Consider the following 72089-nt stretch of genomic DNA (forward strand, 5'->3'; position numbering starts at 1 on the left):
AGTTCATCTTATTCTGCATTCTGACCTCGATCGCGGTCTTTTTCCCCCATAGTGGCCTCTGCGAGTAATCAATCTGTCCAGAAGGGAAGCTGCCTGAGATCCAAGAGTGATAGCTTTCAACTAGATCTGATGGAGGCCATGTCCTTTTCATGAGGCAAGTGGGAACACAGACCCATATCCCTACTATTTTTAGTTTTCACAACCTCCTTCCCGGTCCTTACTTGTTTCTTTTAGTCCCAAATCGAGAAAGTTAAACCATCCCCGGAATTTAATAGATTGAATGGGGACCCCGATGACTGAAGAAAAGGACCGGCCTGGAGTGCCCTTTGGGGACAAAAAGGTTAAGGGAGTGGCATGGGGCAACTCTCCCAGCTCAAGTGCCCCTCCTAGCAGCGGCCCCAAAAGCCAGCGAGTCCCTCAGACAGGAAGACAAAGGAAGGCTCAGGGCCGAGTGGTGACGGGGTGGGTGGGGGCAGCGACTCGCGTGAGCTCGGGGACGTGAGAACGTAGCCCCCGCCCCCTTCTCCGCCCCCATCCTCGAGAAAGGCGGAGCCGCCAGGCAGCCCTCAGAGAGGTCTCCCCGCGGTGCAAAGCAGCCGGCCCCAAGCGGCTGCACACATCCAGGCACGGACGGCGACGGGACGGTACAGTGGGGGAGGGGCGAGGCAGGGGGGCGGAGCCGGCGGCCGAAGAAAGGCCGGGCGGCCGGGAGGGGCGTGGCCTGTGCAGAGAGGGCGGGGCCGCGGGGCGGGGCGGAGCCAGCCGGTCCCGGGCTGCCTGAGACAGTCACTATCCTGACGGCGGCGGCGGCAGCGGCGGCGGTTGGCCAGTGGGGGTTGGGAGGAGCACGGCGGAGCTGCTGGGGCAGCTGGAACTGGCAGTTGCCGGGGGCCAAGAGGAGGATCTGGAGCCGGGAGCGTTCTCCGGGCCGGGCGGAGGAGGCGGCTGCAGTGAGAGTTCAGGGAGCGCTGGCGGCGGTGGCTTCTCAGCAAAGCAAGTGTCTGAGACTGAGACTCCGCAGCGGCGGCGGCGGCGGCAGCAGCCCGGACCGAGGTAACCGAGGGGCGGCGGCTGCAGCGGCGGTGGAAACGAGGCCCCACCCTCAGGTCGGAATCTCGGGGGCTGTGGCTGGGCTCGGACCTCACCCACCCACCCACCCTTTTCAGCCCTGGGCTCCAGACCCGACTTCTAGCGTCGTTCCGCCGCGGGCCGGGCGGGGGCGGGAGCAGCGCTCGGGGTTGGGGGCGCGGAGCTGGACACCGACCCGAAGCGACCCCACATCTAGGATTGGCGAGGACGTCGGGCACCCCTTCCCCCTTCAGAGGACACACCCCGATCTCGGGGCGGGGCGGGTGTCTAGGCGTTCCCAGCCTTCTGGAAGGAAGACCTCAGTGTGGAGGCTGCACCTCTGTCCGTGGCCTCTCCGAGGTGGCCCTCCTGTGGCTCCTTGGGGCCACTGAACCCGAAGGAGGTTCCTGTCGCTGGGAATCCCGGAGTTCCTTTTGTCTATCAGCTGAAACTAGAGGCCGGAACTGTAGGCAAACACCCACCAGCCCAAGCCATCTATTCCTTATCCCTTTCCTGCCTGGAAGGAATTCTCCCCGGCAGCCTTTTCTCCGGCCACAGTAGTAGATTTCATGCCTCACCCCCTCTCCGAAACCATCCTCTTTGGCGCAGAGGAAAGAAGGATTCGCGTAGTACTTGTGTTTGGATTTTATCATTCATGTAAGCTCACCCCCTTCCCCTTTTTCTTTTTAACCCGTTCCCATCCAGCCGCAACCCTGATAATCACCCGCTAGATTTTGCAAACTATCAACAAAGGACTGTGGCCAGTCAAGTCAACAGAGCCCTTTGACTGGCTGGTCTGTGCAAGTTCATAGAGCTTCCCTACCTGGCGCTATTTTGCCAAGCTTGTCGGAAAGACCTTTTTGGCTAGAGTTAACGATGGTACTGCATGTGCCTAAAGTCTTTATTTCTCCTTTCTATAGTGAGGTTTTAAAAACCCAGGGTAACTTGATTCAAATGTAGCTGTTTGGGAAGCCTAACTATAGAGAAAGGAAAATGTAATTATGATTTTGGTGTAGTTATCCAACTTTTTGAAAGTGCCAGAGATGAAGTGTATGAGTTTTTGAGATTACTGTAACTGGATAATTGTATTTTTTGACAAATAAGCTTTTTATCATGTGATATTTTGCACGAAGGTATTTTTGTTTTATTTTAGTTGCTAGTGGGAATTATTGATTACCTAGACATCTTAAACGCAGAAACTTGTGAACAGGTTCATTAAGGATCTATCTTGAAAAATGCATTTTATGAATGCTTTGAATTAAGAAGATGTTAACAGTGGTTTGCCATTTTTGCCACATAAGAGACAGTAATCTGAAACAGTTCTCTCTCTGGCAGTTGTCCAGATACCTAAAACCTGTAGGGTCTAGTACTTTGACTATCCTTCAACAAGAAGTATAGCACTAATAATCTGCTGTATAAATGTAATCCCTTTGATAGCATTTAACTGTAATGGACACGTTTTTCTGCATCTAATTTTCAGATACAGAGTTAACGCTGGAAATCTGGAGAAGCATTTTATACAAATTGAAAGATTGGGCTTTCTCTTCAGTTTTCCAGATGTATTGTCTCATCTGCATACTTGAAATATCCACAATCACATAAACTCTAGATGTAATCATGGAGTTACGCGACCCGTCAAGATATAGGAAAAGTGTGGTCAAGGTTCGGAACCAGGCAGTTTTCCACCAGTTCAACAATTAATATAAACATATATTCTCTGCTGATTATCAGGAATAAAGAGCCAAATAAAGTCACGCACATTCTGTTGGCAGATGGACTCTGTGGCTGTTGAATTTTACTGTAACTGGTTACTCTGCCATTCAAACTCAACTTAATATGCAAGTTCCGTCCAAAAGGATGTAAAGACCTGTGTTGATGTACCCAGATGCTAGCAAATGTTGATGGTAAGAAACCTATTATGACTAATCCTTGGGAAGAGAAAGTCTGCAAAATGGCTCAAACGAGTTTACTGCAGGGGAAGCAGTTTTACTGTAGGGAGTGGGTTTTCCACAAGCTTCAGCATTGCCTCCAGGAGAAGACTAACTGCTGCAACAGTGCTGTCAACACACCACCCCTTGTAATGAATTCTGGGAATAATGCTAGTGTTGTCTCTGGGAAAGGAGCTGCCTGGGGTGTATTATTGGTAGGAGGGCCTGGCAGTGGCAAGACAGCCTTATGCACTGAACTCTTGTGGCCAAGTTCACCTACAAGCTTGCAGAGAGGTTTACATCGCCAGGCGTTGGCCTTTCATTTCTGCAAAGCGCAGGACTCTGATACTTTGTGTGTTGGAGGGTTTATTAGAGGTCTGGTTGCTCAGATCTGCCGTAGCGGACTACTCCAAGGATATGAGGACAAACTAAGGGATCCAGCAGTTCAAAGTCTCCTACAGCCCGGGGAATGTGAGAGAAACCCAGCGGAAGCATTTAAAAGGTAACAAATAAGTCATGGTCATGGTGTTCTGTTTCTTTGAAAAAATTAAAGGTTTTTTGTTTTTTTTTTCTTTGGTGTTTTGTATTGTTTCTTAACTTTGCCAGTACTTTGACTCTAATTGTGTATTTGGGGATAATCTGTGGTTGTGAAACACTTGTATACTTTGAGTGTTGAAGGAAACAAAATTTAAGCTTTGGATTGTAGGGATATTAATTAAAAGTATATCTTTTACTTGTTTAATAACAGAGTGTGAAGCACTGAAGAAACAGAGAGGTGTGATATTCTTGCAGACTTTTTAACATGTGAGTGCCATCCAGTAAAACTCAGGGCAAATCTGTTTTCTTCTGCTGTCAGCCATCAAAATCAGGGTCAGAACTGTTAGATCATTTTGAAATTAATGAGCCGATCTGTTAGGCAATACCTGTATCACAAATTTGAGATGCCAAGCTTGATGGACAGTGTTCAGTATGGAATAATCAATAATGCAAACCTGAATATTAAACTCTACTTTTTAAGAGTTTTAAGTGTGCATAAACAAATCTTTTCCTCTTACTACTTTTTCTGGAGATACTGTCACTCATTGAAGAGCTGAATTTTCATTTCCAATAAGTAATTTCATAAACTGTGGATTTATTGAAATCTTAGAAACTGTTTCAAAAAGCTTAATCTAAGTTGAACTTAGTCTAACTAAAGTATGTAATTATGTAGTTTGATTGAAATTAGTTAAATAAGTTATGTAAATTTTTAATACTTTAAAATATTTAAAATCAAGTCTGATAACTTTATATTTTTGATATATTCTGATCATGAGCAAATCTTTCTCTATAGTAGCAGAGATTTTCTTTAAAAAGATCCTTCTACTCAGATTGTTTTTCTATATTTTTACCCCACTGGGTGAATTTTAGTTACTAATTGAAGGTGAGTAAGGAGCAGATACAGCTGTGTATAAAACCACATCAGTATTGATTTTCTGATTGACAGAAGGATCTAATCATTTTGTATTCCCAGTCTATACTTGGTGAGGGAAAGTCTAGTATTTCTACTTGTACCATTCTGGTACTCTGACAGTTTTCTACTGGGTCTTTCAAAAACTTGGGTCACTTTCTTTTTCACTTAAGTAATGAATCAGTGGGCTTCCAAGTGGCTCAGTGGTAAAGAATCTGCCTGCCAATGTAGAAAACACAGGAGACACAGGTTCAATCCCTGGGCCAGGAAAATACCCTGGAAGAGGAAATGGCAACCTACTCCAGTATTGTTGCCTGGAGAGTCCCATGGACAGAGGAGCCTGGCAGGCTGCAGTCCATGCAGTTGCAAAGAGTCAGACATGACTGAGACTGAGCTTGCACAATGATGATTGAGTCATTAAATAAACTAGGTAACCCCTTGATATTGGAAAAGCTGTTTTTGATAATTGGTAGAGCTGCATGTTTCTTTGAGACTGTGAAGCAGTAATATAACCATCGTCAAATGCAGACATGAGAACACACTTAAAAGTTAAAAAGATAGTTTTACATAGTCTATGACATTAGATGATCTAGACCTCTGCTTTTGGACAAATAGTTAAGATTTTATTGTGGGTTTTACTGGTGTTTGGTTGACTTGTTAAATAAATCCTTTGGAGAATTTTAATAGGCATATATTTTATTTAGGCACGGATAGATGTAATTCAACAAGTAGACAATGGAGCAAAAGGTCATTATTTTCAAAGAGTTAAACAATATTTTGGGGGAGACAGAGATGGATGTAGTTAATCATAACATTATGGGAGATAAAATATAAACAAAGAAAAGTAATTATTTTTTTCATTTTTGACAAAAACAATCTCCCAAACCAGGTTGTGTATTGTTACTTTCTAACATCTAACACTTGATAATTAATATTGATGACTTCATATATTTATGTGTGAAATAATTTAAATAGAAATAGAAATTTGATATAGTTCTTCACAGATCCATAAAACTGGGGAAATTTCAGAGTGATTCAGTAATGGATGCTTTTTATCCTCTTTTCTTCAGTTTTACTTCCTAATTTTTTATCCCTATTTTTTTACCCTTAATGATACTGGATATAATATGCAGTGCTGCAAACTAACTTCTTACATGGAGTCACATAGCCAAGAAGTAACTTGTTAATAATCAGTTTTTTGAAATCACATTTTCTTCATGATTAAAAAACGGAAAGTAACTTCATGTTTAGTTAAATACTGCTACTTTCTTTTTTTTCTGACATAGTAGAGTATACTCTGTTGATTCTGAGATTTAGTTGTCAAGAAATTTCTTCTGACATCCATTCATTCGTTCTTATAGCAAATGTTTATTGAGAGCTTTTTGTGTTTTAAGCACAGTTCAGCTACAGATATTTATTGAGAACTGTCTCTGTGTTAGGTAGAATTCAGCTATAGATAAATTAATGAATAGAACAGACAAAATACATTGTCTTCGTGGAGTTTTAAGTTGTTAATGCTAACATTTATCTTATTTCTATAAAAAATAACACTTTGGGTAAATACTTGCTGTTGTATAGATGCAGCACACATTTTAACACTGATGGAACTGGATCATCCATTAAAGGGAATGATGAATGAAGGCACATTAATTTCTTATTTTTGTTCTTTTCCATTTTTCTTTCTTCACAGGTTAAAGTGCAAAGCTGTTGTTACTACTCTTAGAATATATATATTTCTTCTATTTCTATTGATGGAACTAAGATGACAACCGTTAGGTTTTTACTTGTTTAGAGAACCAAACGCTGATTTATTTCATTCTGCCTCCCGTTTCAGGCTTATGTGGGAAAACTTGGCATTTTCTGTTGAACTGACTTGTCTAGAGTTCGCGGTAGAGTTTCCTAGTAGTCCTATAACCGTAAAACATGTTCCAGTTGTTTTTGACCAAAGGATCAAGTTAAGGAATGAGGGAGGGGTTAGTGGCTTTAGATCCTGTGATTGGTTCAGAAGCACAATGAAAGATGGTTATTGTTTCAACCAGAAAACTTCTTTCTGAACCTTACTGTCATGGTCCTTGACACCCCTCCCTCCCACCCCGCTCCCTCCCCGCCCCTCGCCCAAGGCTAGGGTCTTTTTGGAGAGATAGATGGATGTGGAGTGGAAGTACAAAACTGTGTTCCTAGTGGATATTATTTTCTTTTATTTCTGATTAACAATAGGCAAGGCCAGATGTGAACTTTCTGTGTGATGTCAGTTTTCCAAGTTGGGTAAAAAGATTTTGTTCTTTGTAGTGTTGATAGTAGTAGTAGTGTTCGTCGCTCAGTGGTGTCCGACTCTTTGCAACCCCATGGACTGTAGCCCACCAGGCTCCTCTGTCCATGGGATTCTCCAGGCAAGAATACTGGAGTGGGTTGCCATTCCCTTCTCTGGGGGATCTTCCCAACCCAGGGGTCAAATCTGGGTCTCAAATCTGGGTCTCCTGCATCACAGGCAGATTCTTTACCATCTGAGCTACAGGTAATGTTGATAGGAATTATTAAACATCTTCAGTGGTAACCTCAGATTAAGTATAAATGGAATAAAGTTGTGATGAAGAATTAAGGATGAACAACTCTAAACTTTGAGAGTTTAGCAGAAAAATTTTATGAAAAGTGGTGAAAGGTAACAATGGCTTGTTAGAAAAAGATTGGGAGCTAGAAGACTGGACTCTGACATTTGTTCCTTATGTTGAATAGGAATCCTTGAATAGTGGAATTTTCTTTCTAATTTTTTTTTATCTCCTCCTTAAACATTTTATAGTTCTTCCCTTATTGGTCTTCAGATTCTTAACTTCTTTTGTAATTACTTATGCATACATGGTTTGTTATCTCCTCTATTAGGCATGTTTTTTCATAACATTATTCATGGCTGATTAATATCTTATGTTTATGACAGCACTTTAAACAGCATTTTGCATATCGTAAGTGCTATATGAGTGTTGTTTGAGTGAGTGAATATTGCTACTTACCTATCTAGAATATGTTTGAACCTGATTGAAGGACAGCTGAAGCTCTTGCATAAGAAAGGAAATTGAAATGTTACATCATTTAGGTGAGTGTTAAATGCAGACCAGGCTGGTATCAGATCAGATCAGTCACTCAGTCATGTCTCACTCTTTGCGACCCCATGAATTGTACCATGCCAGGCCTCCCTGTCCATCACCAACTCCCAGAGTTCACTCAGACTCACACCCATCGAGTCAGTGATGCCATCCAGCCATCTCACCCTCTGTCGTCCCCTTCTCCTCCTGCCCCCAATCCCTCCCAGCATCAGAGTCTTTTCCAGTGAGTCAACTCTTCGCATGAGGTGGCCAAAGTACTGGAGTTTCAGCTTTAGCATCATTCCTTCCAAAGAAATCCCAGGGCTGATCTCCTTCAGAATGGACTGGTTGGATCTCCTTGCAGTCCAAGGGACTCTCAAGAGTCTTCTCCAACACCACAGTTCAAAAGCATCAATTCTTCAGCGCTCAGCCTTCTTCACAGTCCAGCTCTCACATCCATACATGACCACAGGAAAAACCATAGCCTTGACTAGATGAACCTTTGTTGGCAAAGTAATGTCTCTGCTTTTGAATATGCTATCTAGGTTGGTCATAACTTTCCTTCCAAGGAGTAAGCGTCTTTTAATTTCATGGCTGCAGTCACCATCTGCAGTGATTTTGGAGCCCAAAAAAATAAAGTCTGACACTGTTTCCACTGTTTCCCCATCTATTTCCCATGAAGTGATGGGACCGGATGCCATAATCTTCGTTTTCTGAATGTTGAGCTTTAAGCCAACTTTTTCACTCTCCACTTTCACTTTCATCAAGAGGCTTTTTAGTTCCTCTTCACTTTCTGCCATAAGGGTGGTGTCACCTGCACATCTGAGGTTATTGATATTTCTCCCGGCAATCTTGATTCCAGCTTGTGTTTCTTCCAGTCCAGCATTTCTCATGATGAACTCTGCATATAAGTTAAATAAACAGGGTGACAATATACAGCCTGACGTACTCCTTTTCCTATTTGGAATCAGTCTGTTGTCAGCTCAGGCAGCTCAGGTGGTCTGGTATTCCATCTCTTGAAGAATTTTCCACAGTTTATTGTGATCCACACAGTCAAAGGCTTTGGCATAGTCAATAAAGCAGAAATAGATGTTTTTCTGGAACTCTCTTGCTTTTTCCATGATCCAGCGGATGTTGGCAATTTGATCTCTGGTTCCTCTTCCTTTTCTAAAACCAGCTTGAATATCAGGAAGTTCACGGTTCACATATTGCTGAAGGCTGGCTTGGAGAATTTTGAACATTACTAGCGTGTGAGATGAGTGCAATTGTGCGGTAGTTTGAGCATTCTTTGGCATTGCCTTTCTTTGGGATTGGAATGAAAACTGCCCTTTTCCAGTCCTGTGGCCACTGCTGAGTTTTCCAAATTTGCTGGCATATTGAGTGCAGCACTTTCTCAGCATCACCTTTCAGGATTTGGAATAGCTCAACTGGAATTCTGTCACCTCCACAAGCTTTGTTCGTAGTGATGCTGTCAAAGGCCCACTTGACTTCACATTCCAGGATGTCTGGCTCTAGGTCAGTGATCACACCATCGTGGTTATCTGGGTTGTGAAGGCTGGTATAGTGATCATTAATTTATTAACCTGATGTCTGCTCTTTAGCATGTGTGACTATGGCATTGGTCCAGATAGTTTTACATGGCCAGATGTCTATCTTCTGTCTCAAGTGACTCCAAGTATTTTTGGCAAACTCAACAAAGGGGCAAAGGACAGAATGGGACTGGAGTGTGTTCTTCCTTCTTACCCTCAGTTGTAGGGTATTTTCAGGGCAAAATAGTTCCTTTCCATTATCTGTTTTTTATATCTAAGACTACTTATACTCTTAACTAACACTGTTAACTATTAAATCTGATCTCTACATATTTACAGAAAGATGTTTAAGCCTAAGAGTTTCTGAATCCACTTTTAATCTATCTTTAGCCTTAGATGATATATGTTAGTAATTTTTTTTCATTATTAGTGCTTTCTTCTATTCAGAATCCTCTGTCTGACTGTGTTCTTTGATGGGGCTTTCTCTAGGTTCTCTCTGGCTGTCCAACAAAGCCTCTTTATGTCATCTCCATTTGTTTATACACTCCTTCAATAATTTACTTACATGGCTACCAATGCTTATGTCTAACATAATAGCAATCCAGTCTACATCAACAACCTTTCTGTTCATTCTGATCAACATATCTTTTCACTGGAGTGTCCCTCACCTACCTTCCTCTGTTCAACCCGTCATCTCTTTTAGCATTTCTATTCATTGACACTAATTTATTTCTTAAACAAAAAGTCAGCACCTGCTGTGTGCCAGATGTGTGCTAATGTGCAGATAACAGGACTGAAGTGGTGAATTAAACAGGACACTGAAAAGTGGGGAGACATACATTGAACAAATAATCACAAAAAATGCAGCTTTGCTAAGTGCTGAGAAGGAGGGACACAGGCCAGTAAGAAAACATAAAATATAAGGCTTGATTGTTATCTAAGTTGCTCCATAGTTACGCTTATTTTCTAAACCCTTTCTATTTAAAAGTATGATCATGAGATCAACAATATTGGCATAACCTGGGAGGTTATTATAAAAGCAGAATCTTAAATTACTGAAGTGATCTGCCTTTTAAAAAGATTTCTAGGTGAATTCTGTGCACATTGAAGTTTGAGAAGCACTGTTCAGGGTAGATACTAGAGTTTTCTTTTGACTTTTCTGTTATCTTTTTTTATTCCATGGTATGTCATCTTTTTCTTGGAATGGTTCTTGAATTCTTTTACCCTAATCTAGAATTTTTGTTCATCACCTCCTAGGTGCTCCACTTAATCTTAGCATCTCTGTATTGTGATTCCTTTTGGTAATGGCCAATTAACCAAAGTAAAACAGTGCTTTCTTTAGGTCATTCCTCTGAGCCTGTGATAATGTAAACAACAAATTTAAATTTGTCTACTTGACTTTAAAAGTTCTTTACGATTTGGTTCTGTTCCATCTAAAGTATGTATTATGTTTCCAGACTTCACCAGAACACATTAAGCTATTTATTCTTTCAGGAAATATTTTTAAGCTTATGAGACAATGTTAAAGTTGATAAGAGATATGAATAAGAATATTCTCATTTTTCTTATTGTTTAATGAGATCTTAATGTACTTAGTAAGAATATGGACCTTTTGTTTGTTATATGTTGCAGATTTTTTTAGTTTTAACTTTGATTTTAGCAATTTTGCTTAAATGAATTCTATACAATGAAATGGTTTGATTTTATAAAGTAAAATAAGTAAACACTCTTCTTGCCTTAAAAAAATCTTTGAAGTGTATTCTGATTGGTTGCCTGTCTTTATTCTCGTTATTTTACTACTTTCTTTGTGTTAGTGTGTTAGTCTCTCAGTTGTGTCTGACTCTTTGCAACCCCATGGACTGTGGCCCACGAGGCTCCTCTGTCAATGGCATTTCCCAGGCAAGGATGCTGGAATAGGTTGCCATTTCCTTCTCCAGGGGATCTTCCCCACTCAGGGATCAAACTGTGGTCTCCTGCGTTGCAGGCAGATTCTTTAGCTTCTGAGCCACCAGGAAAGTCCTGTCTTTGACTATACTATATATAATTGTTTTAAATTTCAAACCAACTTCTCTTTCATGTTATCTTAATTTCAGAAATATCTCTATCATTTTCTTTTCTACAACATATGTAATGTAACTAAATGCTGTCCTCAGATGCTTGGTCGTATCCAACTCTTTGCGACCTGATGGACTGTAGCCTACCATGCTCCTCTGTCACTGGATTCTCCAGGCAAGAATACAGGAGTGGGTTGCCATTTCCAGGGATCTTCCTGACCCAAGGGTTGAACCCACTTCTCTTACGTCTCCTGCATTGGCAGGCGGATTCTTTACCACAGGTGGCACCCAGGAAGCCCGGTGTAGCTAAATAATCTTTGATAATAATGTAAAATTTGAAAATGTTCATATAATTACTTAATGAAAATAAGAATTAATTAAGAGAATTATATCTTATTTGTGGTTATCTTGAAAAACAATTTGGAATGTTTCAAGAACTTGTAACCTTTTAACAGTTGTGACTCCAGAAGTGAATACGTAGATATTGCCGTGGATTGAATTATTTGCTTTTGTTCTTCTCTCTAGGTATCCTTGGTCTTTCCCACATGATATTGCAGTGCTTCTGGGTCCTTCTCTGCCTTTTAATTTTGGGTCAGCCATGTGATATGGGGGATGTTAGTAGACGTGATCCAAACAGAGACTTAGCACGTGCACACCTGATTGGGCTGCTCCTCTTTGAGGCTCAGCACCTTGAGAAGGATATGTTCTGGCCAGCTAGTTGGTCCCAAGAGGATGAGAGGGATGTGGTGCAAACCTGACCCAACTCAAAGCTTGACTCTTAAGTCTGGAATACAACAAATATACAGACACAGGACAAAGTATAAATGATTGTTATTTTAAGCTCCTGAGTTTTGAGGTGGTTGTGGTATACCTCTCTTGTGGAAAAAACTAACAATCCAAAAATTAAGGAAATGATATTTCAAATAGGAAATCATTAATTTTCATAAAAAATCTGAGCATCCTCATTGATCCCCCAATTTCACTCCTCCCCTTCCCCGATTCTGTCAGCTACTTTTGTTCTGTTTCCAAGATAAATAACTCAATTTTTCTTCATCGCCATTGCTGCTACTCCCATATCCCTTGCAGTGATGTCCTAACTGGTCTGCTCCTTGCTGCTGTTATCCCTCTTATCTTCACAGATTAATTAAGGGTATCAGATCTTGTTATTTCTCTGCTTAAAACTTGCAGATAGCTATTGCTTTTCATAAATAAATAAAATTATTTATTTATAATAAATTCTAAGCTTTACATGGTCTGGTCCTTGCCTAGCCATTGACTTTGACCTGTACTGTTCTCAGCCTTGTTCTTTGTTCGTCATCCGCATTGACCTTATTATTATTCTATAATAGGTCACATTCTGGCCAACAGATGTCTGTATGGCCACTTGCTCTGATATCACTTAGGTGTACCAGTTTTAATGTTTCCTCCTTGCAGAGTTACCTTTGTCCAGTGAGTCGCCCCAGCCAATCATTTTCTTAAATTACATCATCCCACTTTGCTTTCTTTTTGTCTTAATTTTCAGTGTCTATCATGGTTGGGAATTATTTTGTGCATACTTTGACTTTCTAGCTAGCTTCTGGAATGAGCAGAGTACTTGTTTGTCTTGTGCCTTTATATGTCTAGGGCTTAGAATATAGTAAAGACTCATTACTTCCTGAATTAATAATCTTGTCACATTGATAATTTGCTCTGAACATATTCAGCTTTGAAATATTCTGTTTTCCTGTGGAATCATCTGTACATATAGATAAAATAGTTATAGATGAAAAGTATTTAAAACCAGCATTTTGATGACTCTATATTAGTGTCTTTTACAATTCATGTTGAAATTAATTTTTATCAAATGGAAACTTTTTAATAACATCAGATTTATGTTACGTCATGTGAGTGATGTGATGTCACCTCTTGCCTCTCTTCTATAAATCCATAGTTTCAACTTGAAACTCTTATCATTCTTTCAGACATTGTCATTTAAAATTCATATTCACTTAGAAAGGAGAAAAAAACTTTTGCAATTTAAATCTCAGTTAATATGTTTGTTAAGTTGCTACTTTAGGGAGAGAAGCAACTTGCAAAATGGTGGACTTCACAGGAATTGAAAGGTAAACAGTAATGGTACTAAAAGGGAAGAAATTGTTGTAGAAAGTAAATTATAGAGGAAATGATACATTGCTCCTATCCCCAAAGCTTCAGTTATACAGGAAAATTAATAAAATAGAGAGACAAACATGCATGTACCTATTCATTTTGCCACATTTACTCTAAATCTGAGTTTTCTGTTTCTCTTAAAAAAAGATAATCCACATTTAAAGCCACTGAAGTATCCCATTCTAATTCTAATTTAGGTGACCCCCAGGTGTCCCATCTGTGAATTTACTTGTTATGCATATGTAGTTTGACTAGTTTATATACATGGGGAGATATATATGTATTTATACATACTTGTTACCTGCTTTAGTTCTGTACATTTGTAGTTCCACATCGGCAATTCTCAAACATTTTTATTCTAGGTCCTCTCTATACTCTTAAAAATTATTGAGTACCACAAAGAATTTGTTTATGTGGATTATGTCTGTGTATCAATATTTGTTTATTTGAAATTTAAACTAATATTTAATATATATTAACATATTTAATAGTAATGAATCTTATACATTAACATAATATTTTAATGAAAGAATAACTGAATTGCCCATGACAAAAGGAAACAATACACATAGCAGCATTGTTTTACATAGTTTTGCAAATCTTTTTAATATTAGGCTTAATAAAAGACAGCTGGACTATCATGGTTATGTTTCTGCATGCAGCTTCTGGAAAAGTCCATTTATCCTTGAGAAAAAACAAGAGTGAAAAAGGCAAATAACATTTTAGTTTTATGATGACCCTGATTAGGGACTTCTGCTGCTGCTGCTAAGTCGTTTCAGTCGTATCCGACTCTATGCGACCCCATAGACGGCAGCCCACCAGGCTCCCCTGTCCCTGGGATTCTCCAGGCAAGAATACTTGAGTGGGTTGCCATTTTCTTCTCCAATGCATGAAGGTGAAAAGTGAAAGTGAAGTTGCTCAGTCCTGTCCCACTCTGAGCGACCCCATGGACTGTAGCCTACCGAGCTCCTCTGTCCATGGGATTTTCCAGGCAAGAGTACTGGAGTGGGGTGCCATTGCCTTCTCCGTAGGGACTTCTAGGGATCCCATACTATACTTTGAAAAACTTTGTTCTGTATAAATAGTATTGTGTTGCTAGTACTAACCTGCAATATTTTCTTTGTAATATTGTTTTTTGTTTGTTTAGCCATGTTGTTACATGTGGATCTACATGGTTCACTTTACAGTACATGACCATGCATGCCAAGTCACTTCAGTTTTGTCCAACTCTTTGTGACCCTTTGGACTGTAGCCCAACAGGCTCCTCTGTCTATGAGATTCTCCAGGCAAGAACATTGGAGTGGGTTGCTGTGCCCTCCTCCAGCGGATCTTTCCCACCCAGGAATGGAACCCATGTCTTTTAGGTCTCCTGAGTTGGCAGGCAGGTTCTTTACCACTAGCACTACCTGGCAAATCCACTCTCCAGTATATAATTTCATTTTTTATACTATAATTCATTTATTGTCATGTTGATACTCGTTTAAGATGTATTCAACTTTTTAACTTTGCAAAACAGTTAAGAACATTCTTGGGTATTCTAGCGTGCATAGATTAAGAATAAAGAAATGAAGGGTAATTCCAAGTTGAATTAAATACTCAAGTATTAAGTGAAATTTTGGATCTTAAGGTGTGTATATCCATCTTCAATTTGGAGATAGTACCAACTACTCTTTAAAATTACATCAGTTTATACTCTTCTAAGAGTGTATAATTTGAGTTTCCATTACTCTACCAGATCTCCAACACTTGCCATATTTTCAGAGTTCTTTATGTGTTGGAAGGTGAATGTGAAACAATATCTTATTATTTTAAATATCCTTGATCCCGTGCCTTGTCATTCTGCTTGTGTAATTTTTGTTTTGAAATGTACAAAATGAATATAATATCAGTCTTTTCATGATTTCCTTTATAGTTTGGCCTTTTGGGGTCTTAAAATTTAAAAACTTGTTTTCTACTTGATTGTTCTAGTAGTATTTGTTGAATGGCTCATCTTTCACTATTGATTTTAATACTACTGCAGTCAGATACACACACATTCCTGTATTTCTGAGTTCCCTATTCAACTTTGGTTTATTCATTCCTTTGTTGTTTTATCAAATATGTATTAGATAGCAGGAATGTACCAGGTGCGTTCTTAATACTGGGTTATATTAGTTAAAATGTGACAAGTATCATTTGTATTTATTGAGCTTTTATTTTGAGGGTTGGCGTGAGTAGTTGGCAGAAAAGTGGAAAGTTAAGAAGACAGTATATAATATACAGCATATCACTAGATAATAGGTGGTATGTGGAAAATCAAAACAAAGTAAGGATGATAGGAGTGATATGCTGAGTAGGTTGGGGCCAAAGAGTTGCTATTTATATAGTGAAAGTTAGGGCATTCTGTAGGAAGTATCCAGACTGAGGAAGATTCCAAGTGCAAAGTCCTTCGGTGGGAACTGGCTTGGTATTATCCAAGAAAAACAAAGGGAAACCAAGAGACAAGTAGAGGCGTAGTTAGAAGCCACATAATACATGGACTTGGAGGCCATTATAAGGATAGTCACTTTTACTTTGAGGAGATGAGAAGACATTAAGTCTTTTAAACAGAGTAGTAAAACATCATATGATTTATGGTTTTAAAGGGTCACACTAGCTACCGTGTTAAGAACTGGGGTGGTAAACACGCAGGCAAGGAAACCAGTAAGTGACTAGTGCAGCAGTTAAGGCTGAGAGATAATACTTGGACTTTGGTGAAGTGGTGGAGGTAGTGAGCAGTGTTTAAATAATTTTTATCTAAGAAGCAAGGTCAGTAGTTGGGAGTGAACTTTGAGAAGAGGAAAGTGTAAAATAGTCCTCTAGGCAAGTGGGGTATGGATGGCTTAGTGCTTCTCCAGGTGTGGTGTAGGCCCCTGCAAGGTCAACTTCTTTAAAAAAACAATACTAACACACAATGCTATATTTGTTTTTTCACTCTCATTCTCTGAGGGTATGGTGAGGGCCACATGAGAGACTGAGTGCATAAATATTCTGACTGAGATTTTTATTAGGATCACATTGAATTTTAGATTAATTTGTGGAAATTGACCTGTTTGCAATGTTGAATCCCCTAATCTATGAATATGGTACATCTCAACTTACTTAGATTTTTTTTTTTTTCCAATTTTCCTCAGCAGTGTATTATAGTTTCCAGTATATAGGTCTAGTACATCTTGGATTGGATTTATTTTCAACTGTTTGATTTTTTTTTGTACTATTGTAAATAATATTATTTGTAAATACTATTTTATGTGTTTTTTAAAACGTTAGTGTGTAGGGATTCAAATGATTTTTATATATTGACATTGTCACAAAGTAGTCTTGTGCAGTCCACTCATTAATTGTTATTCTCTAATGACTTTCACTTTAGAAGTATATTTCCAATTGGTACAGAGTTAGAGGTTTAGAAGGTGTGTGGGGGTGTGTGTGTGTGTGTGTGTGTGTGTGCGTGCGTGCACATGCACGTATTTCCTTCAGCATTTTAAAGATACCTTTCAGTTCAGTCAGTTCAGTCGCTCAGTTGTGTCCGACTCTTTGCGACCCCATGAATCGAAGCATGCCAGGCCTCCCTGTTCATCACCAACTCCCGGAGTTCACTCAGACTCACGTCCATTGGGTCAGTGATGCCATCCAGCCATCTCACCCTCTGTCGTCCCCTTCTCCTCCTGTCCCCAATCCCTCCCAGCATCAGAGTCTTTTCCAGTGAGTCAACTCTTCGCATGAGGTGGCCAAAGTACCGGAGTTTCACCTTTAGCATCATTCCTTCCAAAAAAATCCCAGGACTGATCTCCTTCAGAATGGACTGGTTGGATCTCCTTGCAGTCCAAGGGACTTTCAAGAGTCTTCTCCAACACCACAGTTCAAAAGCATCAATTCTTTGGCGCTCAGCCTTCTTCACAGTCCAACTCTCACATCCATACATGACCACAGGAAAAACCATAGCCTTAACTAGACAGACCTTTGTTGGCAAAGTAATGTCTCTGCTTTTGAATATGCTATCTGCAGTGATTTTGGAGCCCAAAAAAATAAAATCTGACACTGTTTCCCCGTCTATTTCCCATGAAGTGATGGGACCGGATGCCATGATCTTCATTTTCTGAATGTTGAGCTTTAAGCCAACTTTTTCACTCTCCACTTTCACTTTCATCAAGAGGCTTTTTAGTTCCTCTTCACTTTCTGCCATAAGGGTGGTGTCATCTGCATATCTGAGGTTATTGATATTTCTCCTGGCAATCTTGATTCCAGCTTGCATTTCTTCCAGCCCAGCGTTTCTCATGATGTACTCTGCATATAAGTTAAATAAACAGGGTGACAATATACAGCCCTAACCAACTCCTTTTCCTATTTGGAACCAGTCTGTTGTTCCATGTCCAGTTCTAACTGTTGCTTCCTGACCTGCGTATAGATTTCTCAAGAGTCAGGTCAGGTGGTCTGCTATTCCCATCTCTTTCACAACTTTCCACAGTTTATCATGATCCACAGTTTATCATGATCCACACAGTCAAAGGCTTTGGCATAGTCAATAAAGCAGAAATAGATGTTTTTCTGGAACTCTCTTGCTTTTTCCATGATCCAGCGGATGTTGACAATTTGATCTCTGGTTCCTCTTCCTTTTCTAAAACCAGCTTAAACATCAGGAAGTTCACGGTTCACATATTGCTGAAGCCTGGCTTGGAGAATTTTGAGCATTCCTTTTCTAGCATGTGAGATGAGTGCAATTGTGCGGTAGTTTGAGCATTCTTTGGCATTGCCTTTCTTTGGGATTGGAATGAAAACTGACCTTTTCCAGTCCTGTGGCCATATGTCTTATACATCTTCATTTCTGTTGAAAAGTTTCTTGAAGACTTGTTTTTGCTTCTTTGATAATGCCTTCTCTCTTTTTTTGTTTCCTTTTAAGATTTTCTGTATCTGTGATTTTTTCTTTGTTTTTTGGTAGACTTTGTCTTGCGTAAGTGTGGTTTCTTGGTAGTTTTTCTGTTTTTGGATTTACTGAGTTTCCTAAATCTGTGGATTGATTTTTTTCATTAGTTTTAGAAAAGTCTCATCTATTTACTTCGAGCTGATTCTTTTTCTTTGCAGACCACAGTTGTGTGTAAGTTGTACCTTTCAAATGCATTCCTCATGTATTTTCCACACTACTCTGTTCTAGCCTTCTTTTCTCAGGTTTGGGTATTTTCTTTTGGCCTTTATTTTGAATTTGTTAATTTCATCTTCCATTGTTTTCATGATGGTGTTGAATATACCCAAAGAATTTCTGACATCAAATACATACAGTTTTTTGTTCTAAAGTGGAATTTTAGTTCTTTGTTTTTATAGATTCTGAGTTTTTTTGGTTGAAATTCTTCATCTTTTATCCACTTTTTTCCTAATCTGTTTTCTTTAATATTTTAATTATGGTTAGTTTAGTCTATGCTAACAATAGTATCTATTTGAATCTGTATTTATTGTTTCTTTTTCCTCTGAATTCCCAATCACATATTTCTGCCCTTTTTCTGTCTGATAATTTTTGATTGTATGTCAGATAGTGTGTCAAATGCTGTAGAGTTCCAGACAGTATCTTTCATCAGAGAAGATTTGCTTTTTTCTCATTTGGGCAGAGAGTGAGGGGCTGCTGTAAATAGAGCTTGAGCTGGGCTGAGGCTCCTTTGAAGTCTTACTGAGACAGCTAGTTTATTTCTGTCATTTTGGTGTGGACCTTCTCAGCTTTTGATTGAGAGCTCCAAAAGGACTGTTGATAATTCACTTCTTCCCCAAGAAGTATCCATTTAGTTTTTTGACTTCCTGCCCTTTATACCTTCAAATTCTAACAAACGTCTTGAAGAAGGTGAGTTTTGTGTTTAAAGCAAATTCCCTCCCTTTGGTAGAATTTTGTCTTCAGCTACAGACTGTGGGGGACTTTTAGACACAGTCATCCTAGTTCCCCAACCCAGAATTTAGCAGAGATACCTTGGAGAAAACAGCCTGTTGTTAGGGACACTTCAGATTTGACTCTGCTCTCTAAAAGAGAAATGTCTGGTCCCTATAAAAGTTGGGGTGATGTTGTTTCTTTGGCAGAGTCCCTCAGGGTGGCCCAAGTCTGATTCTTGGTCCATACCTAAAATCGCTACATGCCCCAAATCAGTAAGTGACCCCTTAGAGGAAATCAGCAGGTGGCTTCTTTTTGTTTTGTTCCTTTTGGATGAATCCTGTCCTCTGGAGCTCTAATTCATTTTGCTCTCTTGCTTCAACAACCTTCTCATGTCTTTACAAATGTAAATTTTGTAATGGATAACATTATTTTCTAGCTGTTGCAGTGGGAATTTTGGGCTGCTGCCACCTACTGCATTTTATCTGGCAGTGAAAGTCCCTATGAGGAAAATTTCTCTGGTTCTCTCCTGTTTTACTTGATTTGTGCCTTTGCTTGTTAAGTAACTTCTTTTTAAAACAAATAAAATAATCTTTTATTTATCTGAACATCACAGATTGGTTTTCTTTAAATTCTTTGTTAGTTTTGTAAGTTACTTTCATTTGGACATGAACCCATATTCTGATTGTTCCATTTGCTGCTTTCTTTCAAAGTGCTAAGAATTTTGTAATTTTTTCACTCTCCTTTTTGAATCACCATTTCTACCTCTGTTCTCCTTGCTGTAATTGCTGATTGCCCCCACCACTCCCTACCATCAGTGCAGTCTAGGATGATGGTCAATAATTGAGATATGAAGCTCCTACTCCAAGCCTGTTCAAGTGATTTCGTAGATTTAGTCACTGACCCATGATCTTTTTAGGTTCAATTCCTGTCTCCGTGGAGGCTGATTTTTTGCCCTCCCTGCTGCTTCTTAAAAGCCATAGCCCTAGGCGGTAGTCTGTGCTTTTTGTTTCCTTCTTTCATTATTCATGGGAAGAGCCCCTCTTCCAGCCCCTAGTTTCAGTGAGTCCGAGTCCTATCAGTAGAGGCAGGAGAACTTGTCACAGTTTTTACTTCCACCATCTAATCTCCGGGCTGCCATTGCAGACTTGTTTGACAGGTTGAAGTTTTAGGCTCATTTAGGCTCACAGCATTTTGCTTCTTTTCTGTGTCTGATACTTTGAAATGTTTATTTTTGACTCTGGTATTTTCCTTTTTTATTTTTGTTTTAATATTTCATAATTCCCTGCTGTATTTTAGCTAATGGAGAAACAGTTCATGAAGTCCCTACAATATCCTGGTCAATGTTAGAGAGAAATTTCACCCTATATTTTGGCTAAAGTCCTGACCTGATTTTAATTATCAATTATACTCGTGAGATTTTTTAATAATATATAACGTGATCCCTAACTGGTTTGAGATATCAATTATACCGAATTCCACATTTTCACATGCTTTAATTTTTTGGAGGGTAATTTCATTTCTAAAAGAAGATAGGGAACAACCTAAGTGTGCATTGATTTAGATGAATGGATAAAGAAATTGTGATACACACACATATACATAATTCAGCCATAGAAAATATTTGTGGCAACATGAATGGATCCTGAGGACATTATGCTGAATGAAATAACTCAGACACAGAAAGACAAATATTGTATGTTTTCACTTATATTCAGAATCTAAAAACCAAACTCATTGAAATACAAATAATCAGATTTGTAGTTCCCAGAAGCAGGGATTAGGAGTTGGGGGCATTAGATGAAAGTGGTCAGAAGATAAAAACTTCCCGTTATAAGATAGATAGGTCCTGGGAGTGTACATGCAGCATGGTGACTGCAGTTAGCAATAATGTATATTTGAAAGATGCTAAGAGGATAGATTTTAAAGTTCTCATCACAAGGCAAAAAAAAAAATTATAACTGTGAGATAATGGGTGTTAACTGATCTTACTGTGGTAACATTTTGCAGTATGTACGTACATGTGTTATAGTCCTTAAACTTATAAAATGTAGTATGTCAAGTATATATCTTAATGAAACTGGAGAAAAAGAAAAGAAAGAATGTGGGTCTGTTTTCTTAAGGCAAGATATATTAAGTAAGAATTATTAGTGATTTAGTTTTTCTACTTCACATGCTTTTAAAACATTTATTTTAAAGCATAGCCTTTTGAAAGAATTTAATATTTCATTAATAAAATGACAGGCTGGTATGTCAGCATTGTACTTCCAGATGATTTTGGAAAGGTGCTAGGCATATTAGGATTAACCATCTAGGTAAACTTAAAATGTATAATATTTTGATGACAATTTCACCAGGTGGTACTAAAATTTTATTTATTTTTATTTTTTTAGATTTGGCTATGTTGGGTCTTCGTTGTTGCATGCGAGCTTTCTCCAGTTGCAGCGAGTGGGGCTACTCTTGGTTGCAGTGTTCCAGCTTCTCTTTGTAGTGGCTTCTGTTGTGGACAAGAGGCTCCAGGGTGTGTGGGCTTCAGTACTTGTGGCTTGAGGGCTCTAGAGCACGGGCTCAGTAGTTGTGGTGCACAGGCCTAGTTGCCTCGTGGCATGTGGGATCTTCCCGGACCAGGGATCAAACTGGTCTCCCCTGCATTGGCAGGTGGATGCTTAACCAAGGGATCATGAGAGAAGCCTAGTAGTAAGATCTTAGACTTCAGAATTCAAAATGAGTAATTTAGTAATATTGTGTATAATTTTTTAGGTTGAAAAAAACTTTCCTTTCTCAATTGAATTATCTTTGCAACACTGGAAAACCAGCTTCCTATATTTACACTGGTCTGTATTTAACTTAATGTGTCATTACGGTATTCTGCAAATACCATACTATTTTTGTTTTTTTTTTTAACTTGTAAATTTCATTTTTTAGAGCATTTTTAGGTTCACTGCTTTCTTCTTAAGTGGAAAGTGCAGAGAGTTTCTGTTTATCCCCATACCTTCACAGACACATCCTGCATCACAGTGGTCTGTTTGTTATAACTGATGAATCTGCATCGACATATTATTATCATCCAAAGTCCACAGTTGACATTAGGGTTCACTCTTGGTATTGTATATCCAGTTGGTTTTAAGAAATGTATAATGACATGTATTTACCATTACTGTATAGTTTTCTATGGTAAAACTACACAATATTTTACTGCTCTAAAAATCCTCTGTGCTCCGTCTACTCATCACTGCTTCCCTGTTCTCTGGCAACCTGTGAGCCTTCAACTTTTTCCAGTTTTGCCATTTCCAGAATATTTGACAGTCAGAAATTATATTGACTTTTTTCACTCGGTAATAAATTTTAAGATTCAGTTCCTGTCCAACTTTTCGTGACCTCATGGACCACAGCACGCCAGGCCTCCCTGTCCATCACCAACTCCTGGAATTCACACAAACTCATGTCCATTAGTTGGTGATGCCATCCAACCATCTCATCCTCTATTGTCCCCTTCTTCTCCCACCTTCAATCTTTCCCAGCATCAGGGTCTTTTCAAATGAGTCAGCTCTTCGCATTGTGTGGCCAAAGTATTGGAGTTTCAGCTTCAACATCAGTCCTTCCAATGAACACGCAGGACTGATCTCCTTTAGGATGGACTGGTTGGATCTCCTTGCAGTCCAAGGGACTCTCAAGAGTCTTCTCCAACATCACAGTTCAAAACATCAATTCTTCGGCACTCTGCTTTCTTTATAGTCCAACTCTCACATCCATACTTGACTACTGGAAAAATCATAGCCTTGACTAGATGGACCTTTGTTGGCAAAGTAATGTCTCTGCTTTTTAATACGCTGTCTAGGTTTGTCATAGCTTTCCTTCCAAGGAGTAAGAGTCTTTTAATTTCAAGGTTGCACTCACCATCTGCAGTGATTTTGGAGCCCCAAAAATAAAGTCAGCTACTGTTTCCACTGTTTCCCCATCTATTTGCCATGAGGTAATGGGACCAGATGCCATGTTCTTACGTTTCTGAATGTTGAGCTTTAAGTCAACTTTTTCATTCTTCTCTTTCACATTCATCAAGAGGCTCTTTAGTTCTTCACTTTCTGCCCTAAGGGTGATGTCATCTGCATATCTGAGGTTATTGTTATTTCTCCCGGCCCAGCATTTCTCATGATATACTCTGAATGTAAGTTAAATAAACAGGGGGACAATACACGTACTCCTTTTCCTATTTGGAACCAGTCTATTGTTCCATGTCCAGTTGTAATTGTTGCTTTCTGACCTGCATACAGGTTTCTCAAGAGGCAGGTCAGGTGGTCTGGTATTCCCATCTCTTTCAGAATTTCCCACAGTTTATTGTGATCCACACAGTCAAAGGCTTTGGCATAGTCAATAAAGCAGAAGTAGATGTTTTTCTGGAACTCTCTTGCTTTTTCGATGATCAAGCGGATGTTGGCAATTTGATCTCTGGTTCCTCTGCCTTTTCTAAAACCAGCTTGAACATCTGGAAGTTCACGGTTCACGTATTGCTGAAGCTTGGCTTGGAGAATTTTGAGCATTATTTTACTAGTGTGTGAGATGAGTGCAATTGTGCGGTAGTTTGAGCATTCTTTGGCATTGCCTTTTTTGGGATTGGAATGAAAACTGACCTTTTCCAGCCCTGTGGCCACTGCTGAGTTTTCCAAATTTGCTGGCATATTGAGTGCAACACTTTCACAGCATCATCTTTCAGGATTTGGAATAGCTCAACTGGAATTCCATCACCTCCACTAGCTTTGTGATGCTTTCTAAGGCCCAGTTGACTTCACTTTCCAGTATGTCTGGCTCTAGGTGAGTGATCACACCATCGTGATTATCTGGGTAATGAAGATCTTTTTTGTACAGTTCTTCTGTATATTCTTGCCACCTGTTCTTAATATCTTCTGCTTCTGATAGGTTCATACCATTTCTGTCCTTTACTGAGCTCATCTTTGCATGAAAGGTTCCCAAGGTATCTCTAATTTTATTGAAGAGATCTCTAGTCTTTCCCATTCTGTTGTTTTCCTCTATTTCTTTGCATTGATCACTGAGGAAGGCTTTCTTATGTCTCCTTGCTCTTCTTTGGAACTCTGCATTCAAATAGGTATATCTTTCCTTTTCTCCTTTGCTTTTCACTTCCTTCCTTTTACAGATATTTGGAAGGCCTCCTCAGACAGCCATTTTGATTTTTTACATTTCTGTTTCTTGGGGATGGTCTTGATCCCTGTCTCCTGTACAGTGTCACAAACCTCCGTCCACAGTTCATCAGGCACTCTGTCTATCAGATGCAGTCCTGTAAGTCTATTTGTCACTTCTACTGTATAATCATAAGGGATTTGATTTAAGTCATACCTGAATGGTCTCGTGATTTTCTCTGCTTTTTTCAATTTAAGTCTGAATTTTGCAATAAGGAGTTTATGATCTGAGCCACAGTTAGCTCTCGATCTTGATTTTGCTGACTGTATAGAGCTTCTCCATCTTTGGCTGCAAAGAATATAATCAATATGATTTCGATGTTGGCCATCTGGTGATGTCATGTATAGAGTCTTCTCTTGTGTTGTTGGAAGAGAGGGTGTTTGCTATGACCAGTGCGTTCTCTTGGCCAAACTCTCTTAGCCTTTTCCCTGCTTCATTCTGTGCTCCAAGGTCAAATTGCCTGTTATTCCAGGTGTTTCGTGACCTTACTTTTGCATTCCAGTCCCCTATAATGAAAAGGGCATCTTTTGGGGGTGTTAGTTATAAACCGTTCAGCTTATGCTTCTTCAGTGTTACTGTTCAGGACATAGACTTGGATTACCGTCATATTGAATGGTTTGCCTTGGAAACGAACAGAGATCATTCTGTCATTTTTGAGACTACCTCCAAGTACTGCATTTCTGACACTTTTGTTGACTGTGATGGCTACTCCATTTTTTCTAAGGGATACTTGCCCACAGTAGTAGATAGGATGGTCATCTGAGTTAAATACACCCATTCCAGTCCATTTTAGTTTGCTGATTCCTAAAATGTTGATGATCACTCTTGCCATCTCCTCTTTGACCACTTCAAATTTCTTCAAATTTGCCTTGATTCATGAACCTAACATAATGACACCACCCTTATGGCAGAAAGTGAAGAGATACTACAAAGCCTCTTGATGAAAGTGAAAGAGGAGAGTGAAAAAGTTGGCTTAAAACTCAGCATTCAGAAAACTAAGATCATGGCATCTGGTCCCATCACTTCATGGGAAATAGATGGGGAAACAGTGGAAACAGTGGCTGACTTTATTTTTGGGGCTCCAAAATCACTGCAGATGGTGACTGCAGCCATGAAATTAAAAGATGCTTACTCCTTGGAAGGAAAGTTATGACCAACCTAGACAGCATATTGAAAAGCAGAGATATTATTTTGCCAACAAAGGTCCGTCTAGTCAAGGCTATGGTTTTTTCAGTGACCATGTATGATGTGAGAGTTGGACTGTGAAAAAAGCTGAGCTCCGAAGAATTGATGCTTTTGAACTGTGGTGTTGGAGAAGACTTGCAAGTCCCTTGGACTGCAAGGAGATCCAACCAGTCCATCCTAAAGGAGACCAGTCCTGGGTGTTCATTAGAAGGACTGATGCTGAGGCTGAAACTCCAATACTTTGGCCACCTCATGCGAAGAGTTGATTCATTGGAAAAGACCCTGATGCTGGGAGGGATTGAGGGCAGGAGAAGGGGATGACAGAGATGACTGGATGGCATCACTGACTCGATGCACATGAGTTTGAGTGAACTCTGGGAGTTAATGAGGGACAGGGAGGCCTGGCATGCTGCGATTCATGGGGTTGCAAAGAGTCGGATACAACTGAACAACTGAACTGAACTGAATGGACCTAACATTCCAGGTTCCTATGCAATATTGTTCTTTACTGCATCTGACCTTGCTTCTATCACCAGTCACATCCACAACTGCTTGGTGTTTTTGCTTTGGCTTTGTCTCTTCATTCTTTCCAGAGTTATTTCTCCACTGATCTCCATTAGCATATTGAGCACGTACCAACCTGGGGAGTTCATCTTTCAGTGTCTTATCTTTTTGCCTCATCATGGCCTGATAGCTCATTTCTTTTTTGGAGCTGATGATATCCCATTGTCTGGATGTTTATTAACCAATGTTTCTTAACAGATTATTAACATTCACCGAAGGACACCTTGGTTACTTCCAAATTTTGGCAATTAGGAATAAAGCTGTAATATACATCTGTGTGCAGGGGTTTACATGGACATAAATTTTCAGTTCATTTGGGTAAATATCAGGAGACACAATTGCTGGTTTGTATGAGAGTATGTTTCATTTTCTGTGAAGCTGCCACTCTGTCTTCCAGACTTGCTGTACCATTTTGCATTCCCACCAGCAATGAATGAGAGTTCTTATTGCTCCACATCCTTGCCAGTATTTGGTGTTGTCAGTGTTTGGATTTTGGCCACTCTAAAATATATGTAGCAGTGCTTTTTTGTTTTAATTTGCAATTCCTTAATGACATGATGCTGGACTTCTTTTCATATGCTTACTTGCCACCTGTATAGCTTTGGTGAGGTGTCAGTTCGGGTGTTTTGCCTATTTTTAATTCCGGTTGTTTTCCAGTGTCTAGGAGCGTCTGCCCAGGTAAGCAGATGTGTTTTCTATGCCTCTGTGTCACCTTCGATGTGAGGCTAGTTGGTTGCCCTCTGACCTAAGTTCTCATGGGTTCAAGAAAAGTCTTGAACTTGCAGCTTGTTGGGCTTACTTTGTTGTAAGGGTGAAAGAAAGAGTTTTATTGTAAGACTGAAAGGTGTGGCTAGTTGTCTACATCTGAGAGAGAAAGCCAGAGAAGGAGAAGAAACCCCATGTTCAACAGTGAAAACCTTAAGAAATTATTGTACATGTGGTATCTATTAGTATATTCCTTATAATACATGTAGCAGCTTTTAAAAGTTAATTAGCTTCCTGAGAAAGGGGCAGTAGGTAAATTCACTGTATTGAAAACAAAAAAGAGTGAACTTCATTTCAGAATTGCCCTGATAGTCTTTCAGCTGCCTTTTGACCTGGAAATGAGAAGGCCAGCTGCAGAAGCATGGTGCTGCCAGTGCTTACTCTCAAGATAGAATTGCAAATGGGAAAGCTGCTCAGGACTTTAAATTAAACTCAACAATATTAAGAATGTAATATATATTTTCTAAATTTTAATAATGTAGCTAAGAAATATAGGACATTTAATCACATACATATACAAAGTAAAAGCCCTGTAGCCTGCTGGTGCTTTTAAAGATGGTTTCTTTGGATGAATGTGATAAACTAGTACCATAACATTATCTCATTTTGAAGATTTTAAGTATATACATATATATTCACAAACAGAAAAATCTGTTTTAGACTACCTAAAGTACTGTGGGCTTTGTGCCTACATACTTTGATGGGATTGTCATTTTATGAAATGATGAAACGGAACCTGGTAGAAAAAGTGGATCTGTGTGTCACTTCGTGGTGTAGGTATCCCCATATGGTGCTTTTGTTGAAATAAATGAAAGGAAACTGAAGATGGGAGTTCTGAGTCTAGTAACATTTTTATCTAGTGTTTTGAAGTAGCAGTTTTCCTATTAATTGCCATTCACTCATGAAGCAAACTTTATTGAGTGTTTGTGATGTGCTAATAATGGTTTTGAGTGCTGGGCATCTGGCAGCACAAGAGAGGCGTTGTCCGGGGCAGGGGGCAGCATGGAAGTGGAGGAGCTTCACTCCAGCCTTACAGTGAAACCAGTACACAGTAATACAGTAAGTTCCTTTGAGAATACGATCAGCAGTGCGTGCAAAGCAGGATCAGGTGTTAGGGCGACGGCAGTACGTGACGAAGACGATTTAAGACATCGTGATCAGGGAAATGGAGAAGGCAATGGCAGCCCTCTCCAGTGTTCTTGCCTGGAGAATCCCAGGAACAGGGGAGCCTGGTGGGCTGCCGTCTATGGGGTCGCACAGAGTCGGACACGACTGAAGCAACTTAGCAGCAGCAGCAACAGATCAGGGAAAGCATCTTCAGGAATAAACTTTGTGTTGAAACCTGAAGGAAGAGCAGTTCTGCCTGGGGGAGCTTTCTAGGCAGAAGGAGTACCAAGTACATAGACCCTGACTGGAGAAAAGCTTGGTGTTAGAAGTGAAAGGAGAGCAGTGTGGCTGGAACCAAAGGGAGATCTCAGGAACGAGTCCTAGGATTTTAACTAAAGAAACTAGGGGGGAAAATGGGATACCACTAATTGACATGGAGAGATGAGTGGGGAGGAACTTGTTTGAAATTGAGAAAGAATACTTTTTAAAACATATTAAATCTGAGATACCTGTAGGACATCCACAAGGAGATGGCAGCTTTGAGTTTAGGGGTGAGGGCAAGGCTAGGAAAAATTGCTCAACATTTTTAATGCCATAGATTGATTTCTGGTTTTAACATGATTGAGTGAGTCCTTGGAAACAGTCAAATAGAAAGAAAGTAAAACTACCAGAGACCTGTAAACCCCAACCTCAAGATAAATGTAGAACTTAATGTCAAATGGCGATGCAGACAAAACTGACAGAACATTTTTATATGCATACCATGAACATTATCACAAACACAAAGGCTCTCATTTGGAACTGGAGACAGGAGACTTACGCTGGAAGTTTCCCTGCACCCAGTTAAGCAGAAAGGAAGAAGAAAGAGGGCAGGGAAGAGTGAGTCGCACACATGAGCTATATGTGAGGATCAGACATTTGAGGATTGTGGGGAGGGGATTGTGGGGAGAAAGGCTGCCTTATGTACATACCCACAGCTTCTCATCTTAATTGGCTGGAGAGAAGTTAAAGCACAAAGAACTTGTTCATGCCCATAACTCTTGGTCATAAGGAGATTTCTTAGAAACCTAAACACTGGATACACTAGCCTGCAAAGGAAAGAAGTTCTCTTATTGAAGAGCTGTCACAAGATATATACAAATATATCTCAAAAACAGTAGGGAGAAGGGGTCTGCAAAAGAAAGCTAGTATGGCTGGAGCAACCTTGTAAAATTTTAACTCTGCCACCGTAGGAACTCTGGAGGCAGTGGGTGAAGACATACGTTGCTATGGTTCCCGGGTGAAAGACAGGACGGTAGCTTTTGGAATACAGTGATAATACAGACCAAGGTGGGATTGAGATATTTTATAAAGAAATATTGACAAAACTTAGTGATAAATTGGATCTTGGTTGCTACTGGAATTGAAAGATTAAGAGAGTTGTAGAAAGGATCATCTGTAAATTTCTGGTGTTCATAATTAGATGGAGTTTGTCCTCTTCACCATTGTATCTTTTAGTACTTCATGGAGCACATGGAATGTTCCTATACATATTTGTTGAAAATGAATGAGTATTATTTTAGTTATGAAAAAGTTGCATTCAACTTCAATATAAACAGTCTGAGTAGGAGATGTGTTCTGCTGTAGAATTAGACCTAATAATTTATTCTTTACACTGAAATTTGACCATACATCAAATGAGACCTAGACTGCAGCTTATCTTTGAAAAGTCTTTTAAAATAAAATTTGTGTGTGACAAACTAGATCAAGTGCAGTCTATTTGTGAAAGACATGATAAAATCCTGTATAAAGAAAGTGATATTTTTTTATATTATGGAAGTGATCCCCAGTTTTTTTTTCCTTTACATTTTAGCTTTGTTATAAACATTTCAAGCTTTTATTATTGATAAAAAAATCAGAAAAGGAATATTGAAGTCTTGTTTTCTCCAGTTCTTACTGCCTTTCTGAAGTATACTGAATCACTGATTCACCCACACCTTCATACACTTTATTGTGGAAAATGTTGTTTTTGAAAAAGTGAACTATTTAGGACTAGTATTCATATTAAGGTAAGGAATTGAAACGTGTACAGTATTTTTATTCTAAAACTTTATCTTTCTTCAAACAGTATTTATAACCTGTAGTTCTAGTGTTGGGATAATAAATCTTAATATCATAGCCAATAACACTGCAAGTGCTCACATGGATGTGGTTTACAGGTGCGTCCTGCTCCCTCTTTTGGGAATGAAGCCACCCCAGCAAAGCCTCTATCTTCTTGTGGATTCTGTGGACGAAGGGTGTAACATTACTGAAGGTGAACAGACGTCCACCAGCTTATCTGGGACTGTGGCAGAGCTTTTGGCTGGTCACCACGAGTTCTTTCCACCGTGGCTATTGCTTCTCTGTTCTGCCCGAAAACAGAGCAAAGCTGTTACTAAAATGTTTACTGGTAAGTGTAATTCCTGCCATCTGCAAATGTTTTCACTGCTGAACTTAAGACTTGTATTTCTTTCTCAGAGGAGAGTACTCAGTTGAAAATTTGGTCCTTGTTTCTGCTGTTCTCTCAGCTGTTCTGTTCTGTTAGCGATTTTCAACTTTTTAAAGTGGTATTAAAAACAGGCCATAAAATATTTTAAGTTAATTTAATAGTAACTTTTTTTTTCAAGATTCTTTACCTAATAACTTCCTTAGCAAAGGTGAGGGCTACATATTTTATGCTGATGTTTCCTGATCGGCTTATATTTCTTCTAATTAGACTGAGCATCCTGAGGGTACGGAATATACCTCCTTAAAAATCAATGGCAGTTTGTCTAAGATGTTTTTCCTGGTTTTAGAGGAGAGACAGAGTCGACAGCCTTTGAGGGTACCTCTTGAAGTAGATCCTTTATTTTTTTAAACCCTTTTCCTATGTGTGAGAAAGTAATCTATGTAATGTTTAAAAGTACGTGATCAGGTTTTTTTTTTTTTTTTTTCTTTTCTTGTTTCCTGACTTTACTTTTTTTTTTTAACTCCCACAGTAAAGTGCTTACTCCTATTAGATTATGTAAAGTGCTTTTTTTTTTTTTGTGCTGTGGGAATGAAAAGGAGCATAAAACAAGGACCACTCACAGGATTTATAGTGTAATTGGGGAGATAATAATTAAGTTATTGGTTAATTAGCTATATCACTTTAAAATAGTTCTGTACATCTTACATAAGGGTGAAATCTTACTAATTTGCTAAAACGGCTTCCTTTAACCAGATTTATTCCCTCTCTTTTCAATTGCCTTACTAATAATACCTTTTGATTTGGTTTCCATTATGCTATTCTGTTTTGTTGTTATTGGAAATTGAGTTGATAAAAGTCAGGGAATTAACAGGATGAACTTGGATATCTCTTAGTATGTCAGGTACAGGTAAAGTTGAAGCCCCTTTTGGTTTATTTCATCTCATTTCTTTCCCTTCTTCATTTGAGACAACCAGTGTTATTGGTTTATTTTTGTCCTTTTAGCTCATATTTTTCATTTTGTCTATTTTTATATTTTACGTAAATGAAACGCTGCATACACCATCCTAGCTCTTCCCATTCACTGGCTGTGTGACCTTATGCAACTTCCAATACAGTCTGTGCCTCAGTGCCTTCATCTATGAATCGATGGTTATTACATGTTTCTATTACTTTCCCCATAGAGTATTTTTGTGTGTGAGTCTAAATGACAAGTCTTATTATGCGACTTAGAACAATGCCTAGTACATAATAAGTGCTTCATAAATGTATCACTACTATTGTTATCATTTCACTAAATGAAAAAAAAAAACAACAAAAACAATGTTTTTGAGCCTTGTTTCTATTACTACTTTTAAACCCAGTTCATTGCTTTTAACTGCTGTATATTATTCCTTCCCATGAATAAATCTCTAGTTTTTCCATTATTCTGTTTATGGACATTATTTCAGTTTTTCATTATTACAAGAAATGCTTCATGAATGTGCTTAAACACACCTTCTTGTGCACATGTGCTATAAGTTTATATGATAAAAACATGTGGAATTACTAGAGAATAGAGTATGTACATTTTGAGCTTTAATTTTGACGAACTGCTATCTAGTGTGCTTGAAATAATTTATGTTCCTGCCGGCAAAACATGAAATTTCCCTTTTCTCTATATTTTTGTCGGTTAACATTTGTTATTTTCAGATCTGTTTTTTCTGCTGTAGGGGCTTGTGCTTGATTTTCCCTCTGACTGGAATGATCTTCTCCTGATTCCCAAATCCAGCTTTTATTTATCTGCTGCTGCCACTGCTTTGGTTGTTGCAGCTTTTAGTGATTCTTATGTAGACTTTAATAAAGACTCTAAAAAGTTTTGCCCCAAGTGTTGACTCACTCTAGCTGTTTGTCTTTAGTGATGTTAGAATAGTCTTTCAGAATACAAATCCGCTCACATTATTGTCTTGGTTCTTACTGACTTCTGATAACAAAATCCAAGTCTCATTTCTTCACATAGTACCTGGAATATAGTAGGTTATATATATATATGTGTGTGTGTGTGTGTGTGTATTCATATTTGTTTAATTCAGTTGAGTGAGAGTATTTTACTCAGTACTAATTGACCATCACTGATCTTTGCTGCATTTCTAGATTTATTCCTCTTAAGAAAGAGTTCATTCACTCAGCATTTTTTTCTTCTGGAAGATGAATTACACAATTGTCTAATAAATCCATATCTATAAAACAGGATATCATCTCCCTTCCAAAAATGAAATTATGATTCCTTTCAAAGAATTTAAAGTGAGTTTTGAATAGCTGTTAACTAGTATGCTTTTAGGTTGGTTTGAATTTTATTAAGCTGCTTTATTTTTATGTGCTAAAGTTTTGTTAACATGGTTTAACCAAGTTGTATCTTCAGATTGGAGCTGTTTTTGACAATCTAAGATTTAATTATTTAAATTTAGTGACATGTAAAATAATGTAATTTAAAGGTGGTGACAAGTGCTATTCTAATTGTATGCAAATATTCAATTCCATAATTAAGACTAGTGTACATTCGGTTATATGCAGAGACATATGTAAATTTTTCACATGGAAAAGATCAGCTTATAAAAACAAATCTTATTTATGTCTTCTGCAGCTTTTTTCCCTAATCATTTGAGAGGGATCAAAAAAACTTCCCAAAGTGCTTGGATATAGCTAAAGATTTCTAATGCTCTAATGATAAGCGTTTAGTTGAAGTTGAGAGGAGCACTGAACCACTAAACAAATAAATAGTTCGCTTTGTGGACAGTAAAATGAAATAATTTATCTGTCATCAGCGTGTTTTTCCAGAAGAAAAAAAAAACCTGTTTATTATATTTCTAGGTATTGATTGACTTGTTTATTAGTATTAATTGACTTGCTATTAATTTATTTGATTATTAGTTTGTCACATGTTGAACACATTCTCTTTGAAATATGGCAACTTTGATAATCATTTTCAATTGACACCTACTTTTTTGTCCTTAGGTTTTCGAAAAATAAGTTTAGATGACCTTCGGAAGGCATATATCGTTAAGGATGTTCAGCAGTACATCCTTCATCGTTTAGATCAAGAAGAAGCTTTGCGACAACACCTCACGAAAGAAACTGCAGAGATGTTAAATCAACTGCACATTAAAAGTAGCGGGTGCTTTCTTTATCTAGAACGAGTTCTCGATGGAGTTGTAGAAAATTTTATTATGTTGAGAGAGATTCGTGACATCCCAGGAACTCTAAATGGTCTGTATCTCTGGCTGTGTCAAAGACTTTTCGTAAGAAAACAGTTTGCAAAGGTTCAGCCTATCTTGAATGTGATTCTTGCAGCCTGCCGGCCTCTGACCATAACAGAATTATATCATGCAGTATGGACAAAAAATATGTCATTAACCTTGGAAGACTTTCAACGCAAGCTAGATGTCCTTTCCAAACTTCTTGTTGATGGACTTGGAAATACTAAAATACTGTTTCACTACAGTTTTGCAGAGTGGCTCCTGGATGTGAAACACTGCACTCAGAAGTATTTATGCAATGCAGCAGAAGGACACCGAATGTTGGCTATGAGTTATACCTGTCAAGCCAAGAATTTAACACCATTGGAAGCACAAGAATTTGCGTTGCACTTAATTAATTCGAACTTACAGTTAGAGACAGCTGAGTTAGCTCTGTGGATGATATGGAATGGCACACCTGTCAGAGACTCCCTATCTACTTTAATACCCAAGGAACAAGAAGTGCTGCAGCTGTTGGTGAAAGCTGGCGCTCATGTCAACAGCGAAGATGATCGCACATCATGCATCGTCCGGCAGGCCTTAGAAAGAGAGGATTCCATTCGGACATTATTAGACAATGGAGCTTCAGTAAATCAGTGTGATTCGAATGGGAGAACGTTACTGGCTAATGCGGCTTACAGTGGCAACCTCGATGTGGTGAATTTACTGGTCTCTAGGGGAGCAGATTTAGAAATAGAAGATGCTCACGGACACACACCGCTTACCCTGGCTGCTCGACAAGGACATACCAAGGTGGTTAATTGTCTGATTGGTTGTGGAGCAAATATTAATCACACCGATCAGGATGGCTGGACAGCATTGAGATCCGCGGCTTGGGGTGGTCACACCGAGGTTGTGTCTGCACTGCTTTATGCTGGCGTAAAAGTGGACTGTGCAGATGCCGACAGCCGAACAGCTCTGAGAGCAGCAGCCTGGGGAGGACATGAGGATATTGTGCTGAACTTGCTCCAGCATGGTGCTGAAGTCAACAAAGCTGACAATGAAGGCCGAACTGCTTTGATAGCGGCTGCCTACATGGGACATAGAGAGATTGTGGAACACCTGCTGGATCACGGAGCAGAAGTCAATCATGAGGATGTCGACGGCAGGACTGCACTCTCTGTGGCTGCACTTTGTGTTCCTGCAAGTAAAGGACATGCATCGGTCGTTAGCCTTCTGATTGATCGAGGTGCTGAAGTTGATCACTGCGATAAAGATGGCATGACGCCCCTACTGGTGGCTGCCTATGAAGGACATGTCGATGTGGTTGACTTGCTTCTAGAGGGGGGAGCTGATGTCGACCACACGGATAACAATGGGCGTACACCCCTCCTAGCTGCCGCGTCTATGGGTCATGCCTCAGTTGTAAACACGCTTTTGTTTTGGGGTGCTGCTGTGGACAGCATTGACAGTGAAGGGAGAACAGTGCTTAGCATAGCTTCAGCCCAAGGAAACGTTGAAGTAGTCCGTACTCTGCTGGACCGGGGCTTAGATGAAAATCACAGAGATGATGCTGGATGGACACCTTTGCACATGGCAGCTTTTGAAGGCCACAGATTAATATGTGAAGCACTTATTGAACAAGGTGCTAGAACAAATGAGATCGACAACGATGGGCGGATACCTTTCATATTAGCTTCACAAGAGGGTCATTATGACTGTGTTCAAATATTACTGGAGAATAAATCCAACATTGATCAGAGAGGTTATGATGGAAGAAATGCTCTGCGGGTCGCTGCATTAGAAGGACACCGGGACATTGTTGAATTGCTTTTTAGCCATGGAGCTGATGTTAACTACAAAGATGCTGATGGTAGGCCAACACTTTATATTTTGGCCTTAGAAAATCAGCTTACAATGGCTGAGTATTTTTTGGAAAATGGTGCAAATGTGGAAGCAAGTGATGCTGAAGGCAGGACAGCACTTCATGTCTCGTGCTGGCAAGGCCACTTGGAAATGGTGCAGGTTCTGATCACCTATCATGCTGATGTCAATGCTGCTGACAATGAAAAGCGCTCTGCACTGCAGTCTGCAGCCTGGCAGGGCCACGTCAAAGTGGTGCAGCTTCTCATTGAACATGGCGCCGTGGTGGACCACACGTGTAATCAGGGCGCCACCGCGCTCTGCATTGCAGCCCAGGAAGGACACATTGACGTCGTGCAGGTTTTATTAGAGCACGGTGCTGATCCAAACCACGCTGATCAATTTGGACGTACTGCTATGCGAGTTGCAGCCAAAAACGGACACTCTCAAATAATTAAATTATTAGAAAAATATGGTGCATCCAGCTTGAATGGCTGTTCTCCATCTCCTGTTCACACGATGGAGCAAAAGCCTCTACAGTCAGTGTCATCGAAGATGCAGTCCCTAACAATTAAATCAAACAGCTCAGGCAGCACTGGTGGTGGGGAAGCGCAGCCTTCGTTGCGCAGTTTGCCAAACGGGCCAGCTCATGCATTCAGTTCTCCTTCAGAATCGCCTGATTCGACAGTTGATCGGCAAAAGTCATCATTGTCAAATAATTCCTTGAAAAGCTCAAAAAATTCATCTTTGAGAACTACTTCATCTACAGCAACGGCTCAAACAGTGCCAATCGACAGTTTCCACAGCTTGTCATTTACAGAACAAATTCAGCAGCACTCGTTGCCGCGCAGTAGAAGTCGCCAGTCGATTGTCTCCCCGTCTTCCACAACACAGTCCTTGGGCCAGAGCCATCATTCACCGAGTAGTGAGTTTGAGTGGAGTCAAGTCAAGCCCAGCTTGAAGTCAACAAAAACGAATAAAGGGGGGAAATCAGAAAATTCCAACAAATCTGGGTCAGCTGGAAAAAAAGCTAAACAAAATAATTCTTCACAGCCGAAGGTCCTAGAATATGAAATGACTCAGTTTGATAAAAGAGGACCCACAGCCAAATCTGGGACCAGTGCACCATCTAAGCAGATGCCAGCAGATTCGCAGTGTAAAATCATGATTCCTTCAGCTCAGCCAGAAATAGGTCGATCTCAACAGCAGTTCCTTATTCACCAACAAAGTGGGGAACAGAAGAAGAGAAACGGTATAATGACAAATCCAAATTATCATCTGCAGAGCAACCAGGTTTTTCTCGGTAGGGTTTCAGTCCCACGGACAATACAAGACAGAGGGCATCAGGAAGTGTTAGAAGGATACCCTTCCTCGGAGACGGAATTAAGCCTTAAACAAGCTCTGAAGCTTCAGATTGAGGGTTCTGACCCTAGCTTCAACTATAAAAAGGAAACACCATTATAAAAGGTAACATTTCATCAACATAAAGAATAAATATCCAAAGTATGGTTCCCTCCATATATTGTTCCCTTAGAATGCTCTTTTCCCTAATCCACATGGCCAGCTCCTTCACCTCATCACTATCTGTGTCCTCTTCTCAGCAAGATCCTCCCTCCTTACTCTTTGGAATTTGAATTCTACCACCTCCACCACTCCCTTTCCCCCTTTTCTGCTTCACATTAGCCATGGTACTTATTTCTTAACATGGTTTATATACTTTATTATGTTTATTATTTGTCCCCTCTCATCTGAAATGTCAGCCTTGTGAGGGTAGGGATTTTTAATCTCTCTTATTTACCACTTTATTCCATGTACTTGGAATACTGCTTGGACACATAGCAGTTTCTCAGTAAAAATGTTTTGTACGAGTGAATGAATGAATATGCTATTTATGGATCTCAAATCAAAGATTCCTTCCTATACAATCATACTCCCCCTTAAAAGTTCTTTTATGATAACAGAGGTGGGGCTGTTCCCCTTTTAGGTTTGAATAAAGTCGTGTATGTAATGCTTAGTAGGTAGGTAGTGAATGTTAATTTCCTTCCTTTTTTCACCCTGGAAGAAATTAAAAAATTAATCATAAAAGGTAACTTTTATTATGACAGATCTCTTAAGAATCTTTCAAGTGAAATTTACACATATCAAAAGTAGATATTTAGGGTATTCAAGGACCAATATTTAAGTGTCAGAATTGTTTTAAACCTCAAAGTTATATTTATTAAATAAAAACTTTTTTCTCCTTTCTACTACTGTGGATGCTATTCTAATTATAGAGGGGAGGTTAATGGGAAAATTGAATTATAATTTTATATTATGGATACTTTTTCAGAAATACATTTCTCATATTTGAGATAAATTCAAGATTTCATTAGGCATTTTTGCTAAATTATACACAAATATGTTTGTACATGTGTATATACATGTGTATAATTATACACATGTATGTTTGTAGTTTGTACATGTGCTAAATTATACACATGAATGTTTATACATGTGTATAATTATAGACAAGTATTTCCTATACATTCTAATAATAAACATCCTTCAATGTGAATCTGTGGAGGACTGGTGAAATATCATTCAAACATAAGTCGTATAAAAGTAGTTAATTCATTCTCCAATGTGATTTATTTTTAAAATATTTAGTTCTGATGGTACAGCCCTCTAACTCTCATGATATCTTTTGTAAATATTAAGTGTGGGTATATATTTTACAATAAAACATATGAATTAAGGTGAACACTTGTAGAATATTTAAGTAATTTATACTTAGTGAATCTCTAATAGGTCTACTTTTGTGCTTTACATAGTAAATATATATATATATATATATATATATATATATATTCTTATGTGAAAGTGAGAGTCACTCAATTGTGTCCGACTCTTTGCAACCCCATGGACTATACAGTCCATGGAATTCTCCAGGCCAGAATACTGGAGTGGGTAGCCTTTCCCTTCTCCAGGGGATCTTCACAACCTAGGGATTGAACCCTTTCTTATGTAGATTTTAAAACTATATGTAGTTATATTTAATAAGTGTAACATAGAAATTAATTTTTTTTTAACTTTTGTATTAGTTTCCTATTCTGTGAAACAGAAGACATTGTGATTGGAGTGATTCTTCAGCTACTGGATGAAAATATAAAATGCCTGTTGATTTGCTGAAAAAAAAAAAAGAAGAATGTGATACCTGCAGTACAGTTACCTTAAATACTGTCATGTGCCTAAGTAGTAAGGCTGCCTTCTCAATGTAACCCTCTGTGCTTAAAAAATTTCATTTTGTGTGCTTTGTATTCACTACCCAAGAGTAAGCACTTTTTTTTTTTTTTTTAATGCAGATATATACTGCAGTTCCCTGATAAAAGATGAAAAATATTTTGAGTATTTTAAGTTAATATTTGATAAGTGTGCATGTGCCATGGTCAAATATATATGAAAAGGCAGTGTTCCTTGTATTTATTTTTTTCTTTCTGTGGCAAACGAAACTTAAGCATACTGTTTCAGTCACATTTACCTTGTTGTAGTGTATGGTTTGTCTCCTGTATCCTTAAAAATGTCACTCAATAAAATAAATCATGCAACTCTTTTATGTTCATTACACCTTCAGCATTGGTTAAAAATGTGTTTCTATTTAATGCTACATCAAGGTGAAAAAATAGTTTCGTGAAAGATTTTTTAAAAGTCTAGTATTTTAGGGAGTTGCTCTAAGTAGTTTAAATTTGGATTTCTCAGTGGAATCCTCCTAATCTTCAGCTAAAGGTGTGAAAAAAAAGAAAAAGAAAACCCACACACAGACTATAGGCAGAACAAAGTTCTGTTTCATTGACTGGGATGCAGTTTCACCTTCCTGTCACTTGTCATTCCACATCCAAGAAGACAGACGATCATTCCTGAGGCGTGAAAATTCTCAGGGACAGAGCCAGGCCTCAGTGGCACGTGTGTAGAGGGAGATGTAGCTGTCTATCTGAGGGTAGATTTTTGATCCCTGAACAATTCACTGACTACCCTTCTTTCTTCTTCCATCCAGTTATGTAAAACATCTGCCACCTTGAACTGTGATGCCGGCTTCTCTCTCAGTCGTTTCTGTTTTGTAAATCACTGCATGTCCAAAATAGCCCCTACTCAGAATCAGTTGGATCAATTTTAATGATTAGTTGGATGAGTATTCTTGATGAATATGTGTTGTCCTTCAGAGATGACACTACTAACCTATCTGCCATAGCACAGGTGTATTTTTTAATTGCTATTTGCTAAATAGTAGTAATGGATTTGCACTTTTCTGTCCACATACTCTTTCCTGTTTTACTCTTTGGACAATCACTTCTAGAATGATAGATGCCAGGATTAGGGGTGAAGTCTGTAACCAAGGAAACTAAAGTCAACTGTTTAGATGAGCATGTGACTCACCACCTTGACCTCCTGGATGGACACTTTAACCAGTTGAGCTAGCTTGGTGGGTTTTATGCATGTCTGGAGAGGGTCAAATTTATTGTTTAGAAACCAAGGTTGCAGGTTTGATCTTTGCAAAAGCCCTGGGATCCTACAAAACCCAGAAATTCTATTCTTTCCATGTGCTGTTGATGAAGAGGAATAGGAAAGAGAATTTGGAGATTCAGCACAAAACCATTGCAACTACTGGACAAAAATCTTTAGAAAATGTCTTAGTATCTGAGGTCAGTAATGTCATCTTCATATATGAAGGACACATACATGACGCATTGTTCACAGAAACAGGAAGAAATATGTAGTTGGTCGTGACAAATGTTTCACTTGATCTTCCTGTAAGGCTTTTGTTTTTGCTTCTGTTTTTTAAAGTCAGCGAAACTTGGGTGTTTGTATCATCGGTAAGTCATAATCAGAATAGGAGATAAATTCAATCAATATTAAGGTGACATGGCAATATTTATAACTCAAATGTGAATGTTTCAAGTGTTGAATTTTTGTCCCTATGGGACATTTATTAAATACACTTAATAGGACTCTTGCAAAGTAGCCTTAAAAGTGTTAATGATTCTGTTAATAACTATGAACACATCCTATTATTAGAACCAACTCTACTCATATCTCAAATACAGTACATTTACTTAATTTAGAAGAGGAAGCTCTAATTTCTTATTAGGTGTATTTTTCTTTAGAAAGAGAATCTTGAAAGCTGCCAGTTTTTCTATTAAACCTTGAATTATTGGAATTGTATTTATTTAATTTTATTGTTTTTACAAAAATGCACCTTGTGGCCAACGGGCAAAGATATGACTCGTGACACAAGGGATTTCTGTTTTCTGAAGAGCTCAGTGTTTTCACATCCATACTATATTCACTTGAAACAGTTGGTAGGAAGAGAACCTGTTGGAGAAATACACTTTTCAAAAGTAAATATTCCTCTGGATGTTTTTATATGAACTAAGTTTTGGAATAGAACAGCAATGGCTTTCAGTAAGGATAAGGCTAATATGGGGGTGGAAGAAGCCCTGCTTTGCTGATTGGTTTCTGTGGGGATTTATTTAATACCATGACTGAAAATAACTTCTGTTCCATTGAGACTAAAAATAGTCCCATAAATAGAAAACTCCTAAGTAACTTTTTTAAATAAAAAACATTAAATTTTGTAAATCACCTGCTGCCACAATACAACTGTGATGCCATATGCTTTTAAACAGTTTTATACCCTTCCATTTGTGTTCCTTTCCTAAAAGTCATGAGTTGATAGCAGAGGAAGTGATTAAAAAAAAAAAATACAGTAATGAAAAATAAAGTCTCCATGTGTGTAGGAAAGGTTTTGGAAGGAAAATGGACCAGAACCCAGTGTGTTCTGCAGAATACAGCCAGTTATGTTGCGTCCCTCCCCCTCACCCCCCACACCTACCAGAATCCTCACCAAAAGTAGTTCACTGCTCGAAAAACAGGAGTAAGTACTTTTTCCAATATTGTTTGCCTATGCAAATACTTGTTTTACTTTAAATGTCCTCCATTTACACTTTGCAGCAAATGTAGTTGCAGACAAATGCTTTTTCTTTTTGAATTTTTCCCTTGGTTTGGGGGTATGTAAATAGCCGAAAAATGTACATTGAATTTCACATTGTAAAAGTTTTATTTTATTCCTTGTATTATATTAAGCAAAAATCCCTATGTAAATGAAAGTGCATAATAAATATATTTGCTTTACAGAGAATACCTTGTTTTAATTTTATCGTTGAATCCGCAGAAGGTGCATGGCATGCTTACAGTAGAAACAACTGTCTGTTAACTTCTTTTAAGTACTGAGGAGATGAATTTGGAAACATTTTACAAAGAAAAAAATGAGATAGAAAAACTTTCAAAGGAAGGTAGAAATTAAAAAGATCTAGCCTTAGTATCTTCCTAAAGCTTTTATAAGGACTTAATATTCTCTACCCTTCCCCAGTAACACCGTATCTCTCACTATGTCAGGTTTCCCACCTCTGAAATTGCAGTAATCCAGTAAATTGTATGCATGTATGCTCCCTGATCCTCAGAACACTGTGGGCATCTTAAATTTGATATATTGGGGGTTTTGTTGCAAAACTTGTCATTCATTTTCAAAATAAGTTTCTATTCTTCACTCAGTAAACTTAGGTCACTTCATGACTTTCTGCTTCCTCTAGCAAAACACAGTGTGTGTGTGTGTGTGTGTGTGTATACTCCAAATAGCTTGTAAAGTCAGCAAGGCATGTTCTGATAGGTAATTCTACAGTAATGACAGGGTTCTATTGTAATTATCTTACATTCTTTATAAAGTTGTTAGAATAGTAAAAGTCTTACTCTAAAAATTTTTCATAATTTTTAACAGAGGTGGTACTGTACATAGAATAATTTTAAGCTGTCTGACTAAATAAACGTACATGGAGTTTTCTAGCTGGTGGTCCAAGGAAATACCCTGGGAACTTGGCAGTGACTAATGTTTTCGCTCCTTTGCCTAAGAGTTGGAGGGAATCCAGCTAATAGTAGTGAGATGCACACCAAAGGCATAGATTCCCGAATTTCTGGGAAAATTTTATTCATCATGCAAATACTACCACTAACTCATCTTTAAGATAGGATCTCTGCATTGTTGTACGGCAGAAACGAACATGACATTGTAAAGCAGTTATCTTCCAATTAAACAAGGAGCACAACGCTTGTGCACACACACACACACGCAAAAAGATAGAGTCTCTGCCTGTCCTGCTAATACAGTAAAGCATCCTAAAATATGTCCCAAAAGAACTGATGCTACATTTTTAATGAGTGTCTGTTACTCCTATTTTGTTTGTAAACTTAGGATGAACTATAACGTATACAGGAAAATGCACAGGTTCTAAGTAACTGTCCTATACATTTTTATAAAAACTGAACATACCTGTTGAACCATCACCCTGATCAAGAAGTTGACCACTTCCTAGACATAACCTCCAACAAAGAAAACCACTATTCTTCGCCATATATTGGTGTTGATTGCTTGTTTAAATTTCATAGAAATAGAATCAAACAATGTCTTTTTTTGTGCTGTTTTCTTCCCCTTAATGTTATATTTCTAAAACTTAAACACACTGTATATATAATAGTGGTTTTCCCCTTTTCAATGCTGTATATTACTGTCTTGTCAAACTTATATAGCATGCATTGTGCGAATTTACTATCAAAAATCCATTTTATTACTAATAGGCATTAGGATTGTTTTTGCTTTGGGCTCTTAGAAATTCTGCAGGCAGTAATATTTTTGTGGATATTTTTGATGTCCATCTATAAGCATTGTTTTCATGATGAGTGAAATTACTGGGTCTTATGTGTATGATTAGCTTTAATAGATAATGTCACCCAATTTTCCTAAGTGGTTGTATCCATTTTTATGCACTCCAACCATATACAATAGTCTCTTATTGCTCTTCATCTTTGTCAACCTTGGTGTTTAGTTGTTTTCTTTTTTGCTCATTGTGTTTGGTTATATACTAGTATTGCATTTGAGATTTGAATTTGCATTCCTCAGGTGATTAAAGAAAGTAGACACTTTTACATATGAATTTCATTTATTTGTATATGTTGTCTTGTGAAGTTGTCATTCAGTCACTCAGTTGTGTCCGACTCTGTGACTCCGTGGACTGCAGCATACCAGACCTCCCTGTCCCTCACTATCTCCCGGAGTTTGCTCAAACTCATCCTTGAGTCAATAATGCTATCCAGCCATCTCACCCTCTGTTGCCACCTTCTCCTCCTGCACTCAATCTTTCCCAGCATTAGGATCTTTTCCAGTGAGTCAACTCTTCACATCAGGTGGCCAAAACATTGGAGCTTCAGTTTCAGCATCAGTCCTTCCAACGAATATTCAGGACTGATGTCCTTTAGGATTGACTGGTTTGATCTTGCTGTCCATGGGACTCTCAAAAGTCTTTTCCAGCACCACAGTTTGAAAGCATCAGTTCTTCAGTGCTCAGCCTTCTTTATGGTCCAACTGTTGCATCCATACATGACTACTGGAAAAACCGTAGCTTCGACTAGACGGACCTTTGATGGCAAACTGATGTCTCTGCTTTTTAATACACTGTCTAGGTTTGTCGTAGCTTTTCTTCCAAGGAGCAAGTGTCTTTTAATTTCACAGCTGCAGTCATCATCTGCAGTGATTTTGGAGCCCAAGAATATAATGTCTTTGTTTCCATTTTACCCCCGTCTATTTACCATGAATTGATGAGACTGGGTACCACAATCAGTTTTTTGAATGTTGAGTTTTAAGCCACCTTTTTCACTCTCCACTTTTCGCCTTCATCCAGAGGCTCTTTAGTTCCTTTTTGCGTTCTGCCTATGGGTGGTGTCATCTGCATATCTTAGGTTATTGGTATTTCTTCTGGCAATTTTGATTCTAGCTTGTGCTTCATCCAAACCGGCATTTCTCATGATGTACTGTGCTTATAAGTTAAATAAGCAGGGTGACAATTACAAACAAGATACTCCTTTCCCAATTTTGAAACAATCTGTTGTTCAATGTACCATTCTAAATGTTGCTTCTTGACCTGCATACAGGTTTCTCATGAAGAACTTTGCTGTTTTTCCTCCTTGGTTTTCTTGGTTCCTAGAAATTTTTTGTATTTTGGATGTAAATTCTTTTTATAATATACACAATGCAAATATCTGATTCTGTGCTTTGCCCTTTCACTCAAAATGGCACAATTTAATAGAGGTTCTTATTTAATATTTTTTAAGAAGTTATGCTTTTTGTGTCCTGTTATGTAAGTATTTGCCTGGTTCAAAGTCATGATGATAGTCTCCTATGTTTTCTTCTAATCGGTTTTTGTTATATCTTGATGAAATAGCAAATTAATGCAGCATCATCTATTTCTCTCCCTATATTTTAATATCTCTTCATCATAAATCAGATATTCTTACATGGCTGGATCTTTCTGTTCATCCTCAAGCCAGTATCAGACACACTTACTTACTATGACTTTATAAGTTTTAATATACAGCAGTGTGAATCTTCACACTCATTTCTTCAAGACTGCCTTGACTCTTCGCAGTGTTTTGCATTTCCATAGAACTTTCAAAATTGGCTTCTCAATTGTCATTTTAAAAAGAAACTTGCTGAGATTTTGACTGAGATTGCATTGAATCTGAGAAATATCAATAACCTCAGATATGCAGATGACACCACCCTTATGGCAGAAAGTGAAGAGGAACTAAACAGCCTCTTGATGAAAGTGAAAGTGGAGAGTGAAAAAGTTGGCTTAAAGCTCAGCATTCAGAAGACAAAATCATGGCATCTGGTCCCATCACTTCGTAGGAAATAGATGGGGAAACAGTGGAAACAGTGTCTGACTTTATTTTTGGGGGGTCCAAAATCACTGCAGATGGTATTGCAGCCATGAAATTAAAAGACGTTTACTCCTTGGAAGGAAAGTTATGACCAACCTAGATAGCATATTGAAAAGCAGAGACATTACTTTGCCAACAAAGGTCTGTCTAGTTAAGGCTGTGGTTTTTCCTGTGGTCATGTACGGATGTGAGAGTTGGACTGTGAAGAAAGCTGAGCACCAAAGAATTGATGCTTTTGAACTGTGGTGTTGGAGAAGACTCTTGAGAGTCCCTTGGACTGCAAGGACATCCAACCAGTCCATTCTGAAGGAGATCAGCCCTGGGATTTCTTTGGAAGGAATGATGCTAAAGCTGAAACTCCAGTACTTTGGCCACCTGATGCGAAGAGTTGACTCATTGGAAAAGACTCTGATGCTGGGAGGGATTGGGGGCAGGAGGAGAAGGGGACGAAAGAGGGTGAGATGGCTGGATGGCATCACCGACTCGATGGACGTGAGTTTGAGTGAACTCCGGGAGATGGTGATGGACAGGGAGGCCTGGCGTGCTGCGATTCATGGGGTTGCAAAGAGTCGGATACGACTGAGCCATTGAACTGAACTGCAGATCAATTTGGAGTTGGATGAATTGATTTGTTTATACATTTAGTCTTCCAGTCAACGAACCTGTATATCTTTCACTTGTTTTGATCATTATTTGCAGTAATATCTCTCAGTTTTCTTGTAGACGTATGTGAATCTATTATTCTTAGGTAATTTGTTGCTTCTTGATCCTGCCGCGAATCGTATTTTTATTTTATTTTCTATGTGTTGTTATATATAGAAATAGTTGTATTCGTAAGTCTTGCTGAATTTTTTTTTTATGTGGGGTGCAACTTACATACAATAAAATTGATCCTTAAGGATAGTTTGATGAGTTTTGACATACATATACAATATCAGTACCACCATAATTGAGATATAGAATATGTTCATCATCTCAAAAATTTCCTTTTTACATGCCCTTTGGAAACCAATTTTCTCCGTTCACCCACCAGCCTCTGACAACCACTGGCCTGATTTCTTAAGTTTTGCCTTTTTAGAAATATAAATAAAATCACATAGGTGCAATTATGCCTGGCTTATTTCACTTAGCATAATGGTTTGCAATTCATCCATATTGTAGTATGTAGCCTGGCTCTTAATGTTGAGTAGCATGGCTTTTAATGCTGAACAGTATTTATTCCACTGTAAGGCTATACCACATTTTTTTTTTTAATTCATTCAATAGTTGACAGACTTTTGAGTTGTTTCCACCTGTTAGCTATTATGAATAATGCTCTTATAAGTATCTTCATTTAGATATTTGTGTCAACATATGATTTAATTGGTCTTGGGTAAATATCTAAGAGTGGTATTGCTGAATTGCAAGGTAAGTATACCTTTGCATTTATAATAAACTAATAAAATCTTTACAAGTTGGTTGTGCCATTTACATTCTCATCAGCAATGGATGAGATTTCTAGTTTCTGCACATTTTCACCCACACTTGGAATTGTCAATTTTTTTGACTAAAATTTTTATTGAGATGATTGTAGAGTCATATGCAATTGTAAAAAAAATAATAGATATCCTATGTACCCGTTCTCTAATTTCCTCCCACTGTAGAATCTTGAGAAACTGTAGACTAGTATCACAAGCAAGATATTGTCATTGATAGTGATATCCACTAATCATTCTAATTTCTCCCATTTTACTTGTACTCACTTGATTTACCCAGGTTTTCATGTTCCCATGTGTTTGCCCATAAGCCCAGGCATGTGGGCATTTAGTTCTATTCAGTTTTATCAGTCATACATAATAGGTTCCCTGGTGGCTCAGATGGTAAAGAGTCTGCCTGCAATGGAGGAGACCCAGGTTAGTTCCCTGTGTCTGGAAGATCCTCTGGATAATGGAATGGCTACTCACTCCAGTATTCTCTCCTGGAGAATCCCGTGGACAGAGGAGCCTGGCGTGTTACAGTCCATGGAGTTTCAAAGAGTCGGATACGACTAAGCAACTAATTTTCATAGGTTCTTGTATCCTGTATAACAGTCAAAATACAAAACAGCTCCATGCCTCCCTTGTGTGACCTGCTTTCTTTTAAGCCCCTCCATTCTTAATTCCTGGCAACCACTAATCTAAGCTCCATTTTCATAATTTTATTATTTTAAAATTGTTATATAAATAGAATCAGAATATATGTTTAGGGATTGGCTTTTTTTCACTCAGCAGAATTCCCTTGAGTTTTATCTAAGTTGTGTATGTCAGTAGATTTTCTTTTTACTACTGAATAATATTTCATGGTATCTATATCTCACAATTTGGCATGTGGGCTGTTTCTTCTAGTTTTGAGTTGTAATAAATCTGCTATTAATATTTGTGTATAGATTCTTTGTAAAGATAGAGTATCACTTCTCTGGAATAAATGCCCAGACTTCCATTGTTGGGTCACATGGTAATTGCATGTTTGCTATTATAAGAAACAGCCAAACTTCCAGAGTAACTAGTGGTGATGGTTTAGTCACTAAGTCATGTTCGATTCTTGTGACCTCGTGAACTATAGCGCATCAGGCTCCTCTGTCCATGGGATTTTCCAGACAAGAATACTGGAGTGGGTAGCAATTTCCTTCTCCAGGGGATCTTCCTGACCCAAGGCTCAAACCCTGGTCTCCTGCATTGCAGGCAAGTTCTTTACCAATGGAGGTACCAGGGAAGCCCCCAAAGTAACTATATCATTTTACATTTTCATCAGCAATATGAGTGCTTCAGTTCCTCACATCCTTGCCAGCCTTTGATGCTGTCACTGTTTTTCTCTTTCAACCATTCTGATACGTATATAGGAGTAACCCATGTTTTAATTTGAATTTCCCTAATAACATCTCTTCATGTGTCTATTTGCCATCTGTATATTCTGTTCAGTGAAATGTTTGTGTTGATTGCCTATTTTCCAATTGGATTTGCTTTTAATGTAGCTTTTTGAGCTTTTCATTTGTTCTAGATACTAGTCCTTTGTCAGGTACATGGTTTGCAAATATTTTCTGTCTGTAGCTTGTATGCATTTTATTCATATGCTCTCTTGCAGAGCAAAAGTTGTAAATTTTGATGCATTTCAGTTTATCAGTTTTTTTAAAAAAATTATAGATTGTGCTTTTTCTGTCAAATCTAAGAACCCTTTTCTTAGTCTGAGACCCTAAAGATTTTTGTCCTTTTTTTCTAAATGTTTTACAATGTTCACATTTGATATTCAGGTTTAGGTTAGGTTCTTTTATTTTTTTGGCCTATGAAATCCAATTACTTCAGCAGTTTTGTTGAAAAGTTTATTCTTTCTTCACCACTTTTGCACCTTTGTCAAAAATCAGTTCTGCATCTTTATGTGGGTCTATCTGTGGGTTCTCTGTCTTTTGATCTGTGTTAATCTTACTCTGCCAATACTGCTCAATCTTGATTATGGTAGATTTACACTAAACCTTAGTATGAAATAGCATGATTCCTCCCGTATTACCTTTTTCAGCTTTTCTAGGGCCTGTGCCTCTCAATGGAAATTTTATCTAGACTAGAGCTAAATAAATTTTGGAGTATCATTTTATGGTTCCATGTTATTCCAACTACTGGCTATTATTTATAGCTCTTAATTTTGTTAATGATTGCTCTAGGGTCTACTGTACACATCCTTACTTTATCACTGTGTTTCTTCAGATAAGATTGCACTTTACATATAACATATTTCCACTTTCTCTTTCCCATACTCTTATTGTTATCATATTTTTATATCTAAACACGACGTAAATCTCACAACGTATTCCTAAATATTTTCCCTCTAGACATTCAATTATTTTTAAAGGCTTTATTTTTTTTTATTTTATTTTATTTTTAAACTTTACATAATTGTATTAGTTTTGCCAAATATCAAAATGAATCTGCCACAGGTATACATGTGTTCCCCATCCTGAACCCTCCTCCCTCCTCCCTCCCCATACCATCCCTCTGGGTCGTCCCAGTGCACTAGTCCCAAGCATCCAGTATCATTTTAAAACGAAGCCTTTATATTTACTTCCCCCCTCCCCTTTATTTCATTTCTGGTGGTGGTGTTAGTCACTCAGTCATGTCCAACTCTTTGAGACCCCGTGGACTGTAGTCCACCAGGCTCCTCTGTTGATAAAATTCTCCAGGCAAGAATACTGAAGTGGGTAGCCATTCCTTTCTCCAGGGGATCTTTCCGACTCATGGATCGAATTCAGGTCTCCCACATTTCAGGCAGATTCTTTATCATCTGAGTCACCAGGGAAGCCCTTTTTCATATCTGCTGCTGCTGCTGCTAAGTCGCTTCAGTCGTGTCCGACTCTGTGAGACCCCAGAGACGGCAGCCCACCAGGCTCCCCCGTCCCTGGGATTCTCTAGGCAAGAACACTGGAGTGGGTTGCCATTTCCTTCTCCAACGCATGAAAGTGAAAAACTTCATTTCTCTGTTTTCAGATCCAGTTTCCTATCTATTGCCATCTCTCTTCTGATCAAGAAGTCCTTTAACAATTCTTATAGCCCATATCTTCTGGCAGTGATTTCTTTCACCTTTTGTTTGCTTGAAAAGTTATTATTTCACTTTTATTTAATTTTTAAAACATTTTTTCTGAGTATATACATCTGTGTTGTTGTTTGTTTATGTTCCTCCGTTGTTCTCTGGATTCCAAAGTTTCTAGTGAGATAAACACTGTCATTCTTGGTTTGTATCTAATCCCTCCTCTGACCTCCCCTACTGTGCTCCCCCACCCACCACAACCTCTGGCTGCTGTCAAGATTTCCTTTTTATGTATTACTTTTAGTGGGCTTTCCAGGTGGCCCTAACGGTAAAGACCCTGCTTGCCAATGCAGAAGACATAAGACACGTGGGTTCGATCTCTAGGTTGGGAAGATTGCCTGGGAGAATGTCTCTAGATGTGTTTTCCTTTCTTGTTACTTGGAACCTTCTGAGATTTTTGCATATATGATTTGATTTTCTTCATTACTTTTGGAAAAGACTATAGCACCTTCAAATTACTTGGTTCCGCCTTCTCTCTTCTCCTTTTGAGGCTTCCATTTTATATACATATTAGACTGTTTGATATTGTCCCAGAGCTGGATCCTCTATTCTGTGAGTTTATTTTCACTATTTTTTTTTTTCTGTATGTTTATAGTTTGGATAATTTCTATTGAACCATCTTCAAGTTCATTGACTTTCTTGTACAGTGTACAGTCCACTGATAATCCTATTGAAAGAATTGTTCATTTCTAATTAGTTTTTATTTCAGGAGGATCTTATAGGTTTTTAAATATTAAATGTGAAATTTTCAACTTGTTGCTTGGCTTGGATATTTTATATTATATACTCATTTAGTTTCACAACAAAGGTAAGCATTAATATCATCATCATTTTACGAGTGAGACACTCAAGGTTTGTACTGAAGTTTAAGTACTTTGCCTAAGAGCATATAGTAGATGAGTCAAAAAGCTAGGAGTGAACCTCAGCAGTCTAGCTTTAGTACCTATATGACTAATCACTGTGACTATCTTGCTGTGACTGAAAAGTAGCTCTATCCTTATGTATTATGAAATGTCCAAATGCTAACTCAAAGGACACTCTAGACCTAGGATTTCTAGCAGCTACCAAAAACACTTGATAAATGCATCATTATAGCAAATGGAATATTTTAGTTAGGTTTTCTCAGTGTATTAGGCTAAAATTCTTAATAAATAATTGTTTAATAACTTGCATGCTGCAATCTATTTAAAATGTCCTAAAGATTCCATTCAGTTATCCAATTATTTTAACATAATGAGTCTAATTTTAACTTCTATGAAAATACTTATATTTAAATCTGCTATTTAATAATGTTCTATGTTAAAGACAATAACATACTTTGTGGGGGAAAAGTTTAAGGAGTGTTTATGAAGTAAAGTGAAGTCTCTCAGTTGTGTCTGACTCTTTGCGACCCCATGGACTGTAGCCTACGAGGCTCCTCCATCCCTGGGATTCTCCAGGCAGGAATACTGGAGTGGATTGCCATTTCCTTCTCCAGGAGATATTCCCAACCCAGGGATCGAACCCGGGTCTCCCTTGTTGCAGGCAGACACTTTACCATCTGAGCCACCAGGGAAGCTCAAGGAGTGTTTATAGACTTAGTCAAAATCCCATTTGTGATAACAGTTATGAAGAGTTAGAGGTGCATATAACATTAGAAGATTCTTAGATTTTGACTATTATCACCACTCTGTAGTAAAGATAAGCCATGTCCAGACATTATAAGAATTATCACATGGAAATAAATGGCGCAGCAAGAAGCTCATTATTCTAAGGTAGATCACTGGCTGTGGGTGTGACTCTCTCCTAGACCAATGTTGTGAAGCTTGTGTGGCTCTGGGCACCACTGATAGTGCAAAACACCCTCCTCCCTGTGAGCTTCACAAACCTCATCAATCTTGCTTTTGTAAGAGGGAAGGGAGATGCTGGGAGTCATGTCTATTCATATCCTTGGTGGACATTTTGTCAGTTTGTGCCTCCACCTATTTGGTAGTACTTGAAGAATTATACATACACATGTATTTATGAAGAATATAAGGGCTTCCCTAATAGCTCAGCTGGTAAAGAATCCACCTGCAATGCAGGAGACTCCAGTTCAATTTCTGGGTTGGGAAGGTCCCCTGGAGGAGGGCATGGCAACCCACTCCAGATTTCTTGCCTGGAGAATTCCATGGACTGAGGAGCCTGGCGGGCTACAGTCCATGGGGTCACAAAGAGTCAGACATGACTGAACGACTAAGCACAGCACGGGTGAAGAATATACAGGAACATGTTGAGATCAGCCAGAGCTCAGCTGGGATTCAAGCAAGAGAGCAGCTTTCTGCCATTGCCTAATGACAGATCACTTGCCCGTGATGCTGCACTGAATGAACTGTTCTTTGGTATTAATTCCCAGAGTAACATTTGGGCCTTTCATAATTTCCTAAGAAAGAAGAAGACTGTGGTCATTGTGCTTTGAAATGTTTTCCTCATGGAGCCTAACTGTATATGATGCAGATGTCTTCTCTGCCCAGGCTTACAGGTTCCTGGGAGGAAAAAAGCCATTCTCCGTCAGTGCAGATCTCAGTCCTTCCCACGGGCAGTGATGAGAGTACAAGTGTGGGACTTGAGCCAGGAGTGCCACCCTAGAACCTTAATGGGAGAAGATGGACAAGTGTGGGCAACAGCTCTTGTTATCCTGCCCATCTCTCTTGTACTGTGCCCCTTAGGAATATTTGAAGAAACATTTATTGGTTTCTATTTTTAAAATATGTCAATGGCTTAAGGGTAAAATATAGTATTAAAGGAAAAATAATTTGAAGGTAGACTTTTTTAAACTGAAACGAGCAGTAATATAGATTGAAGTAAAGAGTCAGGATTTAAAGCAGTTAGGTAGATTCTTCTACCTAAACTATTTAAAACTGTTCTAGTTAAACGGTATAAAGGGCTTCCCTAGTGGCTCAGATGGTAAAGAATCTGCTTGCAATGCAGGAGATGAGGGTTCGATTCCTGGGTTGGGAAGATCCCCTGAAGAAGGGAATGCAACCCACTCCAGTATTCTTGCCTGGAGAATTCCATGGACTGAGGAGCCTGGCAAGTCCATGGGGTTACAAAGAGTCAGATGTAACAGAGCTAGTAACACAACAACACAACGAACAATATAAAACATATATTTTTAGGAAAAAAAAAACACTTCTCAGTCAATGTTGAAAATGAGGCAATGAAGAGTTAATGAGAATATAAAATAAAACTTATGTTAAGCAAGAAATGTGTAATCACTCATAAAGTCATATAGAAGCTTTATCAAAGTATTTTCTCCTTTTTTGGTAGTGACCCTATTCAAATCTTGAGTAATGAGTTACTCACAGTACTTTATAATATATCAAAAAGAATTGGACTTCCTTGCAATAAAGGTGCTATTTATATTTCAGTCAAATACACTCTTCATTTAAGAATGAAGATTCGAAGGTGATCCAAAATTTCCAATGGATAAAAAACAATTTTTAAATAAGTCTGGAAATGCACATGTGGATTGGTTTAAAAACTGTCACGTTTTTTCAATTAATTGGTTGTTAGTTGGGAACATTATCTCTGCAATAAAAGTTGTTATGCTGCTGCTGCTGCTGCTAAGTCACTTCAGTCGTGTCCGACTCTGTGAGACCCCAGAGACGGCAGCCCACGAGGCCCCCCTCACCGTCCCTGGGATTCTCCAGGCAAGAACACTGGAGTGGGTTGCCATTTCTTTCTCCAATGCATGAAAGTGAAACGTGAAAGTGAAGTCGCTCAGTTGTGTTTGACTCTTCGAGACCCCATGGACTGCAGCCTACCAGGCTCCTCTGTCCATGGGATTTTCCAGGCAAGAGTACTGGAGTGCGGTGCCATCGCCTTCTCCGAAAAGTTGTTATAGTCCTGCTTAAAACAATACTTTTTAATGTATGATTTATCTTGGATCAAAGACCTTCCAAACCCAGCTGGCCATCAGAATCACTTTAGCAACAGTATTTTCTGGATTTCAGGCGTGCTTGTGAAGCACTGCCTTGGGTCATCTAGTTCAGCTTCCTCCTTTAACAAAATGACTCAGAAAACTTGGTCTCAGTCATATGACAGATCTTCCTAAGCCAAACTGAATAGTTTCCCATCCCCACCCCAACCTCTAAGATGTTTTTGTTCCCCTTTTCACATTGATTGTTCTGACATACTTCCATTTCCACAAGGGAATCCACTGGGAACTTGGATAATTCCAAAGGACAGTGGATCATATTTCCTTTCTCAACCTGCTATGCTATGAACAGAGACGCTCCTGTTTTCCTGTCAGGGATCAGCATAGAAAACAGCAGCGTATAACCCAGTTGTTCGCAGTCTTTCTTTTTTTAATCCAATTTTTCAAGTGAAGAGAGACAACCATGCTACATGAAAATACAACCATGACACATATGAAACACATTATTAACCTTGAATGAGCATAGACTAAACAATATTATTGAGTTTCCTACTATCTACAGTCATATCTATCTAAAAAGTTTATGTTTCAGTATTAAGAAATCGATCAAAGAATTAGAACAAGAATTTGCTCCAATGCAAGCAAGCTTTCTATTTTGCTTGCAAAAATGGTTCAGAGTTCCTGTGTATTCTTTATCTGGATTCTTCCAATGATAACATGTTACATAGCCATAGTATACTTACTAAAACCAGGAAGTTGATATTGGGACAGTTATAAAAAGCTATAGATCATCTTTGTATTTCACAAGTTTTTCATACACTCATGTTTTAATAGTTCTATGAAACTTTATCACACACATAGATTCATATAACCGCCACCACAGTCAGCATACAGAACTGTTTCATCACCCCCTCATCACTCCCCCACCTAAAACTGTCACCTACTCTCCTTTTATAACCACACTTTCCCCACAAACCAAGGCCCCAGTTGCTACAATGACAAAAGAATTCATAAACAATTTAAATTTAAAAACTCAATGTCATTGATTAGATATATATATATTAATGAGTGAAATTATCTGGCTTTGTATTGAAAAAAGCCAGTGACTACTTTTAGTGTAATCATGAAATGTAAGGCAGCAATTTCCCTTTTCTCGTCTGAATATTATGTAAAAGTGACAAGATGAACACTAACAAAATCTGCATGCTTCATTTTCAGTGACATTAGAAGACAGGTAATTCAGACTCCTTTAAAAAGGTAAGGTCTGCCATGACAAGTAAGAGTGCCTCCAATTTTTTTGCAATGAACAGCAGCAAATACTGTTTCAGGGAAAGTAGAAAGGATGATCCAGTGACAACAGATCCCAGATAACAACAACAATAATAACAAAAAACAGCAAAAGTGCACTTTCTTAGGGTAAGGGATCAAACTGAGACAATCAACGTATATCTGCTGTATACCCGGAGAGCTAATGTTTAACGTTATTTTAAAAAATTTAGAAACCTGGATGCAATTAGTCATTTCCTTTGTTGTTTTTGTTCACTTGCTAATTCATCTCCGATTCTTTGTGAACCCATGCACTGCAGCACACCAGACTTCCTGTCCTTCACTATCTCCCGGAGTTTGCTCAAATTCATGTCCATTGAGTCAGTGATACCATCCAACCATCTCATACTCTGTTGCCCGCTTCTCCTCTTTCCCAGCATCAGGGTCTTTTCCCATGAGTTGGCTCTTTCCATCAGGTGGCCAAAGTATTGGAGCTTCAGCTGCAGCATCAGTCCTTCCAATGAATACTCAGGGTTGATTTCCTTTAGAATTGACTGGCTTGATTTCCTGGCAGTCCAAGGGACTCTCAAGAATCTTCTACAGCACCACAATTTGAAAGCATCAATTCTTTGGTGCTTCAGCCTTCTTTAATGACCCCAGAAAGATTTTTTAAATCTAAGCATCTGATTTCCATAGAATAAATATAGCTATCTTGGGAAGGAAAACAAAAAGGAGGCAAGAATAAATCGTTTTACAGAGGAATTCTATCTGATACTAAGCAGAAAGTCTAATGTTTTTAAAACTGTTCTAAAATGCTATCTAAAACTACTTCCAGATACTTTACATGTAGTCTTCACACTACATGTTTCCAATATACATGAATTTCAGTTATTACATTTTAGTTAAATAACACAAGTTCCTCAACAGCAGGGTTAAACTTTCAGTCACCATGATGTATTAACTATGAGTAATTATATAGGTGGAGAAGGCAATGGCAACCCACTCTAGTACTCTTGCCTGGAAAATCCCACGGGCAGAGGAGCCTGGTAGGCTGCAGTCCATAGGGTCGCAAACTTCATGGACAGGACTTTAGTCCACAAATCAACATGTACATAACAGATATGCATTGTGATCAGTGACCATCATATCGTCTCTTTCAAAGTCTATTGGTAGTTGGTCAATTGGTTACTATCTGTTACTCATTTCATACACAGACAGCAACTCATGCAATTGTGTTGCTTCCTTATCTCCCAGTGATAAACCTATAAGACATTTTTCAAAACTGGATTATGAAAAGAAGAAATTGGTGAATAAAGATTTAAGTGTGGCAAAGTCACACCATGGGAATTGATGATGTTAAAGTGGATTGGATGTAATTAGAAAATGTGAAAATGGCAACATTAAAGCAAAGATAGGATGAGATCTAGATCTGCATGATGTTATGGAACATACCATGTTGAAAAAGTTTGATAACTGTACAAACCAAGCTAAACTTTCTTGAACATCCTTTGGTCTAAAATGTACTAGGGACTTCCCTGGTGGTCCAGTGGTTAAGATTCTGTCTTCCACTGTAGGGGGCATGGGTTCGATCCCTAGTTTGGAACTAAGATTCCATATTCTACTCCTGGATACCAAAAAAAAAAAAAGGAATAAAATGTACTAAGCACACAGAAAGCCACTATGATTTAAACATAGCATTTGCATCTACTTTTAAGTGGAGACTGTATAGAAAATCCCAACCGGTTTAACTAGGATTCAAGCTAAAAAGCTAGAATTAGTTGCTGCATTGAAAGAAAACAGGGATCATGAGGAGACTGAAAAAAGACCTTTCACAGTCAATAAAGGCTTGTTTTGGTCATCTCAGCAGTCAGTGTGAGTTGACTTGTGTGAAATTATCTGGTGAAACTGTTAACACAAATATTTACACTGCTGTGAAATTTGCACCCAGATTCCAAGAATTATTAAGATCACTGTGTAAGGTTTCACCTTCAGCATCGGTCCTTCCAGTGAATATTCAGGAAAAAAAAAAAAAAACACTGTGTAAGGTTTCAGTATGCATGGTAATTTTTACAGTTTCACACTGCAGCATAAAATGAGGACTGCCTGTGTAAACCTTCCCAAATCACGGAAAAGCTTATGTGAAAAAGAAATTAACAGACCAATAGACTGATCTCACTTATGAATTTTTGGTGCGAAAGATTTTAATTAAATATTAGCAATCAGAAGCCTGCACCAAATTAAAAAATATTTTATTATAACCAGCAGGGTTATTCCAGAAATTCGAGCAAGACTTAATATCCAGAAAGCTATTAATTTAGTTCTTTTCATTACATGTCTAAAAAGAAAAGCATGTATATTTCATGGCTACTGAAAAGGCAGATGACTCATGACAACAATAGTTCTTAAGAAGAACACTACAGAAATAGAATGAAATTTGTTTCTTAATATACAAGTCAGCTTTATACTTAATAAATATGAGTCACTTTGCCACTAAAGTCAGAATAAGTCAATAAAATTCACTGTCACCACCATTATAAAAGTTATTCTGATGTTAGTACCAACACAATTAGAAAAAGAAAAAAGAAAAGGTTGAGTTTGTAAAGAAGGTAAAGCTATCACTGTGTGCAGACAATGTCACATGCTTGGAAATATTCAAGGGAATCAACTGAAAAACTACCACAATTAGAGATTTTAATAAAGCAATGAGGGACACAAGTAATACATACTTTCAGTAGCTTTCACATATACAAAAAATAACCCAGAGGGACAAATAATGAAAGAAGTACACTAAAATGGCATTTTTTTTTTGTCTTTCAGAATGGCTGAAATTCCCCAATTTGATATTTTAAAAATCTTTTTAAGTCCATGAGAAAGTAGGCATGCTCCTGTATCACAGATAGGCAATAAAACTGTGGCAGTCCCTACAGAAAGCAGTTTCCTAGATAAGAAAACTGTAAACTCTTTGACTCTTTGATCCAACAATCCCACTTCTATCTGCAGATATGCCTCTACATGTTTGAAATGATGAAGGTACATGTTTATTCATTGAAGAAGCATGGTTTGAATGATAGAGAGTTGGCAGACAAAAATGAAAGCAAAGCAAAGAAATGAAAATTGAAATGAAAAAGAAGTTTGGACAACATGTCCATGGTAAAATAAATAATAAATTATTGCCTATCCATACAATGAACACTGAAACTAAGAATGAGGCAGTTCTATGTACTAACATAACACTAAGGAATCGCCAAGATATTTTGTCCTGTGAGGAAAAAACTTAGTGCTGAACAATGTGCCTGCTTTGTTGCTCGTGTTTGGTCCCTAAGTCATGTCCAACTTTTTTGCAACCCCAGGGACTGTCACGCGCCAGGCTCCTCTGTCCATGGGATTTCCCAGGCAACAATACTGGAGTGGGTTGCCATTTCTTCTCCAGGGGATCTTCCCAACTCAGGGATCAAACTGGCACTTCCCGCTTGGCAGGCGGATTCTTAACCACTGTGACATCTGGGAAGCCCTTTTAGTTACTTACTTTTAGTTATTTACTTTACCTTTTAGTTATTTACTAAGTGAGCTTATTCCCAATTCAAAAAGAAAAGCCAAGGAAATAAAAAATATGTTTAACTTACCCTTTAGGTCAATATTTTAAAATATTATTCATTCATCATAAAACCATCTCTTCTCTTTCCTGCAAGTAAGTGGCTCCATTTGCCAATTTGTACATCAGAAGGAACCATGCCATGATGACTCATTAGGACATCACTTCAGTGTACCCTGCTTGCAACCCTATGAATTAACTAAGGGTGTAAAACTGTTTCCTGCCTGGGCTTCAGGCCTGGAGAAAGGTGAGAACTTTTCAAGTTGGCCTTAATTTCAAATCCAGAATCTACTATTTCCTAGCAGTATGACTGTAGGCAAATTACTTAACCTCTCTTAGTTTCCATTTCCTTTTCAAAAAAAAAAAAAAAAAAATATATATATATATATATATATAATACCTTCACTAGAATGTTGGAAAGATTAAAGGAGTTAATATGTAAAATCCTTGCTAAGGTACAAAACAAATGTGAGTTGCTTTTTCATTTTTTTCCCCCATAGGACTTGCCAAATTTAACAAATGATATTCTAAATTAACTGGCTTGAATCAAATAACTGTCCCTAACGCATTCATTAAAAACTTTTATTGTGACTGATGATGACTGAGTGTGAATAGTTCTGATTTAACCCTTAGCCATATCAGATTTTTGCTTTTTCTGGTATTGTGACTAAGACTAGAGATACGGCCTATGCATGTTCAATCCTGGTAACTAATTGAAATAAACAGCATATTCCTTCATGAAATGCTGACTGATTGCTAGTTTATGGATTTCGCAGGACAAGTTAATTCCATGAAAATAGCTAAATGGACTTGTGTGTGCAGACTCTTTTTCCCCCTGACTAATCAGAATTAATTGTAGTGTATACAACTATAGACTTTCATTTAGTGACTAGGGCAGCACAAAATGTTGTACCTCATAAATGTCATGTTAATAATGAATGTGAAGTAGAGATAAATAAGAAATAGATAAAAGCAGATTAAAAGCCAAAGTGGCATTAGCAATAAGCTTTCTCTTCAAAGACTAATAAATATTCTGAAATATTCTACTTAGGAAAATAAAACCTCAGGTTAGGTCCTTCAGTGGGAACCTGTGATTTATTTGGGAATCCCCATGAACAGATTGCTGAGACTTGTAGAAACTAGTGATGAAACTTACAGCTGTTGAGATTTGCAGATGAGACATAGGTACACACTGCTTCAAAGTGATAGCACTTGCTCCCCCAATTAAATTTCTGAAGTATTTTGAAATTTCAAGTCATAAGTGAATAGTTATCTTTGAGAACAATCTCTAAGGAAAATAGTATTGCAAGATTTGTGTTTGGTTTAGCACAGTACCACAATTTGAAAAAGCCAAAGGACAATGCAGGTTGTAATATAGACCAAATGAACAAACTTAAGATTTCTCTTTCTTTTCCTCATCTTGCATTTGTTGGATGAAGGCACTTTTTACCAAGTTCCGAGAAAAAAAAAAAAAATGTCTTTAGAACCATATTGACTGATAATAAGATCATAAATGTCCCAGTTATTGTCCCTAAAAAAATTATTTAAAAATAAGATATATAGAAAGCAGAAAGGACCCAGGGTTATTATTTTCAATTTTATTTGCAGTAAAAGCTTTATTTTTCTGTTAAAAGAGACTTCCCTTGATGTGCATTTACCATTCTTATTAGCCTTTTATAGGGAACTTGTGCCTACAGTGAAGGTGAATTCTTTAAATCAGATTACAAACAGAAAAGCCAGAGTAAAAGAGGGGGAAAAAAGTCACAGTAAAAATCATGTAAGAGGCATGAAGTCTCTTACAGAGTAGATAGTTGTAAGCGTCACTTGTATTTGTACTCTCTTTCGATCTGAAAGCAAAAACCATCTATCTTCACAGATTAAAATGTTAACCCTTTGGAATAATTGAAAGGAGAATTAAACACTACCTATCAGTTTTCTACAGCAAGGGACTGAGCATTTTTCATTTCATTCTTCATTGCAACAAATTTTAATATTTTTCCCAATCAAAGGAGAGTGCTTTTGAAGACACAGAGTGAGTTGGTTATCCCAGGAATTTGAGGAGCTAACTGGCAGGAGATGGCACCCTTGCTGCTCCCATGATTGTGGGGAGTTAACCCTGTAAAGGCTTCAGGGGATGGAACCATCTGGTTTTACAGTTCATTACGCTTTCACTCCCAGGAGCAACACATTCTATAAGGAGTTGCTCTTTGCTTGCTGAGCAGTTTAGAATAGAAACTAACAATGGGATTAAATTCATTCTTCTGCCCTGTAGGTTTCCATCCTCATGATGCTCTCAATTTGAAGAATAGTAACATCAGTTCAGGAGTTGGGGGAATGAGAACAGCAGGCAGAACACATGGATGTTAAAGCAATCAGAGGATGAATTTGCAAAGAAATAGCCTGCTTAGGACAAGGCCAGTAGTCAAAGCCTGAAACACAGCCTCTGCCCAGTGACCATCAGATTCAAAGTGGATAGTTAGAAAACAGTCAACACTTGGGAAGTGACCAGAATGAAGAGAAGAGTTTTTCCTTGGGAATTCATGAATTTTGGTTAAAGGCTAATTTAGTGGTTTTCTTTCTTCTTTAAAAAAAGAAATATCTTGTAAGTTATGGAGTCTCCGGGTACTCTCTTCCTCAGCGTAGGAGCTATGGAGAGTATACTGTTTATGTCTGGCTTTGTGCTAAGTGGATTGGATGCAGTTAACTTTGCATTTAATCCTTACAAAATTTTATGAAATACATTTCACTACCCACATTTTATGAATTAAGGAAGTAGTTTTAGAAAGGTTTAGTAACTTGTTCTGGAGAAGGCAATGGCACCCCACTCCAGTACTCTTGCCTGGAAAATCCCATGGACGGAGGAGCCTGGTAGGCTGCAGTCCATGGGGTCGCTAGGAGTCGGACATGACTGAGCGATTTCACTTTGACTTTTCACTTTCATGCATTGGAGGAGGAAATGGCAACCCACTCCAGTGTTCTTGCCCGGAGAATCCCAGGGACGGGGGAGCCTGGTGGGCTGCCGTCTATGGGGTCGCACAGAGTCGGACACGACTGAAGCGACTTAGCAACAGCAGCAGCAGCAGTAACTTGTTCATTGTCAACAAAATAAGTAAAAACACAGAGCCAAGAGTTTGTATGTCACTATCGAATATTAAATTTAAATTGAAGGAAAAGCTGAAGAAATAGGTGAGAATTTAGTGTCTATGGACAAAAGTCAAGCGAACCAAGATTGTAAAATGTGGGGGGAAAAAGTACAGGGTGACTTAACTGTAGTCTCCCCCAGTGGCTCAGATGGTGAAGAATCTACCTGCAATGCACAGTATCTCCAAATTCATAAAATCCACAAGGAAATGTTCTGTAGTTATACCATAACTTCACATAGAGAAGAAGAAAAATGGGTACAAAATGCATTAAACATGTTTAGTATTAATAAATGATTTTTGTAGTAGGAGAATTTAAGGCTGATAATCCTTAGAAAATTTTTAAAAAATGAAAATATATTATTTTGCTGCGAAAGATCTGCCTGTAAGGAGGATTTGAGAAGAAATGATCTCTTAATTATTATCTTTTAATTATGAGATGGGCTTTCCTGTTAGCTCATTTGGTAAACAATCCCCCTACAATGCAGGGGTCCCCAGTTTGATTCCTGGGTGGGAAAGATCCACTGGAGAAGGGGTAGTCTACTCATTCCAGTATTTTTAGTCTTGCCTTGTGGCTCAGCTGGTAAAGAATCCACCTATAATGTGGGACACCTGGGTTCGATCCCCGGGTTGGGAAGATCCCTTGGAGAAGGGAAAGGCTACCCACTCCAATATTCTGGCCTGGAGAATTCCATGGACTGTATAGTCCATGGGGTTGCAAATAGTTGGACACGACTGAGTCACTTCCACTTTCACTTTCAATTCAATTCACTTCAGTTCAGTTACTCAGTCATGTCTGACTCTTTGCGACCCCATGAATCACAGCACGCCAGGCCTCCCGGTCCATCACCAACTCCGGGAGTTCACTCAGACTCACACCCATCGAGTCAGTGATGCCATCCAGCCATCTCATCCTCTGTCCTCCCCTTCTCCTTCTGCCCCCAATCCCTCCCAGCATCAGAGTCTTTTCCAGTAAGTCAACTCTTCGAATGAGGTGGCCAAAGTACTGGAGTTTCAGCTTTAGCATCATTCCTTCCAAAGACATCCCAGGGCTGATCTCCTTCAGAATGGACTGGTTGGATCTCCTTGCAGTCCAAGGGACTCTCAAGAGTCTTCTCCAACACCACAGTTCAAAAGCATCAATTCTTCTGCGCTCAGCCTTCTTCACAGTCCAACTCTCACATCCATACATGACCACTGGAAAAACCATAGCCTTGACTAGATGGACCTTTGCTGGCAAAGTAATGTCTCTGCTTTTCAATATGCTATCTAGGTTGGTCATAACTTTCCTTCCAAGGAGTAAGCGTCTTTTAATTTCATGGCTTCAGTCACCATCTGCAGTGATTTTGGAGCCCCAGAAAATAAAGTCTGACACTGTTTCCACTGTTTCCCCATCTATTTCCCATGAAGTGATGAGACCGGATGCCATGATCTTCGTTTTCTGAATGTTGAGCTTTAAGCCAACTTTTTCACTCTCCACTTTCACTTTCATCAAGAGGCTTTTAGTTCCTCTTCACTTTCTGCCATAAGGGTGGTGCACATCTGAGGTTATTGATATTTCTCCTGGCAATCTTGATTCCAGATTGTGCTTCTTCCAGTCCAGCGTTTCTCATGATGTACTCTGCATATAAGTTAAATAAGCAGGGTGACAATATACAGCCTTGACCTACTCCACTTTCAATTATGAGGTTGGAAAAGTGGTGAAAGTGAACCATGGGCCAGATGATCACATGATTTTCTTCTTGCTTTCTCAGGTATGTAGGCAGAGACCTTCAGTCCTCAAGGAAAGCTCCAGAAGGATACCCAGCAAGTTTTGCAAAGTGAGAATCTGGCTGGCTGTCAACAGGGCTTTGAATGTGGAGGGAGAGGAAGAGTTACCAGTAGGCATTAGGTTGTCTTTGAATATAGGCAAGAACTAAGATGAAAAAATCATAAGCTATTATATATAAACTGATTTTGGAACAGGGCCTTGATACACACTCAATGTCATTTACCAAGACAAAGCAAAACAAACAAAACACCAACTAAAAAACCAAAACACAATTGAAAGTGTTTTCGTTCATTAAAACTACAACCAAAATATGTGTTCCTGCCTTTTCACAGGAATCCACCAATTAGCAACAATAAATAAGGTGTTGTTAATTGCCTTTCAGTGACACTTAAGGATTAATGGTGGGCTTCCAAGGTGGTGCTAGTGGTAAAGAACCCACTTGCCAATGTAGGTGACAGAAAAGACCTGGGTTCAATCCGAGGAGATCCTCTGGAGGAGGGCATGGCAACTCACTCCAGTATTCTTGCCTAGAGAATCCCGTGGACAGGGTTGCACAGTAAGGCACGACTGAAGTCACTTAGCCTGAACACACGGATTTCATTATATTCCCAACCATCAGGTGACATGAACTCTCAAACATTTATAAAGAAGAAAACAATCACGCAAAATGAAGAGAGAAAAATTTTAAACTATATTCAAATATTGAAAGAGAATTCAATTTTATGACAGCAGTTTATAGCCTGTTTCCATTTTGTTCAGGTCAGCCTTCCTATAACCTTGGGGTGTGACAATATTGCTTTGTGTTTTCCATCCTGTAACTCAGTCTTTTATTGATTTTGGGGAGCCCTGATCATTTGGATCCCTATAGTTAACTTGTCACTTCTTTCTTTTCTTCCAGCTTAAACTTGAGGACCACACTCACCCTTCACATTCACTAGGTTCTAATAAATAGTTTCAAAGTGTTCCTTAATTTTGTTCAGCCTGGAAAAGGCATATGTTCCCTAAAGATGCTCAATCAAAATAGAAAAGCCAAAGCTTTAGACATATATTTCCCCCCTACCCAGAATATGCTTGTACCTCCTTTACTGTGAAATAGTCTATTTCATTTAGTAACTGACACAGGATTCAAGAACAAATTCCCTCTGTAGAAGGTTCTAATGACATTCTAGAATTCAGTATTGCTTTGCATCCCTGCCCCCCATAAGCTTTTTCATATTGTTAAGTTTTCTTTACAGTAAATGCATTGCAGGCAACTCAGACGTAAAAGAACATTAAAGGAAAAGACATACATTTTGCCCAAGGCACTTTAATTGATCTAAACAAAGTCTGGGCTCCAAGCAAATGTACCTTTGGAGATCAGAAGACTGTTGCAGCTGTTGACAAATAAGTAGGTTTTGGGAATTCACACGTGGGGAGGCCTGCTATGGGTGCTCAGGCTCAGTGGTTATTGAGAAATCAAAACATTTAGATTCTCATGGAAATTTGCCTAAAGCAGGCATGAACATACTGAGGTGTAAAATAATGATTAGTTCATGACTAGAAGTGTTGCCCTGGGATTTTTTTGGTCTGTTTTGGATTATCCTTAATGGGAGCAAAGAATACAAAGGATTTTCTCAACATGTACAGAGTTGTATTTCTCACAGAATATTCAAACTATCTCCTTCCATCAGAACAAGGGCGTGGGCTAGGCAGGGAGGCTAGAGCTCTGTGAAAGGAGCAGCTTAAAGCCCCTGGGTTGTAGACTCTTTCGAAATAAAGTTAAGGCCAGTGAGTGATTCAAACTTCCCTGAAACTCCAAGAGTTCTTCAAAGGACCACAGCCTCAGGGCTGGCAGGACATTCTGGGGATCTTAGAAGAACTAAAGACTGTGGTTTACTTCTACCTAAGGGAGCTATAATCACCTTATCAAATCAAGCCTAGGCCAGGTTTTATTTTCTGCAAACCCAATTGAATGATCAATACACAATTCTTTTCCTTTCCTCTTTTTAATCAGCTAGTTGTTGTTGTTTTAGTCATGTCCGACTCTTTGTGACCCAATGGACTGCAGCCCACCAGGCTCCACTGTTGATGGGATTTCCTAGGCACGAATACTTGCCTGGGTTGCCATTTCCTTTTCTAAGGGATCTGAAGACAACATGAAAGGTAAAACAGAATAAAATTTCACAAATCCCTTCTATTCTGATATTGAACCTAATTACCCCTGATTTTGTAAAGACTTTTTATTATTTATTTTTATTTTTTGGCTGTGTTGAGTCTTCATTGCTGCACGTGGACTTTGACTAGTTGCAGCGGGCAGGATCTACTCTCTGGTTACCAACTAGCACCAACTGACTGTGGTGGCTTCTCTTGTTGGGAAGCGTGGGCTCTAAGAACGTGGGCTTCGGCAACTGCAGCACAGGGGCTGGATGGTTGTGGCCCACGGGCTCAGTTGCTCTGTAGCTTGTGGGATCTTCCCAGACCAGGGATTGAACCAGTGTCCTTTGCATCGCAAGGCAGATTCTTAACCACTGGACCAACAGCGAAGCCCAATCCTGAGTTTTTGAAAAAGAATTTCTTCTGTCTTTTGTTTAGAAAATTTAATGAATATATGAGGCTGATTAAAAAACAAACAAACAAACTCATATTTAGGCAAAGGATCTGAATAGATATTTCTCCGAAGATGATATACAGATGGCCAACAGGCATGTGAAAAGATGCCCAACATCACTAATCATTGCTGCTGCTGCTGCTAAGTCGCTTCAGTCGTGTCCGACTCTGTGAGACCCCATAGACAGCAGCCCACCAGGCTCCTCCGTCCCTGGGATTCTCCAGGCAAGAACACTGGAGTGGGTTGCCATTTCCTTCTCCAATGCATGAAAGTGAAAAGTGAAAGTGAAGTCGCTCAGTCGTGTCCGACTCTTAGCGACCCCATGGACTGCAGCCTACCAGGCTCCTCTGTCCATGGGATTTTCCAGGCAAGAATACGGGAGTGGGGTGCCATTACCTTCTCCGCACTAATCATTAGGGAAATGCAAATCAAGATAACAATGACAATGACCTCATACACATTAGGACAGCTACTATAAAGAAAAGAAAATAACAAACTTTGTCAAAGATGCAGAGAAATTGGAACCTTTGTATATTGTTGATAGGAATGTAAAGTGATGCAGTTACTATGGAAAACAGTATGGTCATTCCTCAAATAATTAAACGTAAAATTATCATATGATTTAGCAATCTCACTTCTGGGTATATCCAAAAGAACTGAAATCAGGAGTTGAAGAGATATTGTACTCCTATGTTCATGGCATCACAGGACTATTCACAATAGCCAAGAGGTAGAAGCAAACCAAGTGTCCATTAACGGATGAATGGATAAACAAAAGGTGGTATAAACGTACAATGGGATATTATTCAGTCTTACAAAGGAAGGGAATTCTTACAGAAGTCAGACCATGAATGAATGTGTCCCAGTGGCAAAGCCAATCATAAAAAGCACAACTCTATATGATTCCACTTAGATGAGGGGTCTTGCATAGTCAAATTTATATAAACAGAAAATAAAATGATGGTTGCCAGGGGCTTGGGAGTTGATGCAGAAATGAGGATTTGTTGAATAGTTAGAAAGCTTTGATTTTGCAAAAAGAAAATGTTCTGGAATTTGTAAACTCCAGATATAAACATGTAAGCATACTCAACATGAACTGTACACTTAAAAATGGTTAACATGGTAAATTTTATGTTACTTGTTTTTCAACCACAATAAGTATATTAATTATGATTAGAGTGTGTTGGTATACACATGTTTGGGTTATTTATCTAACTAGAAATATTTCTGTTATGAGATGATTTGATATAAACACGTTGATTTTTTTTCTTGTAATTTGTAGAGCCTTATAGTGTATGCTATTTTCTGTTTAAAGTTACATTTAGGCAATGCTGATAACTATAATTACTGTATTAGCATTAAAAAATCATAATAAGATGTTTGTAAACACTACTGATTCTAAGACTGAATTTTTGTAAATTCTGTAATTCAGCTTTTAGAAAATGAAGAATAATGCACTTTAAACAGTGTTTAAATAAATCATAATTAATTTTGTTTCTAGATACATTGAGTAAGCTGGGCCTGACAATTAAAGAGCTAATTATGTTGAAAATGCAATTCACTTTCCCCCTAGGCTTGTTCAGTTATTTCTGTTTTCTTTTTTTTTGGGGGGGGGGTAAACAGAAAAGAGTAGCTTTATTATTTTTGCCAGGCAAAAGGGAAACACAGTCGGCTAGCTCCTCAAGAACTGTGCCCCCCTTGCTCAGGAATAGGGAAAGGTTTTATATCCTCTTAAAGGTCTTGCATTTTCTTTTCCTTCTGTAGTCTCAAAATGGCCACAGCTGCCATCAGGCAACTCAGCAACTGAGTCTAGTGACCCTGCAGTTATTGGCCCATGATCTTCTTTTTTTTTTTTTTTTAATTTAATTTTATTTTTAAACTTTACATAATTGTATTAGTTTTGCCAAATATCAAAATGAATCCGCCACAGGTATACATGTGTTCCCCATCCTGAACCCTCCTCACAGGCAAGTGTTTATTTGCCCCTAGGCAAGACCTGATAAAAATATTTAAGTACATGCAAGGACAATTATATACCTATGAAGACATGTGAAAAATAGTTTTATGTGAGAAAGATGATTATCTGCTTGAAATTTTGATTTTTTCCTCTTTGATTCTTTTTTCTATGTCTCTATCACAACCAGTTAACAAAGTTCTTACAATAAATCTAAATTGCAAAAGACACTGGTTTTGGAAAAGTGAAGTTATAGTCAAGCTTTCACATGGACCCTCTTATACTAGGATATGGAGAAACATCAACTACATGGTTGTCACTTTCTAGACTGAGAAGTTAGGACATCCTGTTAGAATACTTAATGCTACATGAAATTGAGGTGGTCTAAGTCTTATAGAGAGGTGAAATTTAATACTGGATGTAACACAAGTTTCCCCGGTAGTTCAACTGGTGAAGAACCCACCTGTCATGCGGGTTCAATCCCTGGGTAGGGAAGATCCTCTGGAGAAGGAAATGACAACCCACTTCAGTATTCTTGCCTGGGAAATCCCACGAACAGAGGAGCCTGGTGGGCTACATTCCACGAGGTTGCAATGAGTCGGACACAAATGAGTGACTAAGCACAGGACACAGAGCAAGCAAGTTTTCCAGGAGGTGGCTTCATGTCTCTGATTTTTATTCTGTGACAACAGATCAGAGAAGTCCTTTAACTTTTTTGAATTCCAGTTGCTTCAAGCATTCAGTACAGCTAACACCTGTTCTTTCCACTCCTCTAAAATCAAGGAAACAACGACAGCAACAATAATACAAGCAAAACCCTTTTGTGTGTCTCCTCAGCAGAAAAGAAAGTTCTGTTGCAAATATGAAGGATTCCTTTCTCTTAGCACAGAGGCAGTAATCTGCTATGTAGAGCCGTGCTTTCAGTGGAATGGCAAGAATTGTTGCTTTCACGGTATATTACAAAGAAGCTGGCTGTTAAAATATCACAAGCATAAAGAATTTCTTCGTAACACTAGTGTAAACTGAATTTTTGTATTGTAGTTTCTGAAAGTCAGAACTTCTCATCCTCATGTTTATACAACTTTAATATAAATGGGCTTAGATCTAGTAAAGCAGGATGAAGAAACACAAAAAATAAAAACACAAGTAAAAACATGTGTAAATATACACATACATTAATATAGGAGGAAATGAGGCAAAAAAATATATTCTTGAGCAACAGCACTCACTAAAGTAGAAATAGAAGCAGTAAGTTCCTCAAAAGCCAAAAAAAGAACCTATTTTGGTGGCTTCTAATGTGGCTAAGGGGCTTCCCAGGTGGCGTCATAGTAAAGAATCGCCTGCCAATGCAGGAGACACAGGATAAGAAAGTTTGATCCCTGAGTCAGGAAGATCCCCTGGAGTAGGAAATGGGAACCCATTCCACTATGCTTGCCTGGAAAATTCCATGGACCAAGGAGCCTGGTGGATTGCAGTCCATAGAGTCGCAAAAGAGTCAGACATGACTGAGCTACTGAGCACCCGATGTGGCTAAGACATAGTAAAGTACAGTTGGGACTGGAAGAGACTAAAAGGATGACACAGCAAGGACAACTACTTTCTGGAAAGACTTAAAATGGCTATGGACTCAAAGCACTGCCAATCCAGTGTTAAAGGGATAGTTAAAGGCTTTAATCATCTGCTTTGGTTTGAAATGTATTGCTACTGTATACAGTTTGGATTCTCATAATAAGCTGTCATTCTATCCACAAAATTTAATCCACAAAATTCAGATGTTTAAAAAGGAGATCAAATTTTTTTCCTCCAACTGATCTATCTAACATGAGCTCTTATCACACTACAACATAGCCATCCCTTCACCAACTTGCAAAAATCACCCACTCCCCCTTCCCTGGGCTTGCAGCTATACTATTTCAAGGAGCTTACATTGTGCCATGTAGTTCTGGAGGACATCTGTTCCAGGTGGCCAACCTCTCTCCACCCCAGACTCCCCCGCAGCCGCCTTGTTTAGTCTGGTTTTTGTGTGTTTGGCCATGCAGATGGCTGCTGTGACACCCTTTAATCTTGTCCAGAGGCTCCATGGATCATGTGATGACTCAGAGCATGGGCCCCTCTTGAGTGCACACAGTCATTCTGCTATTCTTGTCTGTGTTGAGATCACAGAAGCTCAGTGAGGCTTCATTCATATAGCTCTTTACCCCTTCCTAATTACCAAGGAAAAGGAAGTCATCCATGCCTCCGTTCAGTTCAGTTCAGCCACTCAGTTGTTTCTGACTCTTTGCAACCCGATGGACTGCAGCACACCAGGCTTCCCTGTCCATCACCAACTCCCAGAGTTTGCTCAAATTCATGTCCACCGCGTCAACGGTGCCATCCAACCATCTCATCCTCTGTCCTCCCCTTCTCCTCCTGTCTTCAATCTTTCCCAGCATCAGGGTCTTTTCCAATGAGTCATCCTTTGCATGAGGTGGCCAGAGTATTGTAGCTTCAGCTTCAGCATCAGTCCTTCCAATGAATATTCAGGACTGATTTCTTTAGAATTGATTGGTTTGATCTCCTTGTTGTCCAAGGGATTCTCAAGAGTATGGAGTCTTCTCCAACACCATAATTAGAAACCATGAATATTTTGGCACTTAGCTTTCTTTATGGTCCAAATCTCACATCCATACACTACTACTGGAAAAACCATAGCTTTGACTAGATCAACATTCGTTGGCAAAGTAATGTCTCTGCTTTTGAATATGCTGTCTAGGTTGATCACAGCTTTTCTTCCAAGGAGCAAGCATCTTTTAATTTCATGGCTGCAGTCACCATCTGCAGTGATTTTGGAGCCCAAGAAAATAAAGTCAGCCACTGTTTCCATTGTTTCCCCAACTATTCGCCATGAAGTTATGAGACTGGATGCCATGATCTTCATTTTCTTAATGTTGAGTTTTAAGCCAGCTTTTTCACTCTCCTCTTTCACTTTCATCAAGAGGCTCTTTAGTTCCTCTTTGCTTTCTGCCATACAGGTGTTGTCATCTGCATATCTGAGGTTATTTATATTTCTCCCAGCAATCTTGATTCCAGCTTGTGCTTCATCCAGTCCAGCACTTCTCATGATGTATTCTGCATATAAGTTAAATAAGCAAGGTGACAGTATACAGCCTTGTTGTATTTCTTTCCCAATTTTGAACCAGTCTGTTGTTCCATGTCCAGTTCTAACTGTTGCTTCCTGACCTGCATACAGATTTCTCAAGAGGCAGGTCAGGTGGTCTGTTATCCCATCTCTTTCAGAATTTTCCACAGTTTATTGTGATCCACACAGTCAAAGGCTTTAGCGTAGTAAATGAAGCAGAAGTAGATGTTTTCCTGGAATTCTCTTTGCTTTTTCTATGACCCAATGGACATTGGCAATTTGATCTCTGGTTCCTCTGCCTTTTCTAAATCCAGTTTGAGCATCTGGAAGTTCTCCGTTCACATACTGTTGAAGCCTAGCTTGGAGAATTTTGAGCATGTGAATTTTGAGAATTCTGAGCACTTTGCTAGCATGTGAGATGAGTGCAATTGTGTGGTAGCTTGAACATTCTTCGGCATTGCCTTTCTTTGGGATTGGAATGAAAACTGACGATTTCCAGTCCTGTGGCCACTGTTGAGTTTTTATCCACACCTAAAGTAAAGAAATGGAGAAGGCTTCATGGATTTATTTGAACCCAGTCTGACTCAGAAATTTCCCCTTTCTTCACCTCTATCAGGAAAAATGAGGCAAAGGTTCCCCTCCACTTGTTTTCTACAAAATATCTGGAGTCCTTCTGTCCCTCAAAACAGAAGTCCCTTAAGACTTTGCTCAGCAGACCATGGATATCTTCACCTCAGACCCCACTATGTCCACTCACTCCTACATCTCTTTTGCATTCTTTTCTTCCCTCCATCTTTTGGAGGTAACTTTTCATCTTGGGGTGGGGAAAGTGGAGACTAAAGGGAACAGAGAAGTAAAATTTCCCTTGAGTTATCTAGTTTCTTTGTGCCTTGAGTTTACTT

The 72089-nt window shown here is 38.7% G+C and overlaps 1 protein-coding gene across 4 annotated transcripts; it reads left to right on the top strand.

Moving 5' to 3' along the window:
- The first annotated feature begins 779 nt into the window (after positions 1-779).
- Positions 780-41642, top strand: ANKRD50 (ankyrin repeat domain containing 50). 4 transcript variants are annotated; one of them, XM_005217604.5, is made up of 5 exons: positions 780-1106; positions 2549-3498; positions 30127-30356; positions 33387-36937; positions 38551-41642. In XM_005217604.5, the coding sequence occupies exons 2-4, from the start codon at positions 2954-2956 to the stop codon at positions 36932-36934; spliced, it is 4323 nt and encodes a 1440-aa protein (XP_005217661.1). In that variant the 5' UTR covers positions 780-1106; positions 2549-2953; the 3' UTR covers positions 36935-36937; positions 38551-41642. The 4 variants fall into 4 exon arrangements, with proteins under 4 accessions (XP_005217661.1, XP_005217660.1, XP_010812083.1 ...); XM_005217603.5 differs by having other exon boundaries at positions 780-1053; XM_010813781.4 differs by lacking the exon at positions 780-1106 and adding an exon at positions 1353-1725.
- Positions 41643-72089: the final 30447 nt, after the last annotated feature.

This window comes from Bos taurus, chromosome 17 (assembly GCF_002263795.3).
Source record: "Bos taurus isolate L1 Dominette 01449 registration number 42190680 breed Hereford chromosome 17, ARS-UCD2.0, whole genome shotgun sequence".
Taxonomy (NCBI): Eukaryota; Metazoa; Chordata; class Mammalia; order Artiodactyla; family Bovidae; genus Bos; species Bos taurus.

Excerpts from the sequence above, each read along its gene's own strand:
- ANKRD50 (XM_005217604.5), top strand. The coding sequence starts at position 2,954 with ATGCTAGCAAATGTTGATGGTAAGAAACCTATTATGACTAATCCTTGG. Across the intron at positions 3,499-30,126 it reads CCAGCGGAAGCATTTAAAAG|GTGCGTCCTGCTCCCTCTTT; the intron begins GTAACAAATAAG and ends TGTGGTTTACAG. Across the intron at positions 30,357-33,386 it reads TGTTACTAAAATGTTTACTG|GTTTTCGAAAAATAAGTTTA; the intron begins GTAAGTGTAATT and ends TTTTGTCCTTAG.